The following is a 72089-nucleotide window of genomic DNA, read 5'->3' on the forward strand; positions in this document are numbered from 1 at the left end:
AACATTCACCTGACACTATCCACCGCAAGTTCCATGAGGTACTGCATTGTGTGGTCAGGATGTCTTGTCACTACCTCAAGCCGAAAGACCCCAATTTTCACATTGTGCATCAAAGGATCCTTGGTGATAAACGAGCATATCCACACATGAAAGACTGCATTGGTGCAATAGATGGGACTCACATTAGAGCTTCAATTCCAGAAGACAAGCAAATCAGATATATTGGAAGGACAGGCGCAGTCACTCAGAATGTGATGGCAATATGTGACTTTGATATGCATTTCACTTATGCTTCAATTGGACAACCTGGTTCTATGCATGACACAAGTGTGCTATTTCATGCAATGCATGCGGACAAGGCCACCTTCCCCCATCCTCCAAAGGGTGAGCATGCGGACAAGGCCCCCCTTCCCCCATGACTCAGAATGTTAGAACTCATTTCATGTATGCCAATTCTAACATTCATTCTTCTCTTTATTTTTCGTAGACAAGTACTACCTTGTGGATGCTGGCTATCCTAATAGAAAGGGATATCTCGCACCGTACAAAGGTGAAAGATATCATGTGCCTGACTTTCATAGAGGTGTTCCACCCAATACTCCTAAAGAAAAGTTCAATAGGCTCCACTCGTCCAAACACAATTGCATAGAGAGAGCCTTTGGAGTGTGGAAGATGAAATGGCAGATTCTTCTAAAGATGCCAAGCTACTCCATCGAAACACAAAAGATGATTGTTGCTGCTACTATGACTTTGCACAACTATGTTCGCTTCCATGATGAAGAAGATATTCACTTTGTTCGATGTGACAAGGACCCGGACTATGTGCCAACAATTCCGGAACGATACAAGAAATTTGTTGTTCCTTCACACGCATCGGATACATCAACTACAGCGGAAAATGGTGAAGACATGGATGTGTTTAGGCAAGAACTAGCTACAGCCATTGCTCTAAGTTGGTGAGACATCGTTGATGTTTGACACATGTACGTGGCCTTTTGATTTGCAAACTTATGCAAAACTATGAGGTGAAGCTTTGTTGATCTTAGAGACATGTATTTGCCCCTTTTGATTTGCAAGCTTATGCACAATGAGAGGCTTTTGTTCTATAAAACATGTGTGAAACTTGATGCTTATGCCATGATATACATTGTCATATTTGTTTTCAAATTTACATAATCATTCTATGCTCAAAATATGAGATATTCCTCTCTATACATGCTCTCTGTTACTACCAAAACCGCTACAGCCAAAGAAAATCACAAGTACCAGCGTACAGGCATGCTGAACTAGGCAAAATTCGGAACAGCAAAAAAATTCCCCAACGAACAGGCCAAGCATTCCTTTACAGGCCCGGTACACACAGGAAGGAAAAAAAATCTAAATCATCACTAGCCCACGTATGCCTATAGGCCACACACAAACATGGGCTGCCAAAACGGGCCAAGCAGGCACTTTCTGGCCTTTTTACCTCGTCCATCGCTAGCAACGAGAAGCTGCAGCGCCGAACAGATCGCTCGATTCTGGAGTTTTCGTGGGAAGCTGGCTGCTGAAACCGGGCGACGGAGTTGAGGATTTTGCAGTGCTGGTGAACTACCGAACACGCCTTTATAATCACCTAGTTACGTTGTGATGTTTGGTAGCACACAAAGTGTTCCTCCGGTAAACGGGAGTTGCATAATCTCATAGTCATAGGAACATGTATAAGTCATGAAGAAAGCAATAGCAGAATACTAAACGATCGTGTGCTAAGCTAACAGAATGGGTCAAGTCAATCACATCATTCTCCTGTGATCCCGTTAATCAAATGACAACTCATGTCTATGGCTAGGAAACATAACCATTTTTTATCAACGAGCTAGTCAAGTAGAGGCATAGTAGTGACACTCTGTTTGTCTATGTATTCACACATGTATCATGTTTCCGGTTAATACAATTCTAGCATGAATAATAAACATTTATCATGATATAAGGAAATAAATAATAACTTTATTATTGCCTCTAGGGCATATTTCCTTCAACGCCGACCAACTCGAGCACAGAAGCCACGCCGACGCCGACCACGCCTACACCCGCCAGTCCGACGCCGGAGGAGCCCGCCGTTGTTTGATGCATTGCCTACGCGTCCTTCCTTTTGAACGCCGAACTCTCGAGTATGTTTGATCGCTGAACTGTGGCATGGTGATCGCCGAACTCTGTGGCAGCCTTTGATCACCGAACTTGTGGCATTTTTTTGGTAACGGGAATTGGCAAGTTTGAATTTATGCGCGTCTTGGGGCCGAAACCTGGGGACGCGGCTGGGAACTGGATCGCCACAGGGCCTAAAAAGCGCCGGCACTTAGGCCGAACCGCAATCGCCGGGTGCACTGGGGCCGAACAAGTGGAGATGCTTTAAGGAGTTGTTTGGATAAGGAGAATCTACAAAATGTGATCTCTATAAACTAGGATACGGCTCTAACAAATAAAATCTTGTTTGGATAGTCTAACTGACCCGTGGATACAGAAAACTCGGTTCTTCATAACCCAGGAGTTTGCGTTTGTGGAAAAACGACTATTAGTCGTTTTTTTGCAAAAACGCGATTAACATATACCTGCTCCTCGGTACCGTTGCCCTCAGGTTCTTCCTCCTATGGGTTGTTGCGACGGCGGGTCGACGAGACGTCGATGCCCAGCTAGCTCCTGACTCTGCAACTACAAGTGCTCAGAGATGTGGACGGTAGCAGATGCGCCTCGTCGCCGTGCCCGCCGAAGACATGGAGGTTTCCGGCGAACCTACGGCCGTCGCACCAAACCAAACGCACCTGAATCGGCGCTTGGATCGAGCGGCATCGACAGGCTCGGCTACGGCAGCGTCGACGGGCTCGGCTACGGCGGCGTATCTCCATCTGCATGGTCCCCATCGTCCTCTATGCTGGAAGAAACATACTACGACAGAGCAACCCCTAGTCGTCCGTCTTGGCCTCGACGTCGCGCCATTCCCGGCTTGGCCTCTACGAGTACATGGCTTGCCATGCCCGGCTTGCCCGGCCATGCATCCATCTCCACCATGCGCAACTACGCCATGCCCGTGCTCGAGCTCGACATCACCATGCCCAGTTTGCCAATTGCCACAGCCGGCACCGTGGCACATGCTCTCGTGCCACCGCTGTCGTGCTCCTTGCTGACATCGAAGGTATTGGTGTGCTCCAACAATGTCACGTTGTGCTGCTGTTCTATATGCATAGACAATCTCTTCTGATCAATCAACTATGGTAGTAGGCAAGTAAGCATGTGTGAATAGCATGAGGTAGGCAGCACACATGATGACTCTCATGTAGCATCTGCATCTTCCCTTCCTCGCCGCCGCCTGAGGCAGCCGCCGGGCAAGCCCGGGGCGCCAAGGATGGTGGCGGCGGGGCCTCGGTTGCCCTGCCTCTGCGTGGGGAACCCCGGATTTGGAGCGGCGGCTCCATTGGCAAGGCACGCCCGGCGGGCGGTGGATCTGGCGTCCCGGCCGCGCGGGCGGCGGGATCCGGTGGTCGTTGGCTGCCGGCGGCGGCTTCTGTGATGGTCGGTGCATGCGATTTGGCGCCTCCCCTCCTCCCCTGTTCGGCGTGCGGGCCAGCCTGGTCGGGCCGCGCTTCCTCTTGGTCGCCGGTTCTGTATAGGAGGCGCTGCTGGTGGTGGAGATCTAGTTCGGCCGAAATCCCTGTCCGACCATGACCGGCCACGCCGACGGCGATGCCTGAGGGCGCCGTTCCCCTCCTTGGAGGCGTCGGTATGGACTGATCTCCTCACTTCCCCTTCCCTTAGGTCTCCCGGGCGAAAGCCCTAACTTTGTTGGGCGACGGCGGCGTTGTTCCCTTCTTGAAGGCCCCACTTTGGGAACCTTGGGGTTGGGTGGCGCTTGTGGATGGTGGGCGACGGCGGTGGTGCAGCCCTATCTTAGCATGGATTTACGTCCGTTGCTTGGAGATGGACTCGCGTAGGTGAAGGTCGTCGTCTGGCGTCGTGGTGGCGTCAATGGCGGAGGACCTGCCAAGGCTCGCGTAGGTGGAGGTCGTCGTTTGGCGACATGGTGGCGTCGACGGCGGAGCACCTGCCAAGGTTGTCACCTCAATCTGCTCTGAAGATGGACCAGTGTAAGATGGCAGCAACGACACATGTGAGTGCGTCGGACCGGTTTGAGCCCCGGACCCGGCAGATGGCTCGGTCCGGGCCTCCGGCTTTAGATGTTAGGCTTAGGTGAGAGGTATTGGTATGTGGCCTAGCTTGCACTCCTTCATCATTTGTATAGAAGTAGCGGCAGATGTTGCCAAGATGACGGATTCAGGCATATTGTTGTTCTATTTGTAAGGTCCTCAAAAATAATCAATAAAATGGCCGCATGTATCTTCCAAATGCAGAGGCCGGCGGTCATCCACCTTATCTAAAAAAAAATGTGTGAATAGCATGCCAGCATGCAAAGGAGCGGGATGCCAGTGGCGCGCGAAGTATTCATTCCATGATCTTGAGGTCAAGGCGACCAGCGAGACGGAGCATCATGGTACCGTGGGAGGTGCACGAAGCAACTGCGTACGAGATGGTCAAACAAAGAATCACGTAACCGTGTTTTCCTGTTTTCCCCATCCAAACAAGAAATTGTATAGACCCACCGTAACAGAAAAACTAGGTAAAACTGATTTTCCTAAAAATCCTTTAAAAACTCGTTTTCCAAAAGCTTGTATCTAATCCTAGGTATCCAACACGGCATTACGCTTGGGCTTCTCATCAGTGCCTGTTTTCTTGAGAATAATAGTTAAACATTTAGGCCCTTCACTATATAGGCCAAAAGCGGTGCCAAAGTTGTTTTTTTGACATTTAACACCGGTGCTTTACATTGCCCAGCCGGTGTCAAATAAAAAGTTCAGGGCACCGATGCATGTAGTTGCTCCGATGCCATATTCGTCGAGCAAATAAACTAAGCACGCTGTTGTCCTTTGCTACGCGAAGCAACCCTGAGACACTGGTCGTTGGGTAATCTGAGCTAATATATTAGTACTACTTTATATGTATGTGGACCAGAGCTGGAGCCGATGCCAAACCGTTCACGCTGTGTGACCGGTGCTAAAAAGAGGCGATGCCAAATCTGTGTGTAGGTGGCTGCCTTTTCAGAAATTTGGCACCCCTCACATAGTGGAAGGCCTTACAGTACATGAGGGTAAACTGTGACTCGAGGCCTCGAGGCCGATGCAGATAGTACTAGCAACTTTCATAATTTAAACCACCGTTCCAGGGCCATCTTCCGGAAGGTGCCCGTCCTAGTACAAATCTCTTGCTTTGTGTCAGTTCGTTTTTTCAGAGAGTCTACGGAGGAGCAAATATCCTCGTGCGGTCAATCCTGAATTTATAGTAGCAGCTGCTATGCTAGTAAATGTTCTATAATTGGCCGCACAAGACGTGCGGACAGCGACACAAACCAACCCCACTTGCAAGAACGACACTCTGGATGGATATTCCAACCAGGCATGTTTTTTTTTTCTTTCAGGGGTAGATATTCCAACCAGCTGGTCGGCTACTATTGAGTGAAGTCTGAAACAAATCTTGTCTTTGTACGACCCGTCGGAATCGAACCCCCAACTCCTAATACCTGAAATCGACACCCTCACCTCTCAAATCCCGGTCGTCACAACCCTTAAGCCCGTTTTAAGAGTGGGATCGGTGACGTGGCACCGCTGGCGGCAGGGTTTGGTGATTAATGGGGTCGGGTTGCTGAAAATAATTGTTCTTTGCCTTATCCCAATGTACCACTGGTCCGCTGCTGCCGCTCACAGCCACTCATTCCACCGAGAGGGAGGATTCTGACCAGGTAAAATCCGCCGTTCAGGCCGTGGCCGGCGGCAAGACCGGAGCTGTATAGCGCCGTCCATCTCCGACGCTCTTCTCCGCCCGGAGCTGCCACGGTAGCCACACCCGTCTCCGGCGCTCTGCTCGCTCGCGTCAGGCGCGCTGCGCCACGCCCGGACGTGGCCTTGGCTGCTGGCGGCAAGACGGTGGCCGTCGCAGCTAGTGCTGCCCACCTCCAGCGCACCCAACGGCAGGCCAAGGTTCTGGCTGAACTTTGATTCTAAGTAAGATTGAGCTGATGTCTCTTTACTAAATCAACTCATGATGCTGATGTATAATTGCTCTCCCTCTTTATTTGTCAGCAACTAGAGCTCAAAAAGCTGCTATTGTGCTTCATTTGATAGCAAGTGGAGCTAAAAAATTCTGCTACTGTGCTTTATTTAACAGCAAGTTGAGCTAAAGAATTCTGTTATTGTGCTTCAGTTGACAGCAAGTGGAGCTAAAAAAATTCTGCTATTGTGCTTCATTTAACAGCAAGTAGAGCTAAAAAGTTATGCTATTGTGCTTCATTTAACAGCAAGTAGAGCTCAAAAATTCTGCTATTATGCTTCATTTAACAGCAAGTAGAGCACAATAATTCTTCTATTATGCTTTATGTAACAGCAAGAACATTTGCACTTATTTTATAGCAAGAAGAGTTCTAAAATTCAGCTATTAAACATAAACCACACATAAGAGTAGAGGGAATGGATATTTTGACAGTAGCAGAAACACGTATCACACTACAAAACCACAAGTCCACACATAACTAGTGATTTGAACTATTAATAGTAACTAGTACACACTGACAGTAGCATCCAAAAGGCAACTACATCCACCATAAGCTTTAGTAATTCCCACTAGCTGTAAAGAAGGCCATAAACCCAGTTTCTGAGCCTCTCCCTCTCCCAGTTCCTCCCACACTTCCTCTGCCATTGCCTCTCCCTCTAACTGCAGTTGTGCTACCTCTAGGGACATCATTGTTAGTTGTTGATGAACTTCTAGGAGGTATAAACCTGGATGTTGTAGCTTGAGAGCTTGCTGCAACTTGAGAGGGTGCAGCTTGAGATCTTGCTGCAGATTGAGACCTTGCTGCAACTTGAGATCTTGTTGGGCCTGAAGCTCTAGCTGCTGCAGCCTTGCTTGTAGATGCATCTGTCTGTGCTTGCTGCAAGGAAAACAGATCAGTCAAACAACAATTGCACTTTTTTGTAAAAGACCAACACAGCATGAAAATAAAATTACCTCTGTTTCCCTCACTTTTCTCCCTCTCTTCCCAAGATATGACTTTCTTTTCTTGGCGTTATCTCCTTTCTTTTTACAGGAAGTTTTGTTGTGCCCCTGACCACCACAACTTCCACATGTGATCTGTATGCCATGCTTGCTCAGTTTCTTCCCCTTGGGTGCTTCCCCCTCTTCTCTCTTCCTATCATTGTTCTTTTTCCTGGCTCCTGGCATGGCAATGTAGCCAGGTGCTACTGGCCTAGGGTTTTGAGACATAGGCCAGCTTTCTTCTCCTTCAACTGGTTGCAGGCAATGCTCATATTTTTTTTTGAAAGTATCAATGTAGTAGCACTTGTCAATGAAATCCTCTACTTTTCTTCCACTCTTATAGATAGCACAAATTGCATGACAACAAGGAAGGCCTGCAAGCTGAAAGGAACCACATGAGCAAGTCCATTTCTCAAGGTTAACAGTGTACCTCCTACCTCTGCTATTCAAATGCTTCACCTCAAAACCATCCTTTCCATTCCAGAGCACCTCCAAGAACTGAGTTCTCTTGATATTGGCCTTAATCTTCTTGAAGATGTTTGGGCAAATTATGCCATTCCACTTCTCACTCTTTGTTTTCTGCTCTTGAACTCTAACCATCATTTTTTCCTAATCTTTTCTTGCTGTGAAATAATGGGGTGGAACCTAGCTTCTATGATGGCATTATTAAATGATTCACAAGGGTTGTTGTCACCTGACTCACAATTTGCTCCTTTTGGAAAGAAAGCCCTAGCCCAATGCTTTGGGTCTGTCTTCATGATATCTTTTGCACCTTCTGGAGTTGGTTGAGCAAGCTTGGCCTTGTTGTAGTTGAAGTCTTCTCTGTTTGCAGACTTAGCAATTGCCCAAAACCTTTTCTGCAATTGATGATCTTTATGCTTCTTTCTCCAGTTAGCATAGATGTGCCTAGCACACATCCTATGCTCTACCTTAGGCAGATAGTCTCTCATGCTATTAATTAAGCCCTGTAGTAGACATAAGTATTTATTAGTAAAATAAAGTAGTAGGGCTAGGACTAGTACAATGAGGCAGTAAATAAATTTAACCTTTTGCTTATCAGAAATAAAGACCCATCCAGCTCCTTGATCGTTAATGTCCAAGTCTTTGATTAAAAGACCAATGAACCAGGCCCAACTCTCATTTGTCTCCTTCTCCACAACAGCCCAAGCTACTGGATACATTTGGTTGTTTGCATCCCTACCTATTGCAGCCAGTAGCTCACCTTGGCAGGCTCCCTTGAAGAAACAACCATCTAGCCCAATCACTTTCCTACACCCAGCTTTAAACCCTTGCTTCATAGCATTGAAACATACATAGAATTGTTGAAAAATATTTTCTTCCTTCTCTTTTGGATCCAAGCAAACAGCCACAGTACTCCCAGGGTTGCTCCTAAGAAGTTCCAACTGATAATCAAACACCTTGTTGTACTCAGTTTTCATACCACTCATCAGCTGGTCAAGTACAAGTTTTTTTGCTGCCTTGCACTTTGAAATGGACACATCAACAAACATGTCTTTCATCACTATGGCTTTCATACTATCAATCTTCCACAAAGGATTTGCCAGGATGAAGTGCTCATACCTTTTGGCAATGACCTTAGTAGTAACCAGTTTGTTGTCTCTGTTTTGTGCACATTGGTGTTCATCTTCAAATGTGATGATTTGAAACCTAGAACACCTGCTGGTCTTAGCTGCATACAACATCCAGGGACACCCAGGCCAATCACATTTTGCTCTAACTCTGGCCTCCTCTGACTTTAAAAATGAAATGCTTCTTTTGGTAGCAAGCCCATATCTCTTCATAGCTCTAGTCAATTGTTTCTTGCTTTTAAAAACCATTCCAAGACTAAAATGAGGAATGTCAGAGTCTGGGTTAAACCTCACAAACTGGCTCTTCCTCCTAACCATGTTGCCATCCTCATCCTCATCATAGGAGTAGTCTTCATCTGATGACTCAAACTCCATGTCCTCCACAACTTCCTCCACATTTGCTACCAAATCAATGGGCACGGCCCCTGTTGCATCTGCATCAGCCCACATCTTGGAATCTCCCATCTTTTTCCTAAATTTTCTTGCATGTTTTCTCATCTCAACAACCTCTGATTCTTCCCCACTATCATCAGTATGTGGCACATACTCATAGTCCTCTGAGTCCTCTGAATCTGAACCATTTTCTGCCACTTTAGCAACTGAACCAGATATGTCTTGGGCTGCTTGACATGGTTGACTTACATTAAGAACTTGAGAACTCTGAGTAGGATAATCAACTCTCACATTTTGCTTCAATGGACTGTTTATCACCTGAGAAATCGCACCACCTACATCAGGAACAAATATATGCTCAATAATTTCTCCTGCAGTACCAGTCTGTTCAGTGGCATTGACATTATCATTGACTTCAGCACTACAATCTTCAGCTGTGATAACTGCATCAGGTTCTTCTTCACTGCCAATGTTCATCAGTTCATCAAGCTCATCCTCAAAATCTGACCCACTGTCTATTTCTCCTTGTTCTTCTTCTTCACCATTGTACTCCACATATATTTCACCAACTCCCCCCTCTGTAATGTAGTCAGACACCTTCATGCAGCCACCATCATCATGTAAAAAAAGCAATCCATTTACCAAATCTCTGCCAGGCAACAGGAAATAGTACTTCATGCTCTCCTTCACTGTCATATGATCTCCTAAAAACCCTTTCAGCTCCTGCAAAGAGAGCTTGTCCCGCTCAATCTCTGACATTCCAGTTTCTCCCCCAACATAATCTAGACTTGGACCAATTCGTATGAACTAACCCCCAAAGTGAAATCTAACATTCAAGATCTCTGCCGGGTCCATGATTTCAACAAGAAAACCCTACATTACAAGCAAAGCAACTAATGCATCAGTGATTGTCGGCCGATTCAAACACCCAAAAACCCCAACTTGATCTCACTGTAGAACCCTAAACCTAGCCCACAGAGAGGGGAAAAAAGGCCAAACGCAATAGAAGGAAGAACATCACATACCTGATTCTACTCTGTTGGAGTGCTCGTCAGAGATGGCCGCGATCATCCGTCCTTCGCCATGGCCGCCGCGGAGAAGTTGACGCGTCAGGCTGCAGGGAAGCGAGGCGAGGGGGGGAACAGAGAGCGACGGGGAGGCGGAGCTGGGCCGGCTCAACCAGATTTGGCCCGCGCCGCGGCCAGTGGACCCACACCCCCAGGCTGACTCAGCAATCCCTGTTTGGGAATGGGCTTAAGGGATGTGACAACCGGGATTTGAGAGGTGGGGGTGTCGATTTCAGGGATTAGGAGTTGGGGGTTCGATTCCGACGGGTCGTACAAAGACAGGGTTTGTTTCTGACTTCACTCGCTACTATTCAACATCCAGCGGGCCGCGCACAACCCAATCATCTGTAGAGCAGCCTCAGAATGGGATCCAGTTGCAAACCAATCTGGGTTATTGGTGAGGACACAAGTATCCCCTACCCATCATAGTTTATGTTCCAGATTTGGTATTGCTGCTTGCATTTTTCGGGATTTATACCTTTCGGCGATGTGCATTTAGTAGAAGGAGACGTTTCCATCGACTACGAAACGTCGTCAATCTCAAGATGATGTGCTGGCTTAGTTTCTCGAAAGTGCTCATAAGGATACAGTGTGCATGCGTGTGTGTTTTTATAGGGGTGCGTGTATGTGAGCAACTTTGATTGTACTATGTTCAGAAAACAAAGGGTCCAGCTAAGCTAAGAGTATCTACAGTCAGACTTTAAAGAATTCGCCCCCCTAGACATCATGAGAACGTGCTTGGGCACGTCCGCGGCTTAAATATGCTCTTTCACAAACGGATACATCATTACCAGCTCATCAAATTCATACAATTATATGCAACGTAAACCTACTCTAAATCTTTGATAACGCTCGTTCGCTTCCAAGTCCATGTTTCCGTATGTGTGTCTGTGTCCATGTCCAGCTAATGCGAGACCCACGAAGTGAAGGTCCGGTTGCCGGTGAGGTAGAGTAGGACATGGGACAGAAGGCGCCACTGTCTCACATACCCTACTCTTCCTCGTCAAAGTCCATGGCCTCGACGTCGCCGGTCGAGGTGAGGTCCACGATAGACCCTTCTTTATCGGAGCCCGACACCTCGACGACTTGGTTGTTGCGCCAACGGTTGTCGGCAACCCGTCCCAGCTCTGCGGCGACGTGGGACTTCGCCTCTGTGGCCTCGGCCACGAGGGCTGCAGCGGCATCCTGCGCCCTTTCACTAGCATTGTGCGCACGCCACGCCATTTAAAGGTGCGGGGCGGGACAATGCATGTCGTTGTTTACCTCTGACTCTGAATCCAATGACGCGGGAAAGATGCGCCACCGAACGGGCTGTGCCATCGCCCAACATTGGGGCGCCAGACGGACCGCACCACGCCCGGCCAGGCAGCGGTGAAGCGCCTCCCACCGTATCCAAGCGTCATTCGGCGGGCGAAATGGATTCCCCTCGGCTCGAGTCCGACCGCGGTCCGGCGGACTCCTCCTGGGAGCGATGGAGAGTTGTGCAGACGACCATCTCATTCTGGGGCCCGTATGGGATGAGGTTCCAGTCCGCAGATCGTGAGAACTCAGAGTCGAATCCACTGCACGTCATGTTGGAGATCACCGAAAGGGAGCTTGGGGCAGAGTGAAGTGGAGTGGCTAGGGTTTGGTCCGGGATGAGGATGAGGATGAATATATGAGGGGTCGGGGTGGGCCAGATCCGACGGAACGGACGTGCGCGGGTCTTGCCACATTTGAGATGGATATAAAGGGTGCCTGTCAACCCGGATGTATAGGGCCGGTTTGGGCCCAACTCCTATTTGGCGCCCTCGGTGCCGGTTATAGTGTATTCCACAAACCGACACCCCCCCCCCCCCCCCGCGATCCAGGGCTCAACTATTTACTTTCTCTTTTCTCGTATTAACTCTCGACCACTTGGTTTAGTTCCAACCGATGTAACCAACAAGGAAAGCTCACTTGTTGTGCCTAGTCATTTTTTTTGTTCTAGTTGTCCGTGTTTTATGTTTCCTTTTCTTTTCACTAGAACAATGCCCTGCCAATAATAATACGGTTGTGTAACAAATGTTAATCAAATTCTGACTGTGAATTACCTTATATTTTGATTAGAAGTTTGGTAAATTAAAGTAGAATTGGTTCAGAAGGTAAGTAAATTAAGGTGATTGATTATCATATACATGAAAGGTTGGATGAAGGCGTGGTGGGAAGAAAGGTGAAATGAGAACCTTACTTTTTTTAAGTAGTAGAGATTTTGTTTGGCCGTTTTTCCTTTGGTCTATTTATTATTATTTTCTTCTTCTCTTTTTGTATTTTCTTTTCTTTTCCATTTACTTAAATTCGTGATTTTCTAAAATTGTGAATTTGTTTTCAAATCCATGAATATTTTCTTTAATTTATGAACTTTTTTCAAATCCATGAACTTTTTTTAATCTTTTTTCAAACATGAGAACGTTTTTCAATTTCACAAAAAAATCAAATTCATGATATTTTTTTTTCAAATTATTAACAAATCAATGAAATTTTTTCAAATTCATGATTATTTTTGTTAAAATCGTGTGTTTTCAAATCAATGAACCTTTTTTTTCAAATTCATGTATTGTTTTATAAAAACATGATTTTTTTTCAATTTCAATAACTTTTTTTAAACTTGCAAACTTTTCTTTAATCCATGAATATGTTTTTGAATTTTCAAAACCAACAACTGGTTTTTTACTTCACAAATCAGCAGAGAAGAGAAAAGTAAGAAAATACAGCGAGCAAATGAAAACAAACGTTGAGGTACTTGCAACTTTTGTTTTTAACACAGTACGGACGCAAGCGCTCATATACACGCGCCTACAATCACCCCTATGAATACACACACGCACATCCTACCCCTATGAGCACCTTCGCAAGAATGAGCCGGCATATCATCTTGAAATTTACGAAGTCAACGTAGGCACCTCGTCGTCGATGGAAACGTCTTCTCCCACTGAATGCGCATTGCCGGAAATCCTGAAATAAATTCAGGAAAAAATGCAAGCATCAGGACTTGAATCCTAGTGAGCTGGGGATACCACAGTGCCTCTAACCATCCACGTTTGTTCGCAAGGTACTTGCAACTGACGAGCATAAGCGGTTAACGTGAAGCAAAGGAGTGAGGTACTTGGGCTGCGGCCCACTAAGGCTGGCATGAGAGCCAACATTTCTTTGTGGCGCTTAAGGTGCACAAAGGACCCCTAAAAAAAAGTGCACAAAGGTTAGCTAGCCGCCACCCTTGGATCTAGAGAGAGGAGCTATAGAGGGTGACCTATCAACTCGCATCATCAGGCATTATTTTTAGAAATGCTAAAAATCTGACGGCGGGTTTTTGACATTTCTGATAGACCAAAGGACACGAATTATCTGTTACTGAATTACAGAGACACAGCACGTGATTTCAGCACATTGATCGCACAGTAACGGATCACAAATGGCTCTCTTCTTGCAGCTGACTCGTATCCGAGGACTTGACCCGTTGTGAATTGTGATGGCGACAAGTGATGGAGCGATGAGACGAAGATAAGTTCTTTGCTTTGTTTTGACCTGGACACGAAGATAAGGCTTTTTGCTTTGTTTTGACCTGGACACGAAGATAAGTTTTTGCTTTGTTTGACCTGGACACGAAGATAAGTTTGATCTCTACAACCCAAGTGTATGCGTCTTTTTCTTTGAAATGTCTCGAGGAGCGGAACAGAATGCAACTGTGGATTGCGTGACGCAGCAGGACGGGAGAGGCAGACCAGAAGTCTCCTTTTCTCTTCCCGGGGTTTCAGAAGACTATTCCGAGTTTTGTTCAGAGAAGACAAGCGCATCTTTGAACAATCCTGTTGGGATAAGCAGCAGCTCGGGCTAGTACGTCTCATCTGTGCAGAGAAGCATCTTCCAAGATGTCGCCGTTCAGTCGTTCAAAGTACAGGTTAGGGCGGCCGTGAGAATTGTGGTTGGATTGGATTGGTTATCTTCTACTCTACTCTACTATTTCCGTGACAAAGAATGTGAATGTGAGACGTTGCTGGCTGGCTGCTGTAGCCTATACTGCTGCTGCTGTTAAGCGGCTGTGTTTTTTTTTTCCTGAACCGAAAACCGTAGAATAATCGTTCTATGGCAAATATATTAAATATTAAAACAAGATACAAAAAGTTCAGGCAGCATACAACAGATTAACCAATACCAGCTCCTGGGAAACCCATCATGATATATTAGAGTTAGTTGAGGTGCTCTTCAATCCAACTTGTCAACAAGTCTGAATATATACTTCTGATCGTGTGCTTCATTAGTAATAGATCAATCTTTTTTTTCGCGAATACGCAGAGGATACGTATCTTTGCATTGATAGGAGAAGAGTTTTATAGCATGGGGTTACAATAGCTCACTAAGCCATGTACACAAGAAGGCATGGAAGTGAATTAGGAGCAGAACAGACATGGGGGTGCTCAGCCCCAGGAGCCTACAAAGCTATCTCTCGGGAATAATGTTGTGCAGTCCGGTGGCGCCAGCCTTGGCCCACATGCGCGCCTCGTCTCTGATGATGCCGAAAAGCCGGGAGGTGGGGGTTGCTCGCCATCAAATATGCAAGCGTTCCGGTGCTTCCAAAGCCACCAGGCGGTGAGAATGATCAAGGAGGCCAAGCCCTTGCGCGCCGGGGATGGTGAGCGGTTGCAGGACGTCTCCCACCAAGTGTAGAAGTCAGTGTCGCTGCTCGGGATGTCAGCCCTGGAGTGAACCCAGCTTAAGATCTCGTGCCAGATTTGTCGAGAGAAGGGGCAGCCTGCCAGGAGGTGTTGCATGGTCTCCTCCTCTTGGTCGCAGAAGGCGCAGGAGTCCTCGTGCGGGAGGCCATGCCGAGCAAGGCGTTCAGCCGTCCAGCACCGGTCTTGCAGTGCTAGCCAGATGAAGAATTTCATGCGGAGAGGGCCCCATGGTTTCCAGGTGAGCTGCCAATGCGGGTCCTGGCAGGCACCTAGGAAGAGCGCCTGGTAGCATGAGCTCGCCGAGTAGGTAGCGGAAGTGGTCCAGCGCCAATGAAGGGAGTCAGGCGAGTCCGAGAGAGCGACGTGACGCACGCAGGTCCAGAGGTCGACATATTGGACGAGAGCGGCGGGTCCCAGAGCGCCCTGGATGTCGCGAACCCAGGAGCACTGGAGAAGGCCATCGTGCACGGTGCGAGTCTTGGGCCGCCTCCGGGTGACGAGCGCGAGGACGAGCGGCGCGATCTGGGCAACAGGTCTGCCATTGATCCAGTGATCGCTCCAGAACATGCAAGTGCGGCCGTCGCCAATTGTCCAGGTTGTAGAAGCACGGAAGATGGTGGTGACGGCAGGGTCATGGGGAATGTGAAGGTGGCTCCATGGCCGCGTCAAGTCGGTATACTTGAGCCATAGCCAGCGAGTTCTCAACACGATGCCGGCGCGTTACAGGTCATGGACGCCAAGGCCGCCTACAGAAAGCGGGTGGCACCAAGCATTGGCCACCATTGGCATCTTTGCTCCCAGCCTAGAGAAAGCCGCGGATGATACGGTTGGCCTTCTTGAGTATGGAGGGGTTGAAGGCGATGGCGGTGAGGAAGTGCGTGGGGATGGCACATAAGACATGGCGGACAAGGGCGAGCCGGTCGCCAGGAGAGAGGAGGGAGGCCCGCCAGGTGGAGAGCTTACGCTCCAGCTTGTGGATGATCGGCATGAGACTCGTAGTAGACGGCTTGCGAATGGACAGGGGGAGTCCCAAATATTGAATTGGGAATTTCTTCACCGGGCATTGCATCTCGGAAGCGATGGTTGCGATGTCCTCGTCGTTGCATTGGATGGGGTGGCTGAGCACTTGTTGTAGTTGATGTGCAGCCCGGAGGCCACCCCAAAGATCCGGAGTAGCTCACGGACGGCCGAGATGCCGTGGTGGTCAGGGCGGCAGAAGATGACGACGTCGTCAGCATAAAGAGAGATGCTAGAGGCCGCGTGCCGCGTGGTCGGCCGCTAGATGAGGCTGAGCTCAACGGCCCGGATGAGCATGGAGTTGAGGACGTCGATGACGAGGGTGAAAAGCATCGGGGAGACCGGGTCGCCTTGGCGAAGGCCGCAGGCGTGGTAGATCAGGGGGCCCGGGTGACCGTTGAGCATGACTTGGGTGGAGGCGGTGGATAGAAGTATCGAGATCCAGTCGCGCCAACATTGGCCAAATCCAAGGTGTTGTAGAGTCTCGGGGAGGAAGGGCCATGAGACACTGTCGAAGGCTCGCACGATGTGGAGCTTCAGAAGCATGCGGGGCACCTTGAGGTTGTGGAGGAGACGCGTCGTCTGCTGAACAAGCAGGAAGTTGTCGTGGATACACCGGTCGGCGATGAAAGCGCCCTGGTTAGTCGAAGCCATGGTCCCGAGCCGAGGGGCGAGCCGCAGAGACAACACCTTTGCGAATAGTTTTGCAATGAGGTGGATGAGGCTAATGGGGTGATAGTCGGATAGGGCAGCGGCGTCCGGCCACTTGGGTAGGAGAGTGATGAGTGCTTCATTTAGCTTTTGGAACCCACGCCCATTGGCGGTATATAGCTTCTCGAAAGCCTCGCAGATGTCGTGCTTGATGATATCCCAACAGGCACAGAGAAACTCGGCCGTGAATCCATCCGGGCCGGGAGCCTTTCCGGTCAGTAGACTTTTAACGACCCGCCAAATCTCGTCCTTCATGAAAGGCGCTTCCAAGTCAGATAGGTCGAATGGTGCCATGTGCAGGAAGGACTGGTCCAGGGAGAAGGCGCGCTCTTCCGATGAGCCAAGGAGACTGGAGAAGTAGTTGAAGGCTGCTTCGGCCATGGCGACGTGCTCGGTGACCAGATGATCGTCCATGCGGAGGGAGGAGATCAGGTTACGCTACTTTTGGCGCGAGGCATGCACGCTGAAGTAGGATAGCGGGGAGTCCTGGAGCCAAGATAGGCGCGATCGTTGGTGCTTAATGGAGCGCTCGAGGCAAGCCAGCCCCAGGTATGCGCCCTTGAGCTTGCGCCTGAGCCACACCTCAGGCTGAGAGAGCGGCCGAAAGTCCTGCGTGGCATCGAGGCGGACAATCAGTTCCTGCGCGACCTGCAGCTACAGCGAGACACCGCCGATGGTGTGCGCGCTCCAGCGCTGGAGGTGTCGTGCGGTGGCCTTAAGGCGAGCCACAATACGCCGGAAGGGATCCGTCTTCGGGGTAGTCGAGTTCCAGGCCTCCGAGACCGTGTCGTGAAATCCTTCGAGCTTCGGCCAGAAACACTCGAAGTGGAAACCACATGCCCCTATGGGACGGGCAGTGCAGTCAACAACCAACGGGAAGTGGTCGGACGCCGCGGAGGAGAGTCAATGTAGAAGGCAATGCGGGTGAGCAATCTCCCATCCGGACGTGCAAAGGATCCGACCATTCCACACGAGGGTAGGCGTGTCACTCTCACTAGACCAAGTGTAGCGGCGCCCGTGCAAGTACATATCTCGGAGCTCCTCATCTGCAATGAAGCGCCGGAATCGGCTCATGACGTGATGGTTCAGGTTCGGGGTATTTTTGTCGGCAGCCGAGGTGATCATGTTGAAGTCACCACCAAGGAGCCAAGGCCCAATGCGTGACTCGCGCACGTCGTGGAGGTCGGCAAGGAAGTCGAGCTTGGCCTCATCATCTTGGGGGCCGTAAACACCTGTGAGCCACCAATGGCCGGCGCCGCCAACGGGGGAGACCAGAGCAGTGATATGGTGCTCGCCTATGTAGGGGTTGGAGAGGGAGACATGGGATCTGAGCCATGCAAGAAGCACGCCACCACGTGTGCCGGTGGCGGGGAGGAAGAAGAAGTCCTCAAATAAGGTGCCGAGGGTATTAAGGACGATCGAGTCCGTGACATGAGCAGGTTTTGTCTCCTGCAAGCACACGATGGTGGGGGCGGCAGCGGAGATCACGCTGCGGACGGCCGTACGTTTGGCACCGGAATTGAGGCCGTGAACATTCCAAAAGATGATCTTAGGGTTGCAATCCATTAACAAAGTTAAGGGGGGTGTCGGAAGACAGAGAGCAAGCTAGCTAAGCCTCAATGTGGTGAGGCGTTGCACGGGAGCTCGAGGCCTCGGCCGGTGCACGTCCAGGAAGGTGGCATCCAAAGAAATCTAGAAACGCCTCGACCACGTCCTCCGCCAAAGGCTTCTCGAACAGGAGAGCGTATTTGTCTAGCATCTCACGCGGGATGGGCACGTTGTCATCCTTGATCAACCCAAGGCGACGTAGAAGGACCCGCTTCGCTTTCATCTCGGAGTCAAGGCCCTGGTCAGTCTTGGCAATTCTAAAACTCCGGCGAGGTGTGAAGTCGGCGGGTAGCTCACGGCGACGGCGACGCGGTGGTGCAGCGAGGATAGGCTGGGAACGGACGGAGAGCACGTCCACGAACGCGGCCAAGGAGTGGGTGTTGCTATCTGCATCTGCAAGCGCGGCGGAGGAGGGAGCATCACTAGGCGGAGGTGAGCAGGCCGACGCGCAGACGAAATCATCCGCGGCAGGCGAACGGTCATGCATGGGCATGTCACCTGATGGTGGGCCACCACCAGCCAATGGGGCGACTAGCACGCGCGGGCGGCTAGCGGGGCCCGGCGAGGCAGCATCGTCGGTTTGTGCGGGGCCAGGAGTATTTGCAGGGGGCGGGGGTCGTGTCGGGCTCGGTCACCGTGATTGGCGCGGTCGCTGGTTGGTCAAGCATCGGATCCGAGGCCGTGACCGAATCGCGGGTGGGCCCGGAGGAAGATACGTCCCCAGGATGGTTGTCGGCAGCCACCCGTTGGGCAGGAAGCTCGAGCAGCGGGATTGGCTCATCAGGCACGGTAGGAGCGACATGCATGGGTGAGGCCGTGGGATCAGTGCATGCGGTTGGAGCGACGTGCATGGGCGGGGCCACGGGATCAGCGCATGCGCTGGAAGGCTGGCAGCAATCTCGGGGCGAGGGGGTGGCCACAGTCTTCGCGTCGTTCAAATCCGTGGCAGGCCCAGGCACAAGGGCGGCCGACCCAAGCTCGACAGCTGGCGACAGGACATGCGCAGCGGGCGACTCATGGTGGGCTAGGGCCAGCACCAATTCGGTGGGTGCGGCCAATCATAGGCGAGCGGAGACCCGCGTGACATCAGCCATGGTGCCGGGGTGGGCCCCAAGGATGCCAGCCCAGAACCGGCACGATGGGGGCGCATGAGCCCGCCGGTGGCGTCGCCGGCGGCCACGCCCATCGCCCGGCAGTCGAGCCGCGCTGCTGCAAGCCGGGGGGAACACGTGGTGATGCGGCCAGCGAGGGGGGAGTGGCGGGGAGTCAGGCGCGCAGCCAGGATCGTCAGACTCCGACGACGGGGGTGGCAGCGGCGGCGGTCGGCGGAAGTCGACGCACTTCGCGAGCTTAAAAAATCTTGGAGTTTCTTTGCATCCAATTTCGCCAAGATCCCATGGTTGCAATCACCATGGCAATTGGGCCCGACAGAGCTTGAAGTAAGGAGTTGATCTCATCAACAACAGAAATACCTCTGTTTTTGTGGGGGATGATAGAGTCCCAACAACACATAGCAAAAGGGCAGTCCCAGAATAAGTGGAGTGATGTTTCCTCAGCCCCGTCATTACAGAGTTCAAAATTATATGATTGAATGAGTGAGCCTAGCTCAACTAGTTGGGGAGTGGATGTACAAACCCAACACCTGGGTTCAAATCCTCACGGAGGCGACTTTAGGTTCCTATTTATTCTTGAGGACCAGGCTTTCCTGGTACTCACGCATTTATTGAGGACTAGGCTTGGTGCGTAATCGAGATTAAAAATCCTAGTACTCATACTTAAAAGGTCGTATGCATCCCTAGTTGGTGCAAAGGCCGGGGAAGTGAAATTCTCCCCCAATTTTAAAAAAGGAGGTCCCTAATAAGCTATCCATGTCGCGGCCGCCCGACGACGAGGTCGGCACCGATGCGGCCGGCGGCTCATCGCGGAAGCCCAACGTGGCTGATCTCCTTTCACGGGCGGTGATCTTTCTCTTGCCGTCGACGGCGCTTTCTCCCCCAAATACTCGTGCGGCAGCGCCGCTGGGTGGAAAGGCAGAACGAGCGATAGCGGATCTCAGCGTAAGTATATTAGGCATAACAAGCATTTCATTCTTGTAGAGTAAATAATTGGATTTTTCTTGAGTTATTTTGTATCTCTCCACGTTCCAAAGCGAAAGGTTTCCGTGATATGATATAGGAAAGAAATAAGAAATAACGGTTGCAAAAAAACCCCTTTTTTCTTTCAAAAGTCTATAAAATTAATATTGCCAATTCCATTTTAATTATATTCTTTTTTCTTAATGTTAATAAAAAAAGAAGCTTGCTTCACATTTGGAATTACACAAAAAAGATTTTTCATCGGAAAGAGGTCTACGAAGACTTTTGGGAAAACGTCGACGTTTGCTGGCTTATTTGGCAAAGAAAAATAGAGTACGTTATAAGAAATTAATCGGTCAGTTGAATATTCGGGAGCAGTAATTTAATCGTTCAATTTTTTTTGGCTTTTACTGTCTACTTTTCTCAGGGAGATGGTTAAGGACCTCAGAAGATAGAGGAGAGCGCCAGGCCCAGATTTCCGGAATACTTCTACAGGGAATGCTCATTGAATGAGCATTCTCCATATTATGCCTTGAAGAGGACTCGAACCTCCACGCTCTTCAGCACGAGATTTTGAGTCTCTAAATCTCGTCGTTAACTGAATTCTGAATAGAAAGATTAAGAAGAAAAAAAGATTCAAAATAAAGACAGAAATACCCAATATCTTGTTCTAGCAAGATCTTGGGTATTTCTGTCTTTTCTTTCTTCAAAAATTCTTATATGTTAGATGGTGAGATCAAGGGGGAGAAGCCGAGATTGCGGCAGTGGCAGGTCCAATACTCCGACGAGACAGATCCCGACACTTGGATCGTGGGGCGTCTTCATTTTACTCCATCGTTGTGATGGATGGCTCTGTTGGATATGGAGAACGATGTGTTAGCCGACGACTATCTCCCGGACGACGACCGGATTGCGGTAGGATTTTGGTTTTTGATTGATAACTATGATGTAGTTGTTGGTCGTTGTGTGCAGGTTGATCAGATCCCGGCAGCGGATCTCGTTGATTTGATGGACACAACAAGAATGGACAAACCGGGAGGACGTTTCCGAGTTCTAATCGAGAGGGATGAAGAAGAAGAGGTTGAGATCGAGCATGCCCCGACGGATTCTCTCATGGTTTCGAATACGACACCAGAGAGTCCGCCGGAGTTTAAACATGCAATTGACCGTCGTCGGTCCAAAGCTCAGAGCTCGAAGAAGATCGTCAAACCATGGATCAGACCGATCCCTAAGGTATCTCGCGCACCCGTTACATTGCCAGATTTTATTCTGGAGACATGGACTTTAGTAACTAGAAAGAAGAAAGGAAAGAAAGGGCAGTCATCGAGGCCCGCGCTGCAGCGATCGCCGGTGGCGACGGCGGCTAGCACGATTCGAGCGGACAGAAGGGCATGCTTGAATTCGTTGCTGGGCCTCAATACTGGATCAGAAAGCGTTGGTCGTGGGCCCTCTAGATTCGGGGCATGAGGCCCAGTCGGAATCCCAAGTCACGTCTATTGTTTCTACATGCTTGCATGAGCCGGAGCAGCCCTAGTCGTCTATCATCGTTACGGCTAGGGTTTCTCGCTCGCCTGGGTTCCCATCGCTCGGTACGGGGAGAGCTGCCTGGATCTCCGGCGCCGGTGCGATGGTTGGGCGCGGAGGACCGCCGCCCGTTGCTGGGGCCGGCCGCGATGCTCCACCTCTTGCGAGGCAACCGCCGCCAGCCGCCTAAGGGCAAGGGCCGCCGCCCGTCGCTGGGGCCGGTCGGGGTGCTCCACCTCCTGCGGGGCAACCGGCGGCGGCCGCTGCAGGGCCACAAGCCTCAGGACTGCCACGTGTTGCTAGCCGGCCGAACGCGCGGCAGCCGGAAGAGCTGACACAGCCACCGGCGACCAAAGCGCAGGCGCTGGGGCATGGTCGCGGTGCAAATCAAGGTTGGGATGGCCATGGCTACGGCGGCTACGGCAGAGATGGTCATCGTTTCAATCGGTACAGGCAGTGGGGCGACGATGGCTACGATGTTTATGGTGAGGGTCAGCACCGTGGGTCATCCTCGGGTGGTGGTCGAGGATATAACTGGCACAATGGCGGCAGGCAAGGACATGGCTTTCAGGGTCAGCCCGGGAATTTTATTGAAGGAGTTGCCGGCCCCAATGACCGTTACCGGGGGGATATCGTCGCGGCGGGAGAGGGTGTGGGAAGCGCCCACCTCCACCACCACCTCCGCCGGCTGACACGGCACACACGCCCCCGGGGGCGGTGATGGATATCGCAGCAACTACGGCGGCGGCTATACCTACTTTGCCCGCGGTGGGTGTAGACACAGCAGGGCCCTGGCAGTGGTCTCTGTTCCGGCAGCCACTAGAGCTGCTAAGATAAGTGATGGTGGGACGGACAAAGGCTCGGACAAACCGGAAGGAGAAAAACTTTCAAAGTGGGCAATTAAGAAGAAGAAACTTCCTTGCTATAGATGTGGTGAACCTGGGCACTTTGTCGCAGAGTGTACTAATGAACTTTGTGACTACCGCCATAGATCGCAGCATGTGACCAGTGATTGCCCACTCATGTCCGGCCCCAAGCCAGGGGTTAACATTTTTGGGGTGTGCTGCAAAGAGTTGATGTTTTTTGAGTCTCCTGAGGTGTCACCTTTGACACAGGTGGTGGAGAGTTCTTTCCCAGCAGTGGTTAAGGTTACCAATGGGAACACGACAGAGGCTCAGATTCTGAGGCAGCTGCGAGAGTTGGTACCAGGTAATTATCAGTGGAATCTTGACAAGTTGGAGAACCAGACTTACAAGGTGGATTTTCCCACTAAAGAGGATCAATTGCATATTCTTAAGTGGGGTTTGTGTAGAGTTCCGATCACCAACATTATCATGGCTTTCGATGAGTGGAAGCAGCCGCAACCAGAGGGTACACCTTTGGAGAAGGTTTGGGTACAGTTCTATGGTGCGCCACCCAAAACGATTAATCACTTTCTGGTAGCCTGGAGCTTGGGATCTTTGATTGGCAAACGGAGCAGGTGGACATGCCTTTCACTCGTGCACAGGGTGCCGCGAGGTTACTTGTTAGTGTAGTCAGCGTTGAGTTTGTGTCGGATGTAGTCAGGTGGACACATGCCGGAGTCACATACGTCCTAGAGATCGAGATTGAGGACACACCGATTCCTCGGGAGGGGGATGAGTATCAGGATATGGAGCCCCCGGGAATCAGGATAAGGGGCCCGAGAGTGCGCCACGAGACTCGGCTACGGGGCCGAATTCACAGTCGGATAAGACGGACGTGCCTGCTAAGGAGGCGCCACCATCCACAACTCCGATGAACACACTTTGGTTTGGTTCTTTTGGAGTGAGGTATGTGCCTAGTCGGTTATGGAGCAACAGAGTAGAGGCGGATGATCCGGTGGAACGTGAGTTACCACCGGTGATGCTCCCTTGTGAGTTGTCGATGGGTCTATCTTCTCACCGGGCGGACGGGCACACCGAGAGAGGCGATGACTACCCCAGAGCCAGCCACCCAGGAGGCACGGCACACGCGTGCTGATGGTGGTCTGGTCATGGCAGATATCATGACTGCGAGTGGGGGGTGTCGTGTGCAGGAGGCCCGTAGCACCCACCCTCACGCGGCGGCCTCGAGCTTCTCTGGGGAGGGGGGCGGACAGGAGGTCCGCGGAGCCCTCTCTCATCCGGCGACCCCGACTGAGCTGGGAGAGGGACGCGAGTAGGAGGCCCGTGGCTTCTCCTCTTCGCGGGACCCAGCCGAGCAGCACGGACAGGGGACATGCCACCCTGATGCTGAGGGGAGGAGTGGGACCATAGAGCAGGTGGCTCCACGGTGTCCTTCCCCCATTACTACCGTTGGTGACACCCGCTCGACCGCACCTTACCCTTCTTCACCAGCGCTAAGGGAAGGGTGTGGGAGTCAGGTGCATACGCCTTGGGAGAGGACGGCGGAGGAGCTTATCGCTTTCGGTTGGATCACGGATCCGGTGACGGCTGGCAGGCGTGTCAGCAGCCGGATCCAGGGACAACCGGATGCTGACGACCTGCACATAGCGCACGCCAAGAGGGCCGCCATGCTTCGAGATGTCGAGGCAAATACAGGTATGTCTTTCGATAAGAGTTGTCCAATTCTGCATTTCACCGAGCATGAAATAGTAGATAAGGCAAACGACATAGGTATTTCTTTGGGTTCAAATGAGAAGGAGGTTCCGAAATCCGTGAATGATCTTTTAGACTTAGAAGCAGAGCGTGCCTTAGAAATAATTCAGAATCTTGCATCTGTCAAACCTATGAATGACGATGACATGAAAAATTTAGGAATGGATGATCTTGCAAACATTTGCAATAATCTCTTGCCTAGTGCGGAGGCCGAAGATGAGGAGGAGTCGGAAACTACAGACACTGTAGAGCCTCTAATGATGGAGGGCACTGTCTCATGTATTGCCGATCCAACGTTTTCGAAGGGTGATGGGGAGAAGCCCAAGCGACCCTGGAAACGGAAATTTTATCCTACTTTGGTGGTTCGTAGAAGTGCTAGGGTCTAGCTGACTTGGCTAAACGAAGGTTCTTGGTTGAGACAACGATAGAGCACATTTAGATTTTATTGCGCTAATGGAAAAACGGCGAGATAACTTTACCTCACAGTTCCTTGCAACTCTTTCCAGAGGAATTGACTTTGATTGGCACGTCTTACCTCCTAGAGGAAGATCTAGTGGGATTTTACTAGGGGTTCGGTGTGAAACACTTGAGGTGCTTAACGTGGTTCGGGGAGACTTTGCGGTCAAGTTTCGGGTGAGATCAAAATTGGATGGTTTCTGATGGTCTCTCGTGGTTGTGTATGGTGCAGCACAACCGGAACTCAAACCTGATTTTTTAGCCGACTTGGTGAGAATCTGTGGAGATGAAACTTTGCTGATCCTAGTTGGTGTGGATTTTAATATCATTCTGAGGAGAGGTGAAAAGAACAATGATAATTTGATGGACGTTGGTCTATGATGTTTAACATGATTATCGAGAGTCTTAATTTGAGAGAAATTGAGCTCACCGGTAGGCAATTTACATGGGCCAATTCGTTGCCCACTCCTACTTATGAGAAGTTGGATAGGGTTCTTGCTAGTGTGGAATGGGAACAAAAGTACCCATTGGTGTCGGTTCATGCGATGCAGAGAGCGATCTCAGATCACACAACACTTCTTGTAGACTCGGGAGAGGCTACTCACGTTGCGGACAAGAATGCTTTCTCCTTCGAACTAGGTTGGTTCGAGAAAGACAACTTCTTGGAGATCATTGCACGCGAATGGGCAAAACCTGTTAGTGGAAGAACTAGTATTGAGAAATGGCAAAATAAAATCAGACACCTGAGACAGCTTTTGCGAGGTTGGGCCAGAAACGGGAGTGGGATTTACAAACAAGAAAAAGAGCGACTCACTCAACTGATTCAAACCCTAGATTTAAAAGCTAAAAGTAACCTTCTTACGGTTAATGAGCAAAGCTCCAAGTCTGAAGCTGAGCAAGGCTTACAAGCTCTTCTTAGAGAAGAGGAGCTCAAGTGGGCATTGCGTGCTAAAGTGCTTAAGGTTGTCCAAGGGGATGACAACACACAATTTTTCCATATGATTGCGAATGGCAAACATAGGAAGAAGAAAATCATTCAGCTTGAACAGGACGAGGGGACAATTAAGGGCATGAGAATCTGAAAGCTTATATCTCTAATTACTATAAACAACTTTTTGGGCATCTGGAAGCAAGCACGTTGGCCCTAGATGAATCTGTTATTGGAGATATACCTCAGCTCCAGGCAGTGGAGAATGATATTCTATCTGCACCGTTTACTGAGAAGGAGGTTCTCAATGCAATCTCACAAGTGAAACCGAATAAAGCACCGGGACCATATGGGTTTCCAGCTGAATTCTATAAGAAATGTTGGCATATTATTAAGAATGATCTTATGCCTATGTTTCATGATTTCTTTAATGGTCATTTGGAGCTGTTTCATCTTAACTTTGGCATGATTACGCTGTTGCCAAAGAAAGAAGAGGCAGACCGAATCGAACAATTCAGGCCCATATGCCTTCTTAACGTGAGTTTCAAAATTTTCACAAAGGTGGGTACCAATAGATTGACATAGATTGCTCATTCAGTGGTACAACCGAGCCAGACAGCGTTCATGCCAGGGCAACACATACTGGAAGGGGTGGTCGTTCTGCATGAAACGTTACATGAAATTCATTCGAAGAAGCTAGATGGGGTTATCTTCAAAGTGGATTTTGAGAAGGCATATGATAAAGTTAAGTGGCCTTTCCTTCAGCAGGCAATGCGTATGAAAGGATTTAGTGAGGCTTGGCGGAACCAAGTGGGTTCTCAAGTCCACAAGGGTAGTGTCGAAATCAAGGTTAATGATGATATCTTCCATTACTTTCAGACACACAAGGGTTTGAGACAAGGGAATTCCATGTCTCCTCTCTTGTTTAATATAGTGGCCGATATGTTGGCCATCCTTATTGGCAGGGCCAAGCAGCATGGTCAAGTGGAGGGGTTAGTTCCTCATCTGGTTGATGGAGGAGTATCCATCCTACAGTACGTTGACGACACTATCCTATTCATGGATCATGACATTGCTAAGGCGCGTAATATGAAACTTATATTATGTATCTTTGAACAATTGTCTGGTTTAAAGATAAACTTTCATAAGAGTGAGTTGTTCTGCTTTGGGAAGGCCAAAGACGAGCAAGACACTTATAGAGAATTGTTCGGGTGTGAATTAGGTTCTTTACCATTTAGTTATTTGGGTATACCGATTCACCACCGTATGTTATCCAATAAAGAATGGAAGTGTATCGAAGATCGAATTGAAAAAAGCTTAGCTGCTGGAAGGGCAAGCTTATGTCTTATGGAGGTCAGCTAGTGCGGATTAACTCGGTACTGACTAGTATGCCAATGTTCCTATTATCGTTCTTCGAAATTCCAAAAGGGGTACGAAAGCGACTTGATTTCTTCAGATCTCGGTTCTTCTGGCAGTCAGATGAGGCCAAGAGGAAATATCGTCTCGCGCGATGGGATATCCTTTACCGACGAAAAGACCAGGGGGTCTCGGTATTGAGAATCTAGAAATCAAGAATAAATGCCTTATGAGCAAATGGCTTTACAGGTTAGAGACGGAGCCAGAGGGCATGTAGGCACAGATTTTGCGTAATAAGTATTTACAGACGAAAACGCTTGCCCAGGTTACTATGAGACCAACTGACTCGCCATTCTGGAAAGGGCTTATGAGAACGAAAGACATGTTCTTTCGTAGGGTCAAATTCTTGGTTGGCAATGGGATGTCAACAAGATTTTGGGAGGATACGTGGTTAGGAGAGACACCAATGCCGTACAATATCCCACCCTTTATAACATTGTGCAACGTAAGGAGGATTACGTAGGCACAGTTTTCCAAACGATTCCCCTGAATATTCAGTTCAGACGCACGTTAGTTGGTGAGTGATGGACTGCATGGATGCACTTGGTTCGGAGATTGATAGATGTTCAACTCTCTGACCAGCCGGATTCGACGCAATGGAAATTAGCTAAAAAGGGGTATTTACGGTGAAATCTTTCTATGTAGATTTGATTAATTCTGGCCCAATCTCGAGATCGTTACATATTTGGAAGATTAAGGTTCCCTTGCGTATTAAAATTTTCATGTGGTTTGTCCACAAGCAAGTAATACTCACCAAGGACAACTTAATCAAGAGGCGATGGGTAGGTAGTTCACGTTGTTGTTTTTGTGATCATGATGAAACAATACAACATTTATTCCTTGAATGCCCACTCGCCAAATTGCTTTGGAGAACGATTCATATAGCCTTCAACATTAATCCTCCAGTTGACATTGAGTCGTTGTTTGGAACGTGGTTAACTGGGGTTGAACATACTACTACGGCTCGTATTCGGATTGGAATATGTGCGCTTCTGTCGGCTATATGGAACTGTAGGAATGATTTAATTTTTAACAGACAACACACTTTAACTTTCTTGCACGTCATCTTCAGAGCTACCGCATGGATCCGTACGTGGTCCTTACTCACTCATTTGGAATCCAGGGAGCCTTTGGTTATTGGGTGCAACCGGTGGGAGATGGTAGCACGGGGTATATTCAACCGGTTCGGATGGCAGTCGCATAACAGGATAGGAGTTTAGGAAGCTTATCCTTCATTTTGCCGTTCCGGTTGTCATTGCCAACATGTAATTTTCTTTTTCATTTGCTTCGCTCCGCTTGCAAGCTGTAATACTTTTATGACTTTGTGCTACTTCGTGGATTGTTTAATAAGATGGTTGCATGCATCGTTATGATGTAGAGGCTGGGGGCACACGTCCAGTTCCAAAAAAATATGATTGAAGAAAGAAATACTTTCTGTGCAAGAGGTTCCAAGTGTTACTTCTGCCATGCAGGAGTAGCTAGAAGAAGATTTTGTATCTGAGCATTGTTGAGTTCTTCCAAAGCTTTTCTGGAAACAGGCTTTCACCCTGCTTTATATATAAAGCAACACAACAAAGTACATGACCGAACGATACAATATGGTGGGGAGGCCCCCTTGCAAAGCAGAACACAAGATACACCATCAACCTAGAATGAGCCTAACAGCTCGCCACGGCCCGACCAAAGAATCCTGAGCTCCACAACAACACCCCAAGAGGGTGACGGCAAAGCGTTGTCGTTGCCGAGGCCGATCAGACAGAGGTTTTCACCCGGAACCCTGGAACAAGGGTGAGCTCCATGACCCCGTCTTCAGGAAGCAAGCGACACCCATGGGCGACCGTCACCAGTGCCAAAAACACGAGCTTTTGCTCGAACACTCGTCACCACCATCGATAGAAGTCCCAGTCACCACTGCAACGAGGGCCGACCCATCCCCACCGGATCTGGGCAAAGCCAGCGCCTCCAGCCACTACACCCCTTGCGGCCTACATGGCCAAGAAGTGGAGTCACCATCGCTGCCACGAAGCCTGCTGGAAAGCCCACATTGAAGCCCACCATCCAAGGCCACCGCCCAGCGCCCCTGTCGCGAAACACCGTACATGACCCACTTCTCAGCGCACCCAACCGCGGTAGGATGAGCAGAGACACCCTTCTACTCCTAGCCTGGCATCAGCCACTGAGTGTGGGTGAGCGCCTCCACCGTAAGAGGTACCCACGCTTGAGTCCCTAGCCAATCCCGGTGTACTGGGGGGGAACCGACTGTTGGAAATATGCCCTAGAGGCAATAATATTGTATTATTATATGTCCGTGTTCACAATTAAGAGTTTATATTCTATGTTATAACTATCGGATTTCGGGTTCCGGCAAAACCCTTGAGGTTCGAACACTGGGGTGCACACGAAGATCTCTCCTTCCTCTAGCTCACGCCCTCACCGCGATCTCAAAGCTTAGCGCGTTGAACCCACAGAACAAGAGACACAAGGTTTATACTGGTTCGGGCCACCGTTGTGGTGTAATACCCTACTCCAGTGTGGTATGGTGGATTGCCTCTTGGGCTGAGGATGAACAGTACAAAGGAAGAACAGCCTCTTGAGGAGAGGTGCTCTTGTGCTTGGTGAGTTCGGGTGGTCAAGGGTGATCTGAATGATCCTCCCCTTTCTAAGGTGGTGGCTAGTCCTATTTATAGAGGCCTTGGTCCTCTTCCCAAATATTGAGCGGGAAGGGATGCCACAACGGCCAATTTCGAAGGGAGACAACTAGTACAAGCTATCCTGACTAAAGGTGGTCTTCGCCTGCCAAAGGCTCTGGCGGTGACGCCGTCTTGGGCTCCACGGTAACCTCCGTCCTGCCGTCCTGCTGGTCTTGGTCTCGTTGCACCGATATGGAAACCTTTGCCTGATGCCTCGGGACTCCTTGCCTGCGCTTGCCTCTTTAGCACCAAAGAGGAAACGAGGACACTGCGCGCGCTAGCGCCCGCCTGGCCCTGGTCGTCATGGCTTACGTCACAGGAACCTCGTGAGGTGCCCCTCGCCTTGATCTCTCCGCCCCTCGCGAGCTAGCCTGGTGAGGCCGCCCCCGAGGAGGTCTTGCGTCGTCCGCTCACGAGACTTGGCCCCTCGCGAGGGTCTTGAGTGTTTGCTGGTGAAGATGGGCCATACAGGGCCGCTGGTGGAGCCACGCCGCAGGCCGTAGGTAGGCAAGTCTGGGGACCCCCGTTCCCAGGACACCGACAGTAGCCCCCGGGCCCAAGGCACGCTCGGACTTGGCTTCGAGGCGAAGCCAAAGGGCAAGTGCGCAGCGCCGTGGGCCCCAACAGTCTGCGGCCTCGCTTGACGCGTGGCGATTGATTGGACGTGGGCGTCTCCGCTTCCTCACGCTGCCTCGATAACTGCCCGACTTGACGGGTCTCGGTTGCATGCAGAGAAAAATCATCATTACCTGTGATCGTGGGGTCGCCGGTTGGCCTTCTTCCGCTATAAATGAGGAGGGGGCGGAGCCCCCGTCGCTCATCTCTTCCTGCTCCGCTCGTTTCTTCTCCCTTGGTTCACTGCCGGCAGCGACACCCATGGCGCCTGCAAAGAGGTTCTCGGCCGCAGAGAAGGTGAAGGCCCGCCAGGAGGGGCCCGGCTCACCGCCGCCCAAGAGGGGGCGCGGCCATGCCCGCAAGCACACCGCGACCCCCACCATGGCCCCTCGCGGCCGCGGCGACGCCTCTTCGCGTGGTGGGAGTCGCCCAGGTCGTCGTAGCCCCATCGATGAAGGGAGGCGCGCCATGGTCGCGCGGCCTCCCAGGCCGCGCTTCCACTTGGCGGAGGTGTTGCCGGAGTTTGTCGTGTGGTCAGAGAACCCGACCGGTACCTGGCTTCAGCTCCCGCGCTTCTTTGCCGGTGAGCTGCCAGCCACGGGTCCAGGCGATCTCTGGCCGCAGGCAGACGGCTGCTGCAGCAAGGATTCGTGGGTCGCGGTCAAGGTCTCCATCACAGGCAACGCAACCCTGGCCCCCGGCTGGCAGACGTTTGCCCGCGCGCGCGGCCTGGGCCGGCGGTGCTCCCTCTACTTCAAGTACGATGGCGACTCGACCCTCTATGTGAGGGTATTCGGGGAAGATGGCCGCCACGTCGGGTGCTGCCCTGAGGACAATGACGGCGGTGAGGTGCTCAGTCTCGGCGATGGCCGCGTCGAGGGTGAAGGCGGGCTTCTCCTCGGCGCCGGCCATGGCTCGTCCAGCTACGGCGACTCTTCTTCCGGCGATAGCTCCAGCAGCGGCGGCTACGACCAGGCGCCGCGCCCGCTTCGAGGGTGGCAGCGGGTCGTCTCGTCGCCGTGCTCCGGTGAAGTGCGAGGAGGGGTCTGCCTGAGCTCAGGAGAGCGCCATGGGCCCATCCTCACGAACTGCCGCGGGAGCACGTGCCACTTTTGTTTCGCTCTTCCTTTCCTTCCTGCATTAAGAGAGAGACAAGTATGGGGCCCCGCTGGGGCGTGCAACTACTATGATTTCCAAGTTGCTATGCTATGTTTATCGTTCCTGTGTCGTGTTGCAGCATCAGCGTTTTATGTAGGCGCGTAGGAATAACTTAGCTTACTCGTTCGAAATAGTCTCCGCCTCGTGAGGCGCGCATGTCCCAGTATCTGGCGAGGCCTCCTTGGCTTGGGAGGCGTCTAGGAACTGCAAAAATTCGTTACGAAACTCTTATTCTTCCGAGCCTTGGTCGTAGGCGCAGCCGGCCACGACCCAGCGCTTCGCATCGCGGTACCCGAGGGGCACGGATTGAGAGAGGTGCGCCAGCTTGCGAGCTCGAGCGAGGGTGCCTTGCGAAAAACAGGAAAAACGCTCACGAGGGCAACAAGAAAAATGCTCACGAGGGCACCTGTCCAGCCCCCTCGCGAGGCATGCGAGGGAGAGTACATGTGTCGGGGGAAATCGGCACCTATGGAATCACTGGGATCCCTTCTACGGTTGGCGGGCACGGGGTTGTGCAAAGAGCGGGTCTGACAGGAGGCACACAGATCGTTTACCCAGGTTCGGGCCGCGAAGATGCGTAATACCCTAGTCCTGCTTTGATGGATGTATTTCAGTGTTCTTGTGTTCTTGAGCTAGCTACAGGGTGCAACTTGCCCAAAAGATCTGAATCCTTCTCCTGGTCACCTCGGGCCTCCTTTTATAGGCAAAAGGGGTTGCCACAGTGGCACACAGGAGGTGGAAAGGTGTACAGTGGATGAGTCTATCCTCTCTCACCGTCGGACAAACGCATTTAATGCGCTGCCGACGTGCCCCTCTTGCTTTATTGGGGACGGCGAGGAAGCACGTCCCAGCTGTCGCCGCCTCGCCGGGTTCCGACGCACATCCGAGCTGACGAGGCGTTGCTGCGCCACGTTGGCTGGCTACTGGGCTGGCGCGGTGGTGGAGCCTTCACGAAGTTTTGCATGCCACCACGCAGGTGCTTGCTAGGTCGGTGTAGAGGTCGCTCGTTGCCACGCAGGTGCCTGCCCAGCTGGTTGAGCTAGCAGCTACATGGGGACGGCGGTGGCGTCTTGGCAGACGTGGGCCTGGCTGCGGCCCTGCTGGTGTCCTCGGCAAGGGTCTTGCCGAGGCCCTGGCAAGGGTCTTGCCGTGGCATCGTGGTCGTCCCCGGCAAGGATCTTGCCGGGGGTCTTGTGGATTTCCTCGGCTAGGATCCCGCTGAGGGTCGTCGTCTTATGGTCCTCATCTGATCTCATGAATTTATGATCTTGACAAAGATCTGCATGCCACCACGGAGGTGCCTCCCGAGCCTTGGTTCCAAAGTAGTCGTTGGCAACGTTTGGAACCCTTGGGCTCAAGGGTGGCTCGCTCTGCTGGTGTTGGGCAATCTGCCCCGGCAAGGCTCTTGTCGGGGCCGCGGAGGCCGCCCCGGCAAGGGTCTTGCCGGGGGAGTCTACCTCGCTCCTGTGCTCTTTGTGTCTCTGGTCTTAGCGTTGCCTTGGTTTGGCTTGTGCTCCGGCTTCCCTCCTCTGCCCTGCTAAGTGTGGCCACGGGCGTGGCTCTAACTGCCCGTGCACAAGTAAAGGGGTCAAAAGGAGAGCCCCTACTTTTGTGCACCGACAGGAGCCCCCGGGCCTGGGCCACACATAAGCACGACGCGTTGTTGGGCTAGGCCCAGAACGGTGCGCGGGCAGGTGGGGCGGATTTTACCGCAGTAACTTTTCGTCCGTTGCGCTTCCCCACGACCCGCGTTGAACGTGCGACATGGAGGGTCGTGCGTGACGTGGGGGTCATGCGTGGGGCGGTCTCCGCACGCATGCGTCACATCGCAGTTAATGGGAAAAGAGACGGCCCGCGCCTTCCCCGTAAAAAGGAATAACCACGGGCGCGCTGCTCATTTACCCCTTGCGCCTTCTCAGAACCGCCGTCCCCTTATTCCTCCCTCTCAAGCTCTTGCTCCCGCTCGCCGCCGCTGTGCCTTTGTACTCTTCAACCACCATGGCGCCCAAAACCAGCAGAGGCAAGGGGGCGGCCAAGGACGCCGGGGAGAAGGAGCCGCCGGAGAGCGAGTTGGTGGTGCCGCGGACACAGCACGCGTCGACGGTCGATGCGGTCGAACTCCGGGACTACTTTAAACACCTGTGGGGGTGCAAGACGGGGGGCGAGACGACGAGGCATCCGGCCACGCACGTCATCCCCGCCGCTTTCGCCGAAGCCGGCCTGAATCGGTACCCATTTTTCGTTGATTACTTCTCCTGCGGGCTCTGTCCCCCTTTCTCCGATTTCTTCAATGATGTCATGCACACCTATGGCTTCCGCCTTCTGGATTTTACTCCAAATGTTGTGGCGTGCATGGCCCTTTTTCCCCATCTCTGTGAGGGCTTCGCCGGAGTGCATCCCAACACGGCGCTCTTCTGCCACTACTTCTTCACTCGCATCCAAAAGGGAGGCGCCATTTCCGGCTGTGTCGCCTGGATCCCAAGGACCCAGGAGAAAAAGACATATCCGGAAGGCGCCCAGAAGGAAAGTTGGGAGGAGTGGCGGGGCCGGTGGTGCCGGATTGAAGAGAAGGACCCGCAGGATTTTTGCCGGGTCCGCCACGCACCGCCGGTCCGCAGAAACGACTAGAGTGATGTTGACGCAAATGACAAGAAGCTCACGGTCGCCACCACCAGGATTCTTCGTCTCACCGAGGCCGAGCTCACCCTTGAGATGAACGGGGCGGATTTCATCCGCCGCCGAATCGCTCTGCTGCACAACAAGGGAAGGCCGTCCTGGCTCTTCACGAATGCGGCTGACATCATGAGGCTTCGCCCTGGCTTGGACCACAACGTCACGGTGATGGGGCACGCCCACTTCTGCCAGCGGCTCTTCCAGCTCGACGTGAACCGCGATGGCAAGGTCAAGCGGTCCGGCAAGGCCGCGAAGGCCGGCAAGGTCGCCAAGGTGCCCTTGTTTGGGTTGCCGGCGGGGGTGGTCCTACTGAGCAATAACTTGCGCCGAAGTGACACCATCGCCATGATGCCGGAGTTCAACGCGCACGGCCTTGTCCCAAATTGGGCCGAGCCACCGGCGGATCAGGTGCAGGAATTCTTCGATACCTTGGAGGAGAAGTACGTCCGCGCCGAGCCGCGGCTCGTCCAGGACACCACCCAGGCGGAGCTGGACTATATCGCCGCCAGGGCGGCGGAGGCGGAGCTTGCCAGGGAGGCCGGCGGCGTGGAGGACAAGGCCGCGGCAGCCGCGGAGGAGAAGGAGCTCATCAAGTGGGTGGAGTCCGCTGGGGAGGCCAGCAGCACCGGCACCGGGGCCCCTCTCATTGAGGATGTGGTCGACGAGTCGCCGGAGGAGGAGGCCGAGACTGTCGATCCCCCGGCTATGGGGAGAGGGCGAGTCCTACGACGGGCCAGCTCCGGCGAGCCGGTCTAGCCCGGCAGGGCTGCGCCGCCGCAACAGACCTAGGAGGGGTCCGTGCGCCAGACAAGGGCCGTTGCGGCGAGGAAGTTGGTGAAGGCCGCGGTGGCGAAGAAGAAAGCAACTGCCTCTTCTTCGTCCAAACGTCCTCGGACTCCATCTGCTTCCCCTCCTCCCGCAGGCGACGTCACGGAGGTTGTCTTCGATTTTGGGTCCCTCAGCCCAAGGAGGAAGAGGAAGGCAACAGAAGAGGAGGTGGAGGATGAGTAAGTATCTTGTTTCTTTTTGTCATCTCCATCTCCTCAGACTGTGCCGCTTATCTTGATCTGTTTCCACCTTTGCAGGGATGCGGAGATGCTGGCTCAGAGGGTGAAGAGGGTCAGGGCTTCGGCGAGCGGCCAGCCCTCGGCAGGCACTTCCGGTACACCGCTGGTGGTGTTGAGCAGCCCGGACAGTAGCCCCCGACACAACCCCCAGCGTAAGCTCATCACTTGCCTCTCCTCAACGTGTGTCGAGGCACGACCCTTCGGTGCTGACCTCGCCGGGGTTGCAGGAGGAGGACAGCGGCAGGAGGAGCCACTGAGGGCCGCCCCCAACACACCACCCCCGTCAACTACGGTGCCCCGAGGGGCGTCCCCGGCAAGGGCGCCGAGCGTCGAGCCGATGCGCACGGAAGAGGAGGAGAACCGAGGCGGTGGTGGCTCCGTCCTGGCGCCAGGCGTTGGCGGCGAAGGGGCTACTTCATCCCATCCTGGCACGGGTAAGTTACTCGCCTTCCGTCCCTGTTCTTTTCTTTCTTTTTGAATCTTGGTCTTGGCTTCGCCTCATCCCCTTCTCGATGTCCAGACCGTCCCTCGACGGATCGGGAGGACATAGACACCGTGATCGAGGACGTTGCCAAGGACACCACAGCGGAGGCCGAGAAGATCGCCGCCGAGGAGGCCGAGGATGTTGCTGAGGGCGCCGCCAAGGAGTCTGCCGGGGGGCCCGACAAGGCTGCTGTCGAGTAGGCCGGCAAGGGGCCTGCCGGGGAGGCCGGCAAGGCTGCTACCGAGGAGGAGGTGGTTGACGACCAACCTTCCTCCTCCGCTGCATCGGGCTCCGGCAGGTATCTGAAGGTGACCGATGACCTATTCGTCCACCTCCCAAGGCCGGCGAGCACCAGGGCGCCCGTTGAGGGAGACGTGTTCGATAAGGAGGTGCTTGCCGCCGCCAGGCTCAAAGTCGTTGACGAGCCAAGCGCCGACGGCGGCGGCTCCCAGGAAGAGCGGCTTCTCCAGGCCATGGGTGCCAACTTTCGGAAGCTCCAGGCGCTCCATCGCGCCCGCCTGGACAAGGCCAAGTCCAGGATGGCAGCGGTAGACAAGGCGGAGGCGGATCTTGAGGGGCGCATCGCCGAGACGCAGACTTGGTTCCGCCATGTCGGCGTTCTGGGAACGGGGGTCCCCAGACTTGCCTGCCTGTGGCCCACGGCGTGGCTCTGCGCGTGGGCCTGTATGGCCCATCTTCATCAACAAGGCGTTCAAGACCCTCGTGAGGGGCCAAGCCTCGCGAGGCGGGCGACACAAGACCTCCTCAGGAGCGGCCTCACCAAGTTGGCTCGCGAGGAGCGGAGAGATCAAGGCGAAGCAAACCTCACGAGGTTCTCGTGACGTGAGCCATGACGATCAAGATCAGGCGGGCGCCAGCGCGCGTAGTGTCCTTATTTCCCCTTTAGTGCTAAGGAAGCAAGCGCATGCACGGAGTACCGAGGCGTCAAGAAAAGGTTTCCATATCAGTGGAACAAGACCAAGACCAGCAGGACGGCAAGACGGAGGTCACCATGGAGCCCAAGGCGGCGTCACCACCAGAGCCTTTTGCAGGCGAAGACCGCTTTTGTCAGGATAAGTTGTACTAGTTGTCCCCTTTCGAATTGGCCATTTTTGGATCCCTTCCCGCTCAATATTTGGGGAGAGGACCAGGGCCTATATAAGTAGGACTAGCCACCACAGTAGGGGGCAACTAAGCCTGAGCTGATCGAATCCACACACACAAGTTCGCCAAGCACAAGAACACCTCAACCTCAGGAGGCTATTCTTCCCCTTGTACTGTTCATCATCAGCCCAAGAGGCAATCCACCACCACCACACTGGAGTAGGGTATTACACCACAACGGTGGCCCGAACCAGTATAAATCTTGTGTCTTTTGTGTTGTGAGTTCATTGAGTTCGTCCGCGAGATCTTAGCAAGCTAGGGCGTGGATTGGTAGGGGGGAAAGAACTTTGCGCGCACCCCAGAGTTCGAACCTTAAGGGTTTTGCCGGAACCTGTGATCCGACATTTGGCGCGCCAGGTAGGGGTGCGCCGGAGCCTCTTCCCCACCAGTCGATCCGCCGACGCTCCGCGGTTCCGATGTCCGGCAACCCGAGGGCCGATGCCGACTGCTGGGCAGCCTGGCCTGCCCGGGCGGCGCCGCCTGCCCAGGAAGATCTCAACCCCGCGCTCTAGGCGGCACGGGCGCCACCTAACGTTGTTGGGCGCGGGCGGCGCGGCCAGGCACCGTCCACCCTTACTCCACGACAAGCGCGAGCTGCTGCAAGGGCCGCAAGCCACACCGCGGCAACGACGCCACACACCCGGCGGGAGCAGGCGAACATGCGGGCCGCACTCACAGTGGCGCGGGAGCTGCTGCGGTGCCGACTGATGGAGAGCGGCCGGGATGCGCTCTTGGAGCGCGTCGCCGAGCTACTAGATGCGGCGGCCATGGGAGCTCCGCCCTTCTGCTATCAGCTCATGTCTCAGGTGGTGGCTGGGTCCCACGGCGGGCCACACAGCGCCCGCGTACTCCCGGGTGCGCCCGGGGCCCTCGTCGACATCAACATGACCCACGATGGAGGGCGCCCAGCCGCGCCCGCACCACCCCAGATGGGTGCGGGCACAAGTGTTGCCGCGTACGGCCCCATCGGAGCGCCGCCCTGCCATCCTCAGGACAGCATGATAGGTCGGGCAACATGGAGTGTGGGGCACTTCGGCGAGGTCTTCGGGGCAGTGGCCTCAGAGGCCTATGTTCCCCACATGATGGACCAGGAGTACACACCGGAGGACGACCCTGGCTCGCTCCTCGGGCCAGGTTGGGAGGAGGAGGCGTTAGGAGCTGAAGCCTTCCAGGAGCCGCCAGAGAGCCCCACCAACCGCGCCGTCGACAACAGATACAGGGTACCACTAATCCCTCAGGAGCAAGCTTACGCTAACCATGAGTCGCAAGGGGATCAGGTCACCACAGCGGCTGGCGGCCCCAACTCGGCGACCTCCTTTCCGCCAGGGGGATCGCGCTGGGGGCTGCAGGAGAGGGGTCGGGAGCTGGATCCCTCCCCACGTCGCACGGAGCAAGGCGCCCCCCGGAGGTAGGTCCTCTACTGGGGAGGTGCTAAGAAGCCTGCCCCCGGCAGAGGACCCGTGGTCGCCGAGGGCGCTGCTAGCGTCCCCTTTGCCCCTTTGGTGGCGTCCTAGTTTTCGGTCGCCCCCATCGGTGGCCGAGGGAGGCGCAAAGCGGAGCCCTCGTCTGGTGATATGAAGTAAGGCTCGCGCCTGTGAAGATCGCCGCCCGTGACACTCTCACGTAATAATGAGTGGGGCTGTACACGCCCCGGAGTCTCCAGAGAGCCGCCCTCGGGCCTCGGGGGCTCCCTCCCATGTCCTAGTGGCAGCACTTAGCTCCGCGCTGGTGAGAAGACTCGAAGACCAGAAGACTAGACTAGGCGCCGGATGCAGCCATTTGCTTTGGATCTCTTTTCTGTAGCCTTGCCTTCCGGATTTGGATTTAAGTTGAAGTTAAATTTTCATTGACGCGCGCGGGGGGGGGGTGCCTTTTCTCGTTCGAGCGATTTTTTTGCTATTTCGTTCTTGCCTTGCCCTGGACCTTACGACCGCTGCCCCCCCACCCTCGTGGGCTCCTCGCGAGCGGGGCAGGGCGCAGCATACGCGTCGCGTCGGCACCACGATCAGCGCCAGATTCTCGCGAAGCTCTCTCAGGCGAGCCAGCAGACTTTTCAGGAGTTCCTCGGGAGCTCACGATCTCACGATCCAGCACGAGGGCTTACCCGGCTAAGGTAAGCCGCAACGGGAAGTTTGCCGCCGGACGCACGGATTCTCGAAGGTGCATACTCGGCTTGACATAAGGAATAAAAGACAGCGGTTTGCTTACACGAGGGGCTCCCCCTCTCAAAATGCTCTTACAATCTTTAGGGGCCACGCCCGAGTTTTTGCATACAGGATAAAACAGCAGGGGAACATGGGATCAGCCGGATATGTCGCTCGCTGCATCGCCTTTGGACATGTCGCTCGCATCGTCGTCACCTTCGCCAGCATCGTCGTTGCCTTCGGCGGTGCCTCCATCACCGTAATTGACCACGTCGCCTTCGTCTACTGCGACCACCACCGCGTCGTCTTCAGAAGCGAAGGCCCTGACCAGCGCGTCCACATTGTCCTCCACCCACCGCGCCAGGTCGCCCCAAATGGCCTGCGGTACAGGGGCAATGGCGGCGTCGAAGTCGAAGTCGGGGAAGGTGTTCCGAAGATGGCTGAAGACACGGGAGAACGCGCGCCCGAGCAGGCCCCGGCTCCTCTCTTCCATGAGCTGGCGAGCTCTATTAGACCGGGCTTCCAGGCGCGTCACCGCGTCGGCAAAGAAGTGCAGGTGGCTGGCGTAGTCATCCGAGTGGGGATGCGGTGCATTCTCGTCACAGACATGGCCCAGCGACGCATTGGCCCTGACCCTGAGGTCCTGGAGCATGGGGGCGTGCTCGCGCTCCAATGTCCGCCGCTGAAGCACTTCCTCCCTGTTTTGCCGCGCGACCGCCTTGGCGTCATCAACCCGTTTCTGAAGAGAGAGCAGCTCGGCGCGGGCGGAAGCCAACTCTGCTTGCACCGTAACCAGGGCGGCCGTTGTGGCCTCCTCTCGCCTCTCTACCTCAGCCAGCCTGGGCCTAAGGGCAGTGGCCCGGCCTGCAGCCTCCGTCTCCGCAGGCTGCAACTTCAGATCATGCCAACCCTTAAGACCCGCGCAAACCTCGGCCACCCGGCGATCGACCTCCTCCTGAGCTTTGGCCTCGCGTGCGCCAATGGCATCTTCCTCTTGGGCAACTTGGCGCTCCCTCGTCTCCAGCCGCTCAAGCTCGAGGCTACGCTCCACGGCTTCCAGAGCCAACGCCTCCTCGCGCCTCCGGACCTCTTCTTCCTCGGCGGGCGTCCTCCTCAACGACGCAAGGGCGGCTTGGCGCGCCTCCACCTGCTGCTCCAGGGACGCACTCCAGGCCTGGAGCTCCCACGCGTGCTTCTCTGCGGCTTCACAACGGCGGTCAGCCTCGCGAGCTTCCTCCAAAGCTCTGGAGCAGGCCTCACGAGAGACCTTAAGGGACGCCTTGGCCTTCGCATTGTCAAGATCACACTGACGACGGCCGAGGTTGATGGCCACCTTCAACTTGTGCCACTCCTCTGCCAACCGAAGACCCTCGGCCTCAAGGCGCGCGTCGACACCCGCGAGTTCTTCACCGAGTCAGTTCATCGCGCCCATCGCCTCCTGGAAGAGCTCATGACGAACGACGCTCCACCCGTGCTCGAACTCAAGCGCGCCCACCTCGTCCTCCGCCTCGGGGGCTGCAGGCGGGACGTGAAGCGGCGCACACCCTCCCAGCAGGGGGCTGGGGGCTGGTGCTGCCCCAGGCGCCAGCCGGGCCTCGCGAGGGGCCTTAGCCTATTGGGGCCCGCTGCTTGAAGAGGAACCGAAGACCAAAGCCAACCAGCTACTGTCAATGACCAGATGAGGGGTCCTGGGCACGCCCGCCAGGCACCACACCAGGCCGTGGGGGAGGGATGACGAGGCTGCAGGATCAATGCGCCATGGAGGCAAGCGCGCCTCTCCAACCAACCCTGCTCCAGGGACAGCATGCAGACTCGGAGCGCTCAAGGCCAGCGGGGGAGTCGAGGAAAGAGCGGGCTGCTTCTCGGGGGACACGGTGGCCTTGACGGAAGGGACCCTGAAGAACTAACATCAGGAAGGGAAGCAGCACTCAAGAAGACACAAAGATGGGGTAATTACTCGTCAACGGCGATGTACTTCCTCCGCTTCAATGGCCCGAAGATACCGCTGCTGCTCAGGGATCCTTTCCTCTTGCGGAGCTCCTCGAAGTTCATGCAAAACCGGCCGAAGCGCTGGACGTGGCGGCCGGCACGGGGCGTAGCCAGGGAAGCGCTCGGAGGGACAGCTTCAGGAGCGCCGAGCTGAGGAGAGCAGCCAGGCGCCGTTTGACCGCAACCCCTCCAGACCTCCAGGGCTTCGGCCTCGGGAGCCACGTGCTGCATCGCCTCCGCAACCGACGCCCCAGGGGAGGAATCATGAGCTCTCGAGGACGACGCCCCAAGATCCCCAGGCGGCATATGCACCTCAGCACTCGGGCCACCAGCTTCCGTCAGACCTCGCCCCCCCTGCACCCACACTCGGGATGAGCTCGGCGCTGGCGGCGAAGAAGGGAGCCACGTCGACGGGGTTCTCGTGGGGCCCCAACAGGCCGTTGCTACCTCTTGAGTGCTGCGTTGGTTTTCCCTTGAAGAGGAAAGGGTGATGCAGCAAAGTAGCGTAAGTATTTCCCTCAGTTTTTGAGAACCAAGGTATCAATCCAGTAGGAGGCTACGCGCGAGTCCCTCGTACCTGCACAATACAAATAAATCCTCGCAACCAACGCGATAAGGGGTTGTCAATCCCTTCACGGTCACTTACGAGAGTGAGATCTGATAGATATGATAGGATAATATTTTTGGTATTTTTGTGATAAAGATGCAAAGTAAAATAAAAGCAAAGTAAAAAGCAAAGGAAATAACTAAGTGTTGGAAGATTAATATGATGAAGATAGACCCGGGGCCCATAGGTTTCACTAGTGGCTTCTCTCAAGAGCATAAGTATTTTACGGTGGGTGAACGAATTACTGTGGAGCAATTGACAGAATTGAGCATAGTTATGAGAATATCTAGGTATGATCATGTATATAGGCATCACGTCCGAGACAAGTAGACCGACTCCTGCCTGCATCTACTACTATTACTCCACTCATCGACCGCTATCCAGCATGCATCTAGAGTATTAAGTTCATGAAAACAGAGTAACGCCTTAAGCAAGATGACATGATGTAGAGGGATAAATTCATGCAATATGATAAAAAACCATCTTGTTATCCTCGATGGCAACAATACAATACGTGCCTTGCTGCCCCTACTGTCACTGGGAAAGGACACCGCAAGATTGAACCCAAAGCTAAGCACTTCTCCCATTGCAAGAAAGATCAATCTAGTAGGCCAAACCAAACTGATAATTCGAAGAGACTTGCAAAGATAACCAATCATACATAAAAGAATTCAGAGAAGATTCAAATATTGTTCATAGATAATCTTGATCATAAACCCACAATTCATCGGTCTCAACAAACACACCGCAAAAAGAAGATTACGTCGAATAGATCTCCACGAGAGAGGGGGAGAACATTGTATTGAGATCCAAAAAGAGAGAGGAAGCCATCTAGCTACTAACTATGGACCCGAAGGTCTGAGGTAAACTACTCACACTTCATCGGAGAGGCTATGGTGTTGATGTAGAAGCCCTCCATGATGGATGCCCTCTCCGGCGGAGCTCCGGAACAGGCCCCAAGATGGGATCTCGTGGGTACAGAAGGTTGCGGCGGTGGAATTAGGTTTTTGGCTCCGTATCTGATAGTTTGGGGGTACGTAGGTATATATAGGAGGAAGGAGTATCTTGGTGGAGCAACAGGGGGGCCACGAGGATGGAGGGCGCGCCCTGGGGGGGTGGGCATGCCCCCCTACCTCGTGGCTTCCTCTTTTGTTTCTTGACGTAGGGTCCAAGTCTCCCGGATCATAATCTTCCTAAAAATTGCGTTCCAGAAGGTTTCATTCCGTTTGGACTTCGTTTGATATTCCTTTTCTACGAAACTCTGAAATAGGCAAAAAACAGCAATTCTGGGCTGGGCCTCCGATTAATAGGTTAGTCCCAAAAATAATATAAAAGTGAATAATAAAGCCCAATAATGTCCAAAACAGTAGATAATATAGCATGGAGCAATCAAAAATTATAGATACGTTGGAGACGTATCAAGCATCCCCAAGCTTAATTCCTGCTCGTCCTCGAGTAGGTAAATGATAAATAGATAATTTTTGATGTGGAGTGCTACTTGGCATAATTTCAATGTAATTCTTCTCAATTGTGGTATGAATATTCAGATCCGAAAGATTCAAGATAAAAGTTCATATTGACATAAAAATAATAATACTTCAAGCATACTAACTAAGCAATTATGTCTTCTCAAAATAACATGGCCAAAGAAAGTTCATCCCTACAAAATCATATAGTTTAGTCATGCTCCATTTTCGTCACACAAGAATGCTCTCATCATGCACAACCCCGATGACAAGCCAAGCAATTGTTTCATACTTTAGTAATCTCAAACCTATAAACTTTCACGCAATATATGAGCGCGAGCCATGGACATAGCACTATGGGTGGAATAGAATATGATGATGGGGGTTATGTGGAGAAGACAAAAAAGGAGAAAGTCTCACATCAACGAGGCTAATCAATGAGCTATGGAGATGCCCATCGATTGATGTTAATGCAAGGAGTAGGGATTGCCATGCAACGGATGCACTAGAGCTATAAATGTATGAAAGCTCAACAAAAGAAACTAAGTGGGTGTGCATCCAACTTGCTTGCTCACGAAGACCTAGGGCACTTGAGGAGGCCCATTGTTGGAATATACAAGCCAAGTTCTATAATGAAAATTTTCCACTAGTATATGAAAGTGACAAAACAAGAGACTCCTTATCATGAAGATTATGGTGCTACTTTGAAGCACAAATGTGGCAAAGGATAGTACATTGTCCCTTCTCTCTTTTTCTCTCATTTTTTGGGCCTTCTCTTTTTTATGGCCTTTCTCTCTTTTTTTTCCTCACTTGGGACAATGCTCTAGAAAATGATGATCATCACACTTCTATTTATTTACAACTCAATGATTACAACTCGATACTAGAACAAAGTATGACTCTATATGAATGCCTCCGGCGGTGTACCGGGATATGCAATGAACCAAGAGTGACATGTATGAAAGAATTATGAACGGTGGCTTTGCCACAAATACTATGTCAACTACATGATCATGCTAAGCAATATGACAATGATGGATGTGTCATGATAAACGGAATGGTGGAAAGTTGCATGGCAATATATCTCGGAATGGCTATGGAAATGCCATAATAGGTAGGTATGGTGGCTGTTTTGAGGAAGATATAAGGAGGTTTATGTGTGAAAGAGTGTATCATATCACGGGGTTTGGATGCACCGGCGAAGTTTGCACCAACTCTCAATGTGAGAAAGGGCAATGCACGGTACCGAAGAGGCTAGCAATGATGGAAGGGTGAGAGTGCGTATAATCCATGGACTCAACATTAGTCATAAAGAACTCACATACTTATTGCAAAAATCTACAAGTCATCAAAAACCAAGCACTACGCGCATGCTCCTAGGGGGATAGATTGGTAGGAAAAGACCATCGCTCGTCCCCGACCGCCACTCATAAGGAGGACAATCAAAGAACACCTCATGTTTCAAATTTGTTACATAACGTTTACCATACGTGCATGCTACGGGACTTGCAAACTTCAACACAAGCATTTCTCAAATTCACAACTACTCAACTAGCACGACTTTGATATTATTACCTCCATATCTCAAAACAATCATCAAGCATCAAACTTCTCTTAGTATTCAACACACTCATAAGAAAGTTTTTACTATTCTTGAATACCTAGCATATTAAGATTATTTAAGCAAATTACCATGCTATTTAAGACTCTCAAAATAATCTAAGTGAAGCATGAGAGATCAATAGTTTCTATAAAACAAATCCACCACCGTGCTCTAAAAGATATAAGTGAAGCACTAGAGCAAAACTATATAACTCAAAAGATATAAGTGAAGCACATAGAGTATTCTAATAATTTCCAAATCATGTATGGCTCTCTCAAAAGGTGTGTACAGAAAGGATGATTGTGGTAAACTAAAAAGCAAAGACTCAAATCATACAAGACGCTCCAAGCAAAACACATATCATGTGGTGAATAAAAATATAGCTCCAAGCAAAGTTACCGATGGAAGTAGACAAAAGAGGGGATGCCTTCCGGGGCATCCCCAAGCTTTGGCTTTTTGGTGTCCTTAGATTATCTTGGGGGTGCCATGGGCATCCCCAAGCTTAGGCTCTTGCCACTCCTTGTTCCATAATCCATCAGAATCTTTCACCCAAAACTTGAAAACTTCACAACACAAAACTCAACAGAAATCTCGTGAGCTCCGTTAGCGAAAGAAAACAAAAGACCACTTCAAGGTACTGTAATGAACTCATTCTTTATTTATATTGGTGTTAAACCTACTGTATTCCAACTTCTCTATGGTTTATAAACTATTTTATTAGCCATAGATTCATCAAAATAAGCAAACAACACACGAAAAACAGAATCTGTCAAAAACAGAACAGTCTGTAGTAATCTGGAACTAACGCAAACTTCTGGAACTCCAAAAAATCAGCCAAAATAGGACGACCTAGGAAATTTGTTTATTGATCAGCAGCAATTGGAATCACTATTTTATCACGTTCTGGTGATTTTTAACAATTGTTTTCGTGAACAGAAAGTTTCTGGAAATTACAGCAAGATCAAATAACTATCACCCAAGAAGATCCTATAGGTTTAACTTGGCACAAACACTAATTAAAACATTAAAAAAATCTAACCAGAGGCTAGATCAAAGATTTATTCCTAAACAGAAGCAAAAGCAAAAAAAACTAAAAATAAAATCGGGTTGCCTCCCAACAAGCGTTATCGTTTAACGCCCCTAGCTAGGCATTGATAATTTTAACGATGCTCACATCAAAGACAAGAATTGAAGCGCAAAAAGAGCATCATGAAACACGCGACAAAATATCTAAGTCTAACATACTTCCTATGCATAGGCATCTTATAGGCAAACAAATTATCATAGCAAGCAAAAACTAGCATATGCAAGGAAGCGGAAAGAAACAATAGCAATCTCAACATAATGAGAGGTAATTTATTATCATGAAAATTTCTACGACCATATTTTCCTCTCTCATAATAATTACATGTGGGATCATAAGAAAATTAAACAAAATAGCTATCACATAAAATATTTTCAACACGATCCTCATGCATGCAAAGTTGACACTCTTCCGAAATAGTGGGATTAACATTAACTAAAGTCATGACCTCTCCAAACCCACTTTTATCAAAAATTTCACAAGATTGAATATTCTCCAAATATGTGGGATCTAAAGTTGACACTCTTCCAAGCCCACTTTCAATATTATTGCAAACAATATTATCAATCTCATATTCATCATGGGGATTAAATAAATTTTCAAGATCATAAGAAGAATCACCCCAATCATGATCATTGCAACAAGTAGTAGACATAGCAAAACTAGCATCCCCAAGCTTAGGGTTTTGCATATTATTAGCACAATTGACATCAAGAGAATTTATAGTAAAATCATTGAAATCATGCTTTTCATCGAGGGAACTATCAAGCATGGGTGCAATAGCAACGATCTCATGTTTAACATAAGGAACTATAGCAAAATCATCTTCATAAATATTGGCATCATGGCCACAAGAATAGCAAGCATCATGTTCATCAAGGGATATTTCAACCAAATCATCGGAATCATCATTATCTATGGATTCATGCATATCATTATTTTCTTCCAAAGCAACGGTCATTCTTTCAATAAATTCTTGGACATAGACATTGTGAGCAAGGTTTTCATTGCAATATTTAAGTATGACGGAATTTTAAGATTTGTTGAGAGTAAAATCATACTTTTCAATCAAATAAGCAACTTCATGAGCACCCTTAAAAACAACGAATTCTTCAATTTGTTCGATATCATAGTAGCTATAAACACCCTTTGCATAAGAAGATAAGATTTCATTATCATTGAACTCACATAGGTAGGGAAGGTGTTTTTTAGGGTTCTTAGAGCAACAAGTAATATCACACATTTCACAAAGATTCCAAGCATAGCATAGCAAACTATTTATATGATACCATAAGAGCTTCCCTTTTTCAAACAAACAATGACGCACAAAATGAGCATGCTCATCTAAAGATTTCCCATCAACTAGGCTAGTTGGGGTTTCAGCACGAGCGCATAAGGATCAAAGATGATCCAAGTAAAACAATTTAAGTGGATCCATATCAATACATTTTCAGCAAGCGAAGATGCAAGCATATAGAAGGCACGAGGAAACACAAACAAAGATACATACGGGAAGAAGGTGAACGAAAAAGAGAGGGTGAATAAAACGGCAAGGGTGAAGTGGGGGAGAGGAAAACGAGAGGCAAATGGCAAATAATGTAATGCGGGAGATAAGGGATTGTGATGGGTACTTGGTATGTTGACTTTTGCGTAGACATCCCCGGCAACGGCGCCAGAAATCCTTCTTGCTACCTCTTGAGCACTGCGTTGGTTTTCCCTTGAAGAGGAAAGGGTGATGCAACAAACTAGCGTAAGTATTTCCCTCAGTTTTTGAGAACCAAGGTATCAATCCAGTAGGAGGCTACGCGCTAGTCCCTCGTACCTGCACAATACAAATAAATCCTCGCAACCAACGCAATAAGGGGTTGTCAATCCCTTCACGGTCACTTACGAGAGTGAGATCTGATAGATATGATAGGATAATATTTTTGGTATTTTTGTGATAAAGATGCAAAGTAAAAAAGCAAAGGAAATAACTAAGTGTTGGAAGATTAATATGATGAAGATAGACCCGGGGGGCATAGGTATCACTAGTGGCTTCTCTCAAGAGCATAAGTATTTTACGGTGGGTGAACGAATTACTGTTGAGCAATTGACAGAATTGAGCATAGTTATGAGAATATCTAGGTATGATCATGTATATAGGCATCACGTCCGAGACAATTAGACCGACTCCTGCCTGCATCTACTACTATTACTCCACTCATCGACCGCTATCCAGCATGCATCTAGAGTATTAAGTTCATGAAAATAGAGTAACGCCTTAAGCAAGATGACATGATGTAGAGGGATAAATTCATGCAATATGATAAAAAACCCATCTTGTTATCCTCGATGGCAACAATACAATACGTGCCTTGCTGCCCCTACTGTCACTGGGAAAGGACACCGCAAGATTGAACCCAAAGCTAAGCACTTCTCCCATTGCAAGAAAGATCAATCTAGTAGGCCAAACCAAACTGATAATTCAAAGAGACTTGCAAAGATAACCAATCATACATAAAAGAATTCAGAGAAGATTCAAATATTGTTCATAGATAATCTTGATCATAAATCCACAATTCATCGGTCTCAACAAACACACCGCAAAAAGAAGATTACATCGAATAGATCTCCACGAGAGAGGGGGAGAACATTGTATTGAGATCCAAAAAGAGAGAGGAAACCATCTAGCTACTAACTATGGACCCGAAGGTCTGAGGTAAACTACTCACACTTCATCGGAGAGGCTATGGTGTTGATGTAGAAGCCCTCCGTGATAGATGCCCTCTCCGGCGGAGCTCCGGAATAGGCCCCAAGATGGGATCTCGTGGGTACAGAAGGTTGCGGGCGGTGGAATTAGGTTTTTGGCTCCGTATCTGATCGTTCGGGGGTACGTAGGTATATATAGGAGGAAGGAGTACGTCGGTGGAGCAACAGGGGGCCCACGAGGGTGGAGGGCTCTCCCTGGGGGGGTGGGCGCGCCTCCCTACCTCGTGGCTTCCCCTTTTGTTTCTTGACGTAGGGTCCAAGTCTCCTGGATCATAATCTTCCTAAAAATCGCGTTCCCGAAGGTTTCATTCCATTTGGACTCCGTTTGATATTCCTTTTCTGCGAAACTCTGAAATAGGCAGAAAACAACAATTCTGGGCTGGGCCTCCGGTTAATAGGTTAGTCCCAAAAATAATATAAAAGTGAATAATAAAGCCCAATAATGTCCAAAACAGTAGATAATATAGCATGGAGCAATCAAAAATTATAGATACGTTGGAGACGTATCAGCCGTCCGGACGCAGCCCCCACTCGTCAAAGGAAGGCATGCTCTCTACAAATTCAGCCTTGTTCGTGCAATGGTACAGCAGACAACTCTTCCCAGGCATGTTGTCCAGCAAAGGGACACCTATCAGGACCTCGAGCACTATTTGCCGCGTCTCAAGAGGGAGCCCGGACTCCTGAAGCCTCATATGGTCCTGGCTGCTGAGCAAAGCCCACATTGGGCGAGAATGGTGCTGAAGCGGAGCGACTCGGCGTCTGGCAAACTTCTTCACCACCATAGGCGCAGTCATGCCGCGGTCCTTCAACCTCCTCAGCCTGAGCCAGACGGGGCCAAGACAGGAGCTCGCGAGCTTCTCGTGGCCCCAATCGGAGTTGGGAACGGCAGGCGCTGATGGAGAATGGAGAAGAGGGCTGAGCACCCCAGCGTCGACAAATACCCACTGTGTCCGAAACTCGCTCGTGGATGGAGGAAGCTCGAAATCGATCCCCGCGCCTGCTGTCGCAGCCACAGCCTGGAAGCTCACGCACCCCGAGCTTTGCTGAGGATCCATCAGGTGTAATGAGAAGAAATGACGGAGAAGGGCCACGGAAGGGGTAATGCCCACCATGGCCTCACACACGAAGGCGAAGACGGCGAGGAGAGTCACGGATTGGGGGTCGAGATACAGCAGGTGGATCTGTGGGACTTCGGTGGCTGCCCGGTCAATGCAAGCGCGAGATGCAGGCCAAGCCACCGTCTTTCCCCACTCGTTGGAGCTGGTGGCAAGCATGGGACGCACCTTGCCCATGGCCTCATTGTTGAGCACCAGCGATCGGCCAACTGCGGGCTCGACGGCTGGAGGCGCACTTGGCGAAGACAGAGGTTTCTTCCCCTTGTCTGCTTGTTTCGGCGCCATGGCGATGAAGCAGGCAGAGCACAGGTCAGATTGGAGAGGATTAGCAGAGCCTCGGAGGAGCAGAGGGATTGGGGAAGTAAGGCGTGGGCGATGGAAGAATAACTGTGTAGGTAGCGGGGGCCGCATAGCCAGGCGGACTCCAAGGCAGCATGGGGAAGCGGAGACGCCCACATCCAATCAACCGCCATGCATCGACCAAGGCCGCAGGCTTTTGGGGCCCACGGCGCTCCGCACTTGACCTTTGGCTTCGCCTCGAAGCCAAGCCCGAGCGCGCCTTGGGCCCGGGGGCTACTGTCGGCATTCTGGGAACGGGGGTCCCCAGACTTGCCTGCCTGCGGCCCACGGCGTGGCTCTGCACGTGGGCCCGTACAGCCCATCTTCATCAACAAGGTGTTCAAGACCCTCGTGAGGGGCCAAGCCTTGCGAGGCGGGCGACACAAGACCTCCTCAGGAGCGGCCTCACCAAGTTGGCTCGCGAGGAGCGGAGATATCAAGGCGAAGCAAACCTCACGAGGTTCTCGTGACATGAGCCATGACGATCAAGATCAGGCGGGCGCCAGCGCGCACAGTGTCCTTGTTTCCCCTTTGGTGCTAAGGAAGCAAGCGCAGGCGTGGAGTACCGAGGCGTCAAGCAAAGGTTTCCATATCAGTGCAACGAGACCAAGACCAGCATGGTGTCACCACCAGAGCCTTTTGCAGGCGAAGACCGCTTTTGTCAGGATAAGCTGTACTAGTTGTCCCCTTTCAAATTGGCCATTATTGGCTCCCTTCCTGCTCAATATTTGGGGAAAGGACCAGGGCCTATATAAGTAGGACTAGCCACCACAGTAGGGGGCAACTAAGCCTGAGCTGATCGAATCCACACACACAAGCTTGCCAAGCACAAGAACACCTCAACCTCAGGAGGTTGTTCTTCCCCTTGTACTGTTCATCATCAGCCCAAGAGGCAATCCACCAGCACCACACTGGAGTAGGGTATTACACTGTTCTCGTGTATCTAAATTCTGTCAAGTATCTTCATTCATTTTCTAATTCTTTCCGTTGAATTGTGCCTTTGCTACTTTCATTTCCAATTCTTACGGTGGTTCGTTCAAGATTTCTCTTCCCCCGTTACCATATCAATTCATTCGTTGTTTCCAAATCCTACCGGTGTTTCGATGAAGACCTTCCCAAGTTTGCGCTATATCTATCTTAATCCTTTCTACGAGAATAAGTAGTATGCCTAAATCCGTTGCTTGTCATCAATCTAAATTGGTGAAGCCTAAGCATAATGTAATTCTTATTCTTGTTTCCTCCAAGTGATTAATTCCTTCTTCCGGAGTTCGTTCATGATATCAAACTCTCGGTTCCAAGTTGTTCATCTTTTCTTTCCGGAGTTCCAAGTTTTCTTGGTTATATCATTTCAAAGGTTCTTCTAATCATTGCAAGGCTTCTCCCGGAGTTCTTTTCTAGTTTCCATTTCGTTTGATCATTATTTTATTACTGGAGTTCTTCATGGAGGCTCTACATGGTGATTCGTCAAGGATTCCTTTCATTCTTCAATTGTTCTTCAAGATTTCTCTCGGAGTCAAGATCTGTCAAGCTATACTCTAAAATAAACAGGGTGTTCAACACATGTTTTGTTTTGAGGAGTTTAAGCATTCTTCATATTGCATTCCGAAGTGCAATTCTTTCCCTCTTATCTTTTGAGGTGGTGTTATGTCATTTTCACAACTTCCTTTCCTGTTTCATGATTCACATGTTGTCAAGAATGAGATATTTTAAATCCACCAATCTCTTTGTTGGAGTTATCTTGTGTCATGTTTCACCTAAAGCCTTCCCTAAGGAATGTTGCTAATTGTGGTGTCTAACAATGATCCAAGTTTTCTCCTATCCTCTCGGCGACAGAAGTTTTCTTCTCTTCGTTGATCTCAAGCAAGAAATTGTTTCCGCTAGTGGCGGGTTCTCACCTCATAATTTTGAGATGTGTTCCATAAGCCCACTACAAGCTTATTCTTTTCGTTGTTGGTTTTTCCAACAAACTCCGTTATAACCTTCTTGGAAGGATGCTTTCCAAGCTCATTTGTGGCAGAAGTTGTCATTTTCTTCTCCGTTATCTTATTCCGACGATCTATCTCCTATTCGTCGTCCCGGAGGCATTGTGATGTTGCTCTCTTCGACCAATCATCTTGTTTGTCAAGATCATGTAATTTTTCCTTTCTTATCCGTTTAGCCGGAGTGTCGTGTTTTCATTCGAGTTCTCTCATCTTATCAAGTTTTGTCTCCTTCCTCAACCGGAGTGCTGCCTGAAATTTTTCTTACCCCTTGTGTCATTCTTTCATTAGTTCCGGAGGCAATGTGTTGGTAATTTCATCGAGTATCCTCTCATCTTGTCAAGTTCATGTTCAATTCCTTCCATTTACAGTCGGAGTGCTGCCCAAATTATATCATTCTTATTCCTTCCCTATCTTGTTTTAACCGGAGTGGTTTAAATATCTATCGTGTCAATTAACCTCAAGGTTCACATGGTGTTCCTTGTTTCTCTTTTCTACCGGTGTGCTTTCATACTCCTTTTGATCCGTTAAGCACTTGTTTCATGTCCTTCAACCTACAAGGTTCTCGCAATGTTCCTTGTTTCTCTTTTATAACGGAGTGTTTGCAATCGCGTTCATCTCCATTGTATTCTTCTTTAAATTATTAACCTCTCAAGGTTCGCGGTTTCACTCGTTTGCCAAAGAAGCAATTTGTTTTACCTCTTCCTCTTCCGCTTTTCTCCGGTGCCATCCTAGATCTCGGGACGAGATCCTCTTGTAGTGGTGGAGTGTTGTGACGCCCCGAGACCGTCGCTTCAGAAGACTTCCTATTTTCGTGATCACCGCGTGTTTCTTTTGGTGCTTGCTCTTTTATTTTTGCATTGCATCATGTCATCATGCCATCATGTCATTAATCTTTGCATCAAAACTCAACTAAATAAATTGCATGGATCTTCGATCCATTTAAATCGAGGGAATTCACATGGTGATTTCTCTTTATAACATATCCTCCTAATATTTATGGAGCTATTATAAATATTCCATTAGTTTGGAATTAACCGGAACACACTTGCAAAATAATTCCCATGCCTATTTCCACTTCAAGTTTCACCTCCAAGCTTTGCCAACAATTCTTTTCCCTCTTATCGAGACCCTTCCTAAATGTTCAACATGTTGGACACTTTGTAATCCTACTCCTTCTTCTCATCTTCTTTTCTGTTTCAGCTTGCCCTTTCCATCTAAAACATCATCTAGTGCAACACCCCATCACAAGCGTCTTCCTTTCTATTCTCACCCATTTATTGCAAGTGGTATTTTTTCTGTCCCAGTAAAATGTTCACTTACTTTCTGTAAATCTTAAACCATGCCAACTACCTCTTTGTCAAATCTCATCTCTTTTAAAGTTGTTTTGGTTGGGTTAAGAAATGGCTCAAGTTTGAATTCAATTTAAACTTGAATTATTTTTCTTCCTCTAAAAATTGCCAAACCAATTTATTCAAATTGTGTATATTATCAAGACTTCAGAGATATTTTCTTTCCTAAAATATTCCACCTCTAGCACCTCCTTCTTTTCTCTAAAGTTCTGGTTGAGGAAATAAAGAAAAGAAGGAAGAAAGGGAGAAAGCCCAGCTGGTCAATTGGGCCTCCCAGCAAGCCGGCCCACCTAAACCCTCCTCTTAACCCTAGCCCGCACCCAGCGCTCGATCCCCATCTCTCCCGATCTCCTCCCTCACGCCGCCACCCACGCGCAGCCCTCGATCCCCCTCGCTCCCTCGCCCCGTCCCTCCAGCGCCATCGTCGCCCCGCCTCCGTTCGGCTCCCACGCCGAAGTCCACCGCCGCGGCCCTGCCGGACGTTGGTGACCCCGACGCGCCCGCGCCCGATCTGCTCCGGCCCGCCTAGCTCATCATCTCCGCCCCGCGCCTCGACTCAGCGCCGCCCCGCCATGGATGCCACCATCCCGCTTCGAGCTTCGCCATCACCGCGTCCTCCCTCTGCCTCCTCGCGAGCTTCCTCCCATGGCGCCGCCTTGCCTCCATGGCCACTGGAGCCATGCCCCTTCGCCGTCGTGTCGCCTTGCCTCGCCTCCTGCCTCCCGCGTGCCCCGCTGGGCGCGTGTGTGCCCGTGTCCAGCGCCTCCCGCTCGCTCCGCCACGGCCTCCTCGACGTGGTCGAGCCCGACCAGCACCCTCTCGTCGGTGAACCTCCGCCGCACGCTTCCCTCCGTCCTGGCCATCACCTCCCCGACGCCCTTGCTGCTGCTGCTAGACCACCGTCGCCTCCTTGCTGCTGGCATCCCGAGGCCTTGTGATGTTTTGTGTTTGCTTTGTTTTGGTTGCCCCAAGATTCTCTTCGACAAGTGTACAGCTATCCGGTGATGCGCCAAGTACCCCTTGGATCGTCAAGTTCGACTACACGAAACCGCCAAGTACCACTACGATTGCCGTGTACATCTACGGACGCCAAGCCCGGAACAACAAGTACCCCGATAACGTGGGTAACTCTAGCGTCGACCCCGTGGACGTCAAGTACCTCTACCGACGACCCCGAACATTTACGAAAACGTGTACCACTACCGTCGCCGTGTACCACTACTTCCCTCGGCGACCCGTGAACAACTACTCCCACTACCGTCAAACCCGAGCCACTCCGAAAATGCACGCTTCGAAGGTATAACCGCCGAGGCGACGCCCGTGAACGAATGCATGTGTTGTATGAGATGCTCGTGTTTGCACCATGTCTGAATTGGTCCTTGCACGTTCCTCGTTTTCCTTGCCACCGTCATGTGGGAACCCGGTAACCGGGATCACCCCACCATCTTTTGCATGTTCCGCACATCCGCACAATTCTCTTTTGCGCCGGTATCTCCACGAGCTACCGGAACCGATATGTTGCCGTGACACCATTTTCGGATTCATTGCCGTGGCACCCCTTTCTTCCACCACGGCGACAAATGCTCCATAACATGCTCATATCAACATTTTCATAAGATTGCTATAACTTACTTCTGTCATTCGCATCATGATAACAACATTTAAATGTCTAAAATTGATGTTTGCATTAAAATTGCTAAATGACATGAGGATTTTCCGGAATTATTGTTTGTTGTTCCGGCCTCATTTAAACTTGCCTAAATAGGTAGTTTCCATATGCTTCACCTCTTTCCATGGTTAATAACATTTAATATTGTTGGGTCCATAAACGAGAGAGAACTAAATAATTAAATGTGGTGTTTCTTCAATATGCAACTCGTTGCATATTGAGGTCCACTTAACTTGTAGTATTGTTTGTTGCACTTTGCCATGCCATGCCTCATTAAACTGGACATGCATCATATTTGTTTTTGCATCATGCCATGTGTATGTGGTGGTTGTTTACTTTGTTGTTTGTTTCTTTCCGGGTTGCTTCTTTCGTTAGCTTCGGTTTCGTTCCGGAGTTGTGAGGACTCGTTCGTCTACATCCGCTTGTCTTCTTCATGGACTCGTTCTTCTTCCTTGCGGGATCTCAGGCAAGATGACCATACCCTCGAAATCACTTCTATCTTTGCTTTGCTAGTTGCTCGTTCTATTGCCATGATGCGCTACCTACCACTTGCTATTTCATGCCTCCCATAGTGCCATGAACCTCTAACCTTTGTCACCTTCCTAGCAAACCGTTGTTTGGCTATGTTACCGCTTTTGCTCAGCCCCTCTTATAGCGTTGTTAGTTGCAGGTGAAGATGAAGATTGCTCCATGTTGGATTATGTTTATGTTGGGATATCACAATATCTCTTATATTATTAATGCATCTATATATTTGGTAAAGGGTGGAAGGCTCGGCCTTATGCCTGGTGTTTTGTTCCACCCTTGCCGCCCTAGTTTCGTCATACCGGTGTTATGTTCCTTGAGTTTGCGTTCCTTACGCGGTTGGGTGATTTATGGGACCCCCTTGACAGTTCGCTTTGAATAAAACTCCTCCAGCAAGGCCCAACCTTGGTTTTACCATTTGCTACCACCTATCCCCTTTTCCCTTGGGTTCTGCAGACTCAAGGGTCATCTTTTTTTAACCCCCCCGGGACAGTGCTCCTTCGAGTGTTGGTCCGAAACGAGTAGACTGCGGGGCCACCTCGGGGAAACTTGAGGTCTGGTTTTACTCGTAGGATGTCTCATCCGGTGTTGCCCTGAGAACGAGATATGTGCAGCTCCTATCGGGATTTGTCGGCACATCGGGCGGCTTTGCTGGTCTTGTTTTACCATTGTCGAAATGTCTTGTAAACCGGGATTCCGAGACTGATCGGGTCTTTCTGGGAGAAGGTTTATCCTTCGTTGACCGTGAGAGCTTATAATGGGCTAAGTTGGGACACCCCTGCAGGGTATTATCTTTCGAAAGCCGTGCCCGCGGTTATGTGGCAGATGGGAATTTGTTAATGTCCGGTTGTATAGAACTTGACACTTGACCTTATTTAAAACGCATCAACCGCGTGTGTAGCCGTGATGGTCTCTTCTCGGCGGAGTCCGGGAAGTGAACACGGTTCTTGTGTTATGTTTGAGGTAAGTAGGAGTTCAGGATCATTTCTTGATCATTGCTAGTTCACGACCGCTCCGCTGCTTCTCTTCTCGCTCTTATTTGCGTATGTTAGCCACCATATATGCTTAGTCGCTGCTGCAACCTCACCACCTTACCCTTGCCTCCCCTTAAGTTTAAATAGTCTTGATCTCGCGGGTGTGAGATTGCTGAGTCCTCGTGACTCACAGATACTTCCAAAACAGTTGCAGGTGCCGATGATACCAGTGCAGGTGACGCAACCGATCTCAAGTGGGAGCCCGATGAAGATCTTGTTTGTTGTGTTGTTCCTTTTCATGTTGATCAGTAGTGGAGCCCAGTTGGGACGATCAGGGATCTAGCAGTTGGGTTGTCTTCTTTTATTTTGGTTCCGTAGTCGGACCTATGCGTGTATCTTGAATGATGTATGATTTCATTTATGTATTGTGTGAAGTGGCGATTGTAAGCCAATTCTTTATCCCATTCTTGTTCATTACATGGGATTGTGTGAAGATGACCCTTCTTGCGACAAAACCACAATGCGGTTATGCCTCTAAGTCGTGCCTCGACACGTGGGAGATATAGCCGCATCGTGGGCGTTACACAACAGGTCAAAACAAGGAACCGAAGGCAGAAACGGAGGCAGAAGGCGATGGAACCAAGCCGGCAAGGAACACCAGAAAGCAAATTTTCATTAAAGAGGGGCAAGCCAACTGCGGAAAGCAAATGAAAAGCCGCGTCCGGCACCTAGTCTAGTCTTCTTGTCTTCTCACCAGCGCGGAGCTAAGTGCTGCCACTAGGACGTGGGAGGGAGCCCCCGAGGCCCGAGGGCGGCACTCCTGAGACTCCGGGGCATGTACAGCCCCACTCATTATTACGTGAGAGTGTCACGAGCGGAGACCTTCACAGGCACTGGGCCTTGCTTCACAGGGACCGGACCTTGCTTCATGGGTAGAACTTCCGGAGGTGCTGGATGTTCCAGGCGTTCTGGATGGGGACCCCGTCCCGCGTCTCCAGGCGCGCGGCGCCAGACCTGGAGACGTGGGCGACCCTAAACGGGCCCTCTCACATGGGTGAAAGCTTATGCAGCCCTTCCCTGGAGAGCACCCGCCTTAGGACGAGGTCACCCACCTCGAGCGTCCTGGAGCGGATGCTGCGACAGTGATACCGTCGCAGCGCCTGCTGGTATCTTGCCGCTCGAAGCGTGGCTTCACGGCGGCGTTCCTCCCCCAGCACAAGGTCCATCCTCCGCATGGCGTCCGGCCGCATCTCATCAAACGCCAGGACCTGCTCGGAGCGATGCTTGACCTCGTGAGGGAGAACCGCCTCTGCTCCATAGACGAGGAAGAATGGGGTCTCGCCCGTTGGCTTGGTGGCGGTGGTGCGGATGGAACACAACACAGACTGGAGCTAGTCATGCCAGCCCCTGCCGCAGGCCTTGAGCTTCTTCTTGAAGGTCCTGGTCTTGAGGCCTCTCAGGACCTCCGCGTTGGCGCGTTCGGCTTGACCATTGCTCCTGGGGTGCACCACCGAAGCGTAGCAGATCTGCGTTCCAAGGTTAGCACAATATGTCTTGAAGAGATTGCTAGTTAACTATGAGCCGTTGTCGGTGATGATGTGATTGGGGACCCCGAACCGACTCACGAGACCCTTGATGAACTTAACCACGGATCCGGCCGGGATGGTGCGGACAACTTCTACCTCCGCCCACTTGGTGAACTTGTCGATGGCGACGCAGAGGTAGCGGTAACCCCCAGGCGCTCGGGGGAACGGGCCTAAGATATCCAGCCCCCAGACTGCGAATGGCCACAAGAGCGGAATGGTCTAGAGGCCCTAAGCCAACTGATGGATCTGCTTGGCGTGGAATTGGCAGGCCTCGCAGGACTTCACCAGCTCGGTTGCGTCGTTGAGCGCCGTAGGCCAGTAGAACCCGCTGCGGAATGCCTTGCCGACGAGGGTTCGTGAAGATGAGTGGTGTCCGCAGTCTCCGCCGTGTATGTCAGCTAGCAACTCGTTCCCCTGTTCCCTGGAGATACAACGCAAGGAAACGTCATTTGGCCGCTTCCTGTATAACTCACCGTCCTGGATGCAGTACGCTGTAGCCTGTCGGGCCACGCGCTCCGCGTCCTCCTCCTTCTCCGGCAGCGTCCCTTGTGTCAGGTATTCCTTGAACTCCTTGGTCCAGCACCCCTCCTGAGGCTCGAGCGCCAGGAGTAGGCGCACTCCTGAGGTTGGGCCGCAGGCCGGGGCTCCCGAGGCAGGTGGTTGGGGAAGCTCCTCCCGAGGCGGCACCGGCCTCGAAAGTGGAGGTGCTGCCGACGGCTTGAAGAGTCGCTCCTCGAAGACGCCGGGCTCTTGGGGTAGTCGCTTGGATGCTCTCTTGGCGATGTCGTCGGCCTCCTTATTGGTGCCACGGGGAACATGCTGCAATTCTAGGCCCAAGAATTGCTTTTCCATTTTGCGTACCTCCGCGAGGTATGCCTCCATGTGCTCGTCCCTCGGCTCGTATACCTTGTTGGAGAAGTTGACGAGAAGCTGCGAGTCACCCCTAATGGTGAGGCGCTTCACCCCCAGGGCCACCGCAACCTTAAGGCCAGCTATGAGGCCTTCATACTCCGCGATGTTGTGGAGACCTTCTCACCATGCTGGAAGCAGAGCTGCATGGCGTAGTAGAGCTTGTCCTGAGTAGGCGAGATGAGCACTGCTCCAGCCCCCGCGCCCTGGCGTGCGAACGCGCCATCGAAATACATAACCCAGCCGTCTAGTGTTTCGCTTCCCGGCGAGAGGGATCGATCCTCGCCTACTTCAAGCCCCGGGGCGTCCGTCCATTCCGCTACGAAGTCGACGAGCGCGGCCCCCTTGATTAACCTGGTTGTACTAAACTCCAACCGGAATGCTTGCAGCTCGATGTTCCACTCGGCGACTCTTCCAGCAGCGCTGGGGCTCCTGAGTACCCTCTCCAGTGGGTAGGCCGAGACGACCTTGATTGGGTGACCTTGAAAGTAGTGTCGTAGCTTACGCGAGGCCACCAAGAGCGCGAGCAAGAGCTTCTGAGGCATGGGGTACCGTGCCCTTGCATCCCGCAAAACCGTGCTGACGAAATACACTGGGTGCTCGACGAGGGCGGGCGTGTCAACGGGGCCTACGTCTGCCGGAGGTTGAGGCGCCTCCTGAGGCGATGGAACCCCCGAAGACTGTTCGCTCATTGGGGCCTCCGTAGGCCCAAGGGCGCCATCTTGCTGAGCCTGGTTGTCTGTTGGCACTGCTGCAGCCCTTGTGGTGCCCTCCGGGTCTTGAATCGCCCCAGCTGGGGGCGTGGCTCGGCGTGGCGCATCCTTGACCTGGCGCTCTTCCCGAACCGCCACCAGAGCTGCGCTGGCAGAGTAAGGAGTGGCGGCGAGGTAGAGCACCAGGGGCTCGAGAGGGCGGGGCGCCACCATCACCGGAGGGCTAGTCAGGTATCTCTTGAGGTCTTGGAATGCTTGGTCGGCCTCCGGGGTCCACTCAAATGGGCCCTTCTTCTTCATTAGCTTGAAAAAAGGTAGGGCGCGCTCTCCTAGCTTGGAGATGAAGCGCCCTAGCGAAGTCACGCAGCCAGCAAGCTTCTGCATTTCCTTGAGGGTTTGTGGTGGGCTCATGTCGTCGATCGCCTTGACCTTCTCTGGATTGGCCTCGATCCCCCTGTGGGACACGAGGAAGCCCAGTAGCTTGCCGGAAGGGACACCAAACATGAACTTCTCTGGGTTGAGCCGCAAGTCCACCTGGCGCAAGCTCGCGAAGGTCTCCTCCAGGTCCTGAATCAGAGTTCTCGCCTCTGAGACTTTACCACAATGTCGTTGACTTAGGCTTCAGCGTTTCTCCCGAGCTGCTGACCCAGGGCGACGTGCATCAGCCGTTGGAAGGTCGCGCCTGCGTTGCGCAGCCCGAACGGCATGCAAGTGTAGCAGTACACCCCGCACGGGGTTAGGAAGGCCGTCTTCTCCACATCCTCTACCGCCATATTGATCTGATGATAGCCTAAGAACGCATCCAGGAAGCATAGCAGGTCGCACTCTGCGGTGGAGTCGATGATCTGGTCGATGCGTGGAAGCGGGAACGGATCTTGGGGGCAGGCCTTGTTGAGGTTGGTGAAGTCGACACACATGCGCTCCTTCGCACCTTTCTTTGGCACAATGACGGGGTTCGCCAGCCACTCGGGGTACCAAACCTCGCGAATGACACCTGCTGCCTCCAGCTTGCAGGTTTCCTGGATGATGAAGGACTGCTTCTCCGTGAACTGTCGCCACGCCTTCTGCTTCACAGGGCGCACATTGGGGCACACCCTTAAGTGATGCTCAATCACCCCTCTTGGGACCCCTACCAGCTGTTTGGGCTCCCAGGCGAATACTTCCTTGTTTGCGCGCAAGAATTTCACCAATGCCTCCTCTTGATCCGGGTCGAGGTTGGCACCTATGGTGAAGGTGGCTCCAGAGGTCCCATCTTCCTCAACAGGCACCTGCTTGGTTTCTGCCCGATTTTGAGTGAACAACTTCTTCTTGGCCGGCGCGGCCTCCTTAACTCCAGAGGTGGCCTCGTCGGCCGGCCGTGCCGTCGCGGCGGTCTTGAGGGCAAGCTTGAGCGCTACCAAAGCCTCCTTGGTATCTCCAACTACGGTGAGGACGTCCTTGCTCCCGGGCATCTTCATGAGGTTGTAGGCCGGATGGGTCGCCGCCATAAACTGAGCCAGAGCCGGGTACCCAAGGATGGCGTTGTACGGGAGACCAATGCGGGCGATGTCGAAGTCGATCAGCTCAGTGCGGTAGTTGTCGCGGGTGCCCAAGGTCACGGGTAGACGGATCTGTCCCAGGGGGCTGGCGGAGCCGCCGCCGACCCCGGAGAAGGGCTTGCTGGGGTGGAGCCGCTCGAGCGGTACGTGAAGAAGGCTAAAAGCTTCCACAGAGAGCACGCTGAGGCCGGCGCCGCCGTCGATGAGGGTCTTGGTGACGACCACACTGCAGATGGTGTGCGTGCAAAGCATTGGGAGCACGCCCGAGCCGACGGTGGTGCCAGGGTGGTCCCCCGAGTTGAAGGTCAGGTCGGCCTTGGGCGCCGCCCAACCCGGGGGAGCCCCCTTCCGCGCGGAGGCGACGCCGACCTGGCGAAAGAACGGCTTGGCGTGACGGTCCGAGGGCGGCGCTTGCGAGCCGCCGAGGGTGGCCGCGACGGCGAGGGGCGCCGGTGCCGCGAAGCGCGCAGCAAAGAGGCTGCGGAGCTCCTCCCAAGATGCCACCGTAGATCCCGTGAGGTTGAGCAGCCAGGCGCGTGGTGCAGCAGCGAGGGCCATGGGAAGCCAACTGGCCATGACCTTGTCGTCGCCCCCATCCTTCAGGACGGCCTCTTCATACGTCAGTAGGATGGCCGACAGGTCCGCTGCGCCGTCGTAACGCGGCGGCATCTCTGGCTTGAACTTGGGTGGCCACTGCACCCGCCGCATGGCGGGGGTTAAGGCTCCGAGCCCCTGGCCCCGCCATGGGCATCCATCATCGCAGCCGGAAGAGCGACGTCGGCCATGGGAGCAAGGCGTGGTGACGTCGGGGCGCGGATCGACGGAAGGAAGGCTTCGGTGCACCCCTACCTGGCGCGCCAAATGTCGGATTTCGGGTTCCGGCAAAACCCGTGAGGTTCGAACACTGGGGTGTGCACGAAGATCTCTCCTTCCTCTAGCTCACGCCCTCACCGCGATCTCAAAGCTTAGCGCGTCGAATCCACAGAACAAGAGACACAAGGTTTATACTGGTTCGGGTCACCGTTGTGGTGTAATACCCTACTCCAGTGTGGTGTGGTGGATTGCCTCTTAGGCTGAGGATGAACAGTACAAAGGAAGAACAACCTCCTGAGGAGAGGTGCTCCTGTGTTTGGTGAGTTCGGGTGGTTAAGGGTGATCTGAATGATCCTCCCCTTTCTAAGATGGCGGCTAGTCCTATTTATAGAGGCCTTCATCCTCTTCTCAAATATTGAGCGGGAAGGGATGCCACAGCGGCCAATTTCGAAGGGAGACAACTAGTACAAGCTATCCTGACTAAAGGTGGTCTTCGCCTGCCAAAGGCTCTGGCGGTGACGCCGTCTTGGGCTCCATGGTGACCTCCGTCCTGCTGGTCTTGGTCTTGTTGCACCAATATGGAAACCTTTGCCTGATGCCTCAGGACTCCTCGCCTGCGCTTGCCTCTTTAGCACCAAAGAGGAAACGAGGACACTGCACGCGCTGGCGCCCGCCTGACGCCCGCCTGGCCCTGGTCGTCATGGCTTACGTCACAGGAACCTCGCGAGGTGCCCCTCGCCTTGATCTCTTCGCCCCTCGCGAGCCAGCCTGGTGAGGTTGCCCCCGAGGAGGTCTTGCATCATCCGCCTCGCGAGGCTTGTCCCCTCGCGAGGGTCTTGAGTGTTTGCTGGTGAAGATGGGCCGTACAGGGCCGCTGGTGGAGCCACGCCGCGAGCCGTAGGCAGGCAAGTCTGGGGACCCCCGTTCCCAGGACGCCGACAATAACTGCTATGGTCATGGAATATACGATTCAGTGGAAAACTCATATGCACGTATAGAACGATAAACGGTAAAATAAGATTCCTAGTCTCGCCTCTAATACTACCTCAAGTGTTGTTCGTCATCATGTTTTTTTGGATCTTGAGATATCATTAAGAGTAACGTTAGTCTCAAAACAACATTGAGAGTATGACGTTAGAAGAACAATCATATTGAATCGACCCAAACCTGTTTGTTATACTTTGAGATAATATTGTCATAACTCATAAGTCAATTGCTATAACACAGAGTGTTAACGTGTGTTTAGTTCCTTAGACCATGAGAGTATTGTAGTCACTTCTTACCGTACAATGTGTTGGGAAACTTTGCATGGAAAACAAAAAAATTCTACGTACACGCAATGATCTATCCATGGAGATGCATAGCAACGAGGGGGGAGAGTGTGTCTACGTCCCTCTTAGACCATAAGCGGAAGCATTTCTCAACGTGGTTGATGTAGTCGAACTTCTTCGCGCTTCAACCGATCAAGTACCGAACGCACGACACCTCCGCGTTCTGCACACGTTCAGCTCGGTGACGTCCCTCGCCTTCTTGATCCAGCAAGACGTCGAGGTAGTAGATGAGTTCCATCAGCATGACGGCATGGTGACGGTGATGGTGAAGTGATCCTCGCAGGGCTTCGCCTAAGCACTACGAAAATATGACCGGGGTGTAAACGGTGGAGGGGGGCGCCGCACACGGCTAGGCAATTGTCTGGGGTGTGCTAGGGGTGCCCCCCTCACATATATATAGGTGGGAGGGAGATGAGAGAGGCCTGGAGGCGCCCCAAGTAGGACTGAATCCTACTTGGGTTCCTCTTAGGCCGGCCGCCCCCTTCCTTATTTACCGGAGTGGGAAGGAAAGAGGAGGGAGGAGGGAAGGAAGGGGGAGGCCGAATCCCCCCCTTTCCTTCTCCCTTCCCCTCTTTTCCTTCTCCTCTGGTTCAGCCCATATGGGGGGAGCACCAGCCCCTGGTGGCTGGTGCGTTTCCCCTCTTGGCCCATTAGGCCCATATCTTTTGCCGGGGGTGCCCGAAACCCCTTCCGGTGACCTGATATGTACCCGGTACCCCCGGAACACTTCCGGTGTCCGAATACTATCATCCTATATATCAATCTTTACCTCTCGACCATTTAGAGACTCCTCGTCATGTCCGTGATCTCATCCGAGACTCCGAACAACGTTCAGTCACCGAATCACGTAACTCATATAATACAATATCGTCATCGAACGTTAAGCGTGCGGACCCTACGGGTTCGAGAACTATGTAGACATGACCGAGACACCTCTCCGATCAATAACCAATAGCGGAACCTGGATGCCCATATTGGCTCCTACATATTCTATGAAGATCTTTATCGGTCGAACCGTTATGACAACATACGTTATTCCCTTTGTCCATAGGTATGTTACTTGCCCGAGATTCGATCGTCGGTATCTTTATACCTAGTTCAATCTCGTTACTAGCAAGTCTCTTTACTCGTTCCGTAATACATCATCCTGCAACTAACTCATTAGTCACTTTGCTTGCAAGGCTTCTTATGGTGTGTATTACCGAGAGGGCCCAGAGATACCTCTCGATACTCGGAGTGACAAATCCTAATCTCGATCTATGCCAACTCAACAAACACCTTCGGAAATACCTGTAGAGCATCTTTATAATCACCCAGTTACGTTGTGACATTTGATGGCACACAAGGCATTCCTCCGGTATCCGGGAGTTGCATAATCTCATAGTCGAAGGAATATGTGTTTGACATGAAGAAAGCAATAGCAATAAAATTGAACGATCATAATGCTAAGCTAACGGATGGGTCTTGTCCATCACATCATTCTCCTAATGATGTGATCCCGTTATCAAATTACAAGTCATGTCCATGGTCAGGAAACCTTAACCATCTTTGATCAACGAGCTAGTCAAGTAGAGGCTCACTAGGGACACGGTGTTTGTTTATATATTCACACATGTATTTAGGTTTCCGATCAATATAGTTCTAGCATGAATAATAAACCTTTATCATGAATAAGGAAATATAAAATAACAACTTTATTATTGCCTCTAGGGCATATTTCCTTCACAATTGGCTTTAGGGTTGCTCAAACGCCATCTGTAACACGGTGGTCATAAAGACAACTTATAGGTTCATCGAAAAGTTTGACAAGGGACACGATAGCTCGAGAGTGGAATTTTCTCCTCCGACGATGGAGAGATATTCTTAGGGCCCTCTCGGTATGAAGGCATCCATCATCGTCTAGCCAGGCATAGGTAACTACGTCACGGGAATGCCGAAACATGTCAATGAGAAAGAAGAACAAAACTGGTAACGAGGAGACCGTTATAGTGAGCATGTGTATGACAATATATCTCACCTCGGGTTTCGTAAAGTATGGCGAAGCAAAGGGAACGTAACATGATAACTAAAGGTTCACTCGAATTTCATTCATGTAATCATAGGGATCGATATGAACGTCCACGGTTCCGCTATCGGCCATTGAACGAATGGGTTTCGTTCATGTCTATGATGACCGAACCTACGGGCTCACAAGCTTAAGGTAATCACGGTCTATTGAGTGTTAGTAGGACAAGAGTATCAAGGATTTATTTTTGTAATTGTTTCATTAATATTAGAAATAGTTTCGAGAGGAACCGAAAGCGTTTCGGGGTCATGGGAAGGGTTTCCAAGAATATTGGGCAATACCTGGTATTGCTGATAAATAATATATAGGTGGAAAATGTTTCCAGAGATGTTAAATTGATAATAAAAGGCTGTAGTAATTGTTAGAAGGCTTTTATATTTAATTTAATATCATCGGGCCTTAAAAGTCCAAGCGGTGGAAGGAGTATTGGCTACCATGGCCCACAAGGAAGTGGCTCCTCCCTTTCCTATCGGGAAGACCAAATTGGAGGTGGGGGAGACTCCTCCCCCTTAGTTGGCGCACCATGGTGGGGATTTCCCTCCTTCGTGGTAGCCCCTCCCCCCCTCAACCTATATATACTTGAGGTATTGACCCTTTTGTGAACACATTTTTTGGAGCCTCCTCTAGTTCATCTAGTTCACCAACGCGTGCCCGAGCCGCTGACCCAGCCGCGCGCCTCGCCACCGCAGTGCCCCATGCCACCGTCGCGCCCCCGACAAGCCGCGGCAGCCAGCACTGATGGCCCCATGCGAGGAGGAGGAGGAGGGGGAGGGGGCTCGCGCGACGCCGCTGGGGTTTGCCCGGAGGTGCCCTCCGGCGACAGGGAGAGAGGAGGAGATGAGGGAAAATAGAGGGACGGCTGGAGCTAGGGTTCTCCCAGCCGCCATCGGTGGGAGCGATGCAGTGTCTTCTCCAATGCTTTTTAAAGATTGGGCCACCATCTTCTCCTGTATTATACCATTTTTAAAATTTCATGGAAGAAAAAAAAAATCCCAAAGGTTGTGCTCACTGTTGCTACGTGGTTGTGCTGCTTTTTTTTGTTAGGGAAAGCCTTCATGGCACGCTCCATGGATTGCAAAACACAGTAACATCATCCATAAGATAAGGTAACAAAAATCTTAGTAGTTCATCGACCCAATTACAAGCAATGCAAGAATCATAACAATCATTAGCAATTCAGTCCTTCGTTTCGCAAAACAAAATAATACAAGAAACTGAATGTCCGCACGCGGTCGAGAATGAAAACTTCACTTTCATGAGGGAGCTGACAGAGATCATGGCTGGGTGCAAGGATACACAACTCATATTTGACGCTTTCAACACAAGTTATAGTGTTATTCGCAATTTGGCACACCCCACCTCGGTCCTGGGCTCGGCTCATTTACTATTTTTCAAACCTTCAGAAAATAGGAGTGTGATATGGGAGATTTGAACTCTGGCCATCCAGGTTTAGTCCCTGATAACCATTGTGACAACACACTTTGTTGTGCCCACTTCTTTTCTCTTCTTGTGGCAAATCTCACATTTAAAAAGCTGTGTTTTTATTTTTTCTGTTTTTTGTTCTGTTCGACCATTTTTCTGTGATTTTCTCATTCTTGTGCTTTTTTCTTTTGTTTTTGTTTTGTTTTCTCTTAAGTCGCAAAGTTCATTTAAAAGCATGAACTTTTTCAATTTTTTGTGAACTTTTTTTGAAAACCCGTGAGCTTTAATCAAAATTGATGATTTTTAAAAAATGCATGAGCTATTGTTTTTATCAAAATCGATGAACTTTTTTAAAATCTGTGTTTAAAAAAATCTGGTGAACTTTTTTCCTTAAAATCAATGAACTTTTTCAAACCTGTGAATTTTCTTTCAAATCAGGTGAACTTTTTTTACTTCGTGAACTATTTTCAAGTCCATGAACTTTTGTTTGAATCCCGCGAACTTTTTTTGAACCCATTAACTTTTTCGAGCTCATGAACTTCTTTAAACCCGTGGAACTTTTTAGAATCCCATGAACTTTTTTTGTACTCATGAAATTTTTTCAAGTTCATGAGCTTTCTTTGAAACCATGATTTGTTTTGAAATTTATGAACATTATTTCTTAGGTGAACAAGCAAGAGAAAGAGAGACCCGTGAGCAAGCGAGAACGCAACCGGGCATCGTGACCGAGCGAGGGAGTAGCCAGCTTGCATTGTTGGGTCGGCCCATGCGAAGAGCGCATGACCGTTGGAGCACTAACCAGGCGCGGCGACTATTTCTTGCTTTCAGCAAGAGCTATTTTTAGTCTCACTGAAGAAAATGCTGCTATTGGGCCGACCTGTTTAAAAGAAAGCAAGAATAAAAATAGGAAGAATCAAGATTCGAACCTGGGTCTCCTGGATGTCTAGCCACTAAGATTACTTTAGCTTCGTGTATAGTACTAGGCCGGGACCTAGTTCCTGTAAAATAGGCGGGTTTTTCTTCTGCTTTTCTTTTTTCTCCTAGATGTATAGCCACTAACATTTGAAAAACATGGGTTTCTCCTTTTTTATGTTTTTGTTTTGTTTTCTTTTCTTTTCTTTTTTTGTTATTCTCCGGGTTTTTTCATATGTTTCTTCAGTTTTTTTTTCATTTTCATTTTCCTTTTGTTTATTCTGTTTCTTTTCCAGTTTTCATTTTTTGGGTTTTCTTCGTTTCTTTTTGTTTTTCATTCTACATTCTTCTATACATGTTCAACATTTTTCAAATACTTGTTTAATATTTTTCAAATAGTTGTTCAACATTTCTATATACATGATCAATATTTTTTTCAAATACTTGTTCAATATTTTTGTTATACATAATCAACATGTTTTTTCAAATGTTTAGTCAATTTTTTTCAAATACTTGTTCAACATTTTTTCAACTACTTGTTCATTATTTTTCAAATACTTGTTCATTATTTTTCAAATACATGATCAACATTTTTTCAAATACTTTTTCGACATTTTCAAGTATTTTTTCAACATTTTTCAAATGTGTTGAGGATATAACCATTAGAGTCACCCACCGAGGAGGGGCCGGGTTACGTCATAATGATCATCACGTGAAGCCCAGTACCAAGCTTGAGGACGGCGGGACAGTAATGGGCTTAAGACCCGGAGATGGCTTAAGGCCTGTAGTGTTAAACCGCCGTTATGGTGAAACTTGTAGTGTAAGGCAAGAATAGTTAAGAGTCCGAGCCGGACACTGTTATAAGCCGGCCAGGACTCTGAGAGCCGCTGGGCGTCAACCTCTCTATATAAAGGGACGACCCGGCGGCGGTTCAGGGACAAGTAAGATCAAATCGATAACCAGGCAGGGCGGTTTAGCTCCTGGTCGTCGAAACCCTAATCAATACAACCTCAACTGGACGTAGGCTTTTACCTTCAGTGTAAGGGGCCTAACCAGTATAATCCTCGTGTCCTTTGTCCCGCTTAACCCCTTTAAGCTTCCTAGCTGCGATGGCTCCACGACTAAGTCCTTGCACGAGGACATCTGCCGTGATAATTCCACGACAGTTGGCGCCCACCGTGGGGCCAGCGCACGGTGGATTTGAGTTCTTGAAGGGCAGCTTCGAAGGGCTCAAGGGATACGCTGTGGGCCGGATGACCAAGAGTCGTCGCGGCAAGCTCTACATCGACGATGCAAACTGGGGCCCCGACGCCGGCTCAATCGAGTACGGGTACCGGGTCCCCTTCGGCGGAATCCATGTCTTTATTGGCAAGATTGGTGAGCCGGGCCTTGAGCCGGACCTCTGCGCCGATCTCATCGAGACGGCTCAGCGTGCACGACCCGCCCGAACTCTGCCTGCCTTGAAGCATGCTTTCGTGGGATGCGTCCATGGAGGACTCTCTGAAAGATCTGGATCTGGCGAGGAGACGGCCGCTCGCTCTGACGGCGAGTCATCCACAGAGGAGACCGACTCGTTATACCAACTTCAAGATGGCAGGCTCAGGGGTTGTTCCGATGGCGACAGTATTCCGGACCCCTTCGAGCCGCCGAGCCGGGTTGGAATCTTCATGGCTGGCGCACAACCTGTTCAAAACCCCGCCGCCGGGGCAGGAAGCCCTGTGCCCTCGCCGGCTCAGGTGCTGATGGATCTCACAGACAAGATGACGGCCCTGTTAACCGCTACGGTCGCCCCAGCGGATCAAGCTCAGCATGACGCGGAGGTGGCACAGTTAAAGTTGGATCTAGCAAAAGCCAAGGAGGATCTGGCGGCGGAAGGGATCAGGATGGCTGCGGAGAGGGCGGCTCTCGACGCCCAGACTCAGCTGATTCAGGCACAGTCTTTCCGGCTCACGATGGATCAGAACGCGTCCAATGAGGTCATGAGAAGGAGGCATCAAAAGGCCCAATCTCGACTCCCTCCGGTTTACGATCCTCGAAACCTCTTCAACACGCCTGGTGCAGGGCCCAGTAACCCGCCAGAGATCACGACGCCCGGGGCTGGAACGTCAATTCAGCCCCAAGTGATGGGGCCTCCCCGGGTGAACGCTGCCCCGCCTCAGTACGTGCCAATACCACCGGGTCATTATGCCAACCCGTTGGAAAACATGGTCGCCGCGGCGGCGCGACTGGCGGCTCTCCCAATCGATGGCGACTCTCCAACGGCGGTTGAAACCCGCCGGGTCAGAGAACTCCTTCAGACGGCTCTGGCGCAGCAGGAGGCATATTCTTATAGCCGGGACAGGATTCATTCAACCCCTCGTCCAGGCCGGAGCCCGAGTTATAGCAGACACATGGTCTCAGCGACCGGCTCAAGCAATGTCCGACGCCATGACTTGCCTCCTGGCCACGGCCCGGCTCATAACGGAGCCTTTCACGCGGTAGACCAAGACAGAGCACGGCAAGAGGCGGAGCAGGCGCCTCAGTTGACGGCTTACCAGCCACCCCCGGCTTATCCGACGGCTTCTGTCGATGCGGGTATACCTACGAGGACTGGAGGTGTCCCTTGTCTGGTGCCGGCTCTCCGCAATGAACGTCTGCCCAAGGATTTCAAAGGGCCTAGGAAGGTGCCTAATTACACGGCTGATTTACAACCCGGAGCATGGATCGAGAGTTACGAGATGGCCATGGAGTTGCTGGAGGTCAGTGAAGCGGCAATGGCCAAGTACTTCACCATGATGTTAGATGGGACTGCCCGCACTTGGTTGAAAGGACTGCCGCCTAACTCTATCGGGTCTTGGGCTGAGCTAAAAGCCCGGTTCATCCAAAACTTTAAAGATACATGTAGGCAATCTATGTCAATTGTGGATTTGACTAACTGCAAGCAGCACGAGGGTGAGTCCACAACCCATTGGGTTCGCCGGGTCAAGGAGATAATACATTCATCTGATAAGATGGATGCCGGCTCTGCAGTCTTAATGTTGGAGCAGAATTGTCGTTTTGCGCCCCTGAAGATGAAGCTAGGGCGGCTCAAGCGCGACTGCAATGATATGGGTACGCTGATGGCGGCTCTGGTCAAGTACGCCGATCCTGATAGTACCAAGGATCCCGCGTCGGATGATGAAAGGACAGGGAAGGGAAAACGGAATGGCAATGGCAAGGGCCCCAAGCATAACCCGGCGAACCAGGGAGGTAACAAGCGTAAGGCTGATGGCAGTATGGAGTTTGTGGCCAACGCCAATTCACAGGGTAACAACCACCGGCGTAAGGGGAGACCACCTCCCCGAGCCGGCGGGTCAGGCCCGACGCTTGAACAGTTGTTGAATGAGCCTTGCCCAAGGCATGGCTCTAGGGAAAAGCCGGCCACTCATTTATGGAAGGACTGCGCAATCATGAAGGCCTTTAAAAATTCCAATGCTTTCAATGGCAACAGTGGCCCAGGCGGCGGTTCAAATTCCAATTCTCAGAATGTTCAAGGGGGTTTTAATCAACAGCCCGGCCAGGGTCATCAGCAGCAACAGCAGGGGGGATACCAGACCAATCCAAAGCAGCTCAATGGTGGACAGTATCATGTGTTTACCACCAGTCTGTGCAAGCGAGATCAGAAGCTTCATAAAAGGGCTGTGAATGCTGTTGAGCCGGCGGTTCCACGCTATTTAAGATGGTCTGAGCAGCCTATTGTGTGGAGTAGGGAAGATCACCCTCCCCGGGTTGATAATCCGGGTCACCTGGCCCTGGTGGTGGCTCCTCAGGTGGGGGGATATAAATTCACTAAAGTGCTCATGGACGGAGGCAGCAGCATCAACATCCTCTATTATGAGACCTTCCGTCGTATGGGGTTGATTGATAAGAACCTCAGCCAGTCCAATACTGTTTTCCATGGTGTGGTGCCTGGTAAGTCGGCATATCCAGTTGGTAAGATCGAGCTGGAAGTGGCTTTTGGAGATGAGTACAACTACAGGGCGGAAAAATTAACCTTTGAGGTGGTTAAGATAAGAAGTCCGTATCATGCTTTATTTGGGCGGCCGGCTTACGCCAAGTTCATGGCACGGCCGTGTTACGTGTATTTGCAGCTCAAGATGCCGGGTCACAATGGGACCATTACGGTTC

The sequence above is a fragment of the Triticum aestivum genome, chromosome 7D (genome assembly GCF_018294505.1).
Source record: "Triticum aestivum cultivar Chinese Spring chromosome 7D, IWGSC CS RefSeq v2.1, whole genome shotgun sequence".
Classification (NCBI taxonomy): domain Eukaryota; kingdom Viridiplantae; phylum Streptophyta; class Magnoliopsida; order Poales; family Poaceae; genus Triticum; species Triticum aestivum.